Raw genomic sequence first — 72,089 nt, forward strand, 5'->3', positions numbered from 1 at the left:
AGGTGAACATGGATAGCAAAGAGGAGCTTTCCTACGTCCAGCTTACAGGTGAATCATTGTAGACTATGTGGGTTGTTTATGGGTTGTTGAGTAGAAATCTAGCGCACCATTTCCTTTGGGCATTTCTTATATAAATTTTGTCGGGCGACTCCTTGTGCGACCCGTTTGATATTCCTATAGACTTGTATTTCTTAGACACATTTATTTCAGTAGATTAGTTGTGGTTGTGGTTTATGTTCTAACTGATTCTTCCATTGCTCATTTAAATTGATTTATGCACAAATCACCATAATTAGGATATAAGCGACACCCGAGAATTTGGAGGCCGAGTTCCTACACGGCCCCTGAAAATTCGGGGTGTTACAGGTTATAGGAAATGTCATGCAGACCACCGTTACTATTTGAAGAAGTTTGATACATCATACATCATCCTTCTTCCATACGTTGATGATATGCTTATGGGCGGATCAAGCATGAATGACATCTCAGATCTCAAAAGACAACTGTCTAGAGATTTTGTCATAAAGGATTTAGGAGCTACAAAACAAATCCTAGGCATGAGGATAAAGCGTGACAGGGAAAACAGGAAACTAATTTTGTCACAGGCAGAGTACATAGCAAAGGTACTTGATCGATTCAGTATGGGAGGTGCTAAGCCGGTTAGCACTCCATTAGCCAACCACTTCAAGCTTTCTAAAGAGCAAGGTGCAAAGACGTAGGAGGAACGGGACTACGTGGTTAAAGTCTCATACGTGTCTGCTATTGAGAGTCTCATGTATGCTATAGCGAGCATGAGGCCAAACATTGCTCAAGCAGTAGGAGTTGTTAGCAGATTCATGAACAACCCTGGGAAGGAACATTGAGAAGCTGTGAAGTGGATCCTCAGATACCTGGTAGGTACTGTGGATGTAGGGCTGTGTTATGGAGGATCAAAAATCAAGCTACAAGGTTACGTAGATTCAGATTTGGCAGGAGATATCGACAGCAGAAGAAGCACTACAGGTTATGTATTTACTTTGGGTAGTGCTGCAGTCAGTTGGGTCTCTCAATTACAGAAGATAGTATCTATCAGTACAACGGAAGCAGAATATGTTGCAGCTACAGAAGCGTGCAAGGAGATTGTGTGGATGCAAGGTTTCATGGAAGAGTTGGGTAAGAAGCAAGCAGATTGCAAGTTATACAGTGACAGTCAGAGTACAATACACTTGGCTAAGAATTCAACCTTTCATTCAAGGACCAAGCATATTGACATCAGATATCACTTCATATGTTCGTTATTAGAAGAGGGATCAATTGTTCTGGAGAAGATTCATACAAGTAAAAATCCTGCGGATATGCTGACCAAGGCGATCACACGGAAGAAGCTGAAACTTTATTCAACTTTGATTGGTCTTTAGGCTTGAAAACAGAGAGGTGATGCACTCCGGATGTAGAAGACGGAGGTTTATGGTAATGTGTCTCCAAGTGGGAGATTGTTGAGATGTAAAGCTACATCTGGACAGGGTTGCTTGACCGGTCGAATGACCCACTCGACCAGTCGAGGACTGGCTCGACTCAAAGTCCAGTGAGTACTAATTTTTTGGTTTCGACCGGTCGAGGCCCATGCTCGACCAGTCGAGGTTACGCAAATTCGTTTTGCGGATTTGATACAGACTATAGAAATTTAAGTCAGTTTCACAAGGATGCGAAAGGAAAGTTGCCTAAACTATAAATAGGGGTCCCTAAGGCTTTTCTAGGGTTATGGGAAGTATTCTAAAGTATGGGCAAAGGGTTTTCTCTATACATCTAAAGGAAAAAGGTTAGTATATTGCTTGTAATCTTCATTCTTCTTTATAGTGGAAGTTTTTGCACCGTGGTTCTTTTACCCTTGTTAGGGTTTTTCCATGTATATCTTATCTTGTGGTTTGTTTGGAATGTTTTGATTCTACTTCTATATTATATTTATTTCTGTTTATCGTTTGTGGGTGAGACTGGAGATTAGATTTCAGTTCATTAGCGTTGTTGGCATGTTGCGCAACACTGATCTCTTCACTTTTATATTTTTTTAGTTCAAGTGGGAGCGATGGATATTTAGTAGAGGATATTTTACGGTACGAATTATAAATAGAATTAGAAAGGGCATTTAGGATATGATCTTTGCATAGAAAATCGTCCTCCTTCATTTTCTTCTGTTTTACCTTCACTTGATCTGAGTCGTCTTCTTTTGGCTCAAGCAGAGAAGATAGATCATCATCTAGAATGCAGGATAACTTAAGAGTAGTCGGAAAGAAAAGCGTCTTTTGCTGCCATCTTGAGAAGAATTGATCGTCAAAACAATCCAGTTGCATAAGTCTTGGTTCATAGCTTGAATGGAATGAATTACGTCCATTGTGAAAAGATAATAAATCTATCTTGCATGTTATATTAGAAAATATAATGTTTCTTCTATACAATGGAGGATAGAAGAAAAAGATAACGAGACGTTTAGATTATCGGGTTCAAGGTTCGACTTGAATAGTCAATTTCTCAAGACAGATTTGTTGCCCTTTTTTTGGAAGTTCCAGCAAGTGCAAATGAAGAATATCTACAAATTGACTTCGGGATACAATGAACTCTCAATCCGAATTTTGACATGAAAATTTACACATTTAAGTGTTGAACAGATCTCTTCACTTTTATATTTTATATCTAATTTTGTCTACAGATATTTAGCAGAGGATATTTTACTGTACGAATTATAAATAGAATTAGAAAGGGCGTTTAGGATATGACCTTTGCATAGAAAATTGTCTTCCTTTATTTTCTTCTGTTCTGCCTTCACTTGATCTGAGTCGTCTTCTTTTGGCTCGAGTAGAGAAGATAGATCATCATCTAAAATGTAGGATAACTTGAGAGTAGTCGGAAAGAAAAGCATCTTCTGCTACCATCTTGAGAAGAATTGATCATCAAAACGATCCAGTCGAACAAGTCTTGGTTCATAACTTGAATGGAATGAATTGCGTCCATTGTGAAAAGATAATAAATCTATCTTGAATGTTATATTAGAAAATATAGTGTTTCTTGTACACAATGGAGGATAGAAGAAAAAGACAACGAGACGTTCAGATTTATCAGGTTCAAGGTTCAACTTGAATAGTCAATTTCTCAAGACAGATTTGTTGCCCCCTTTTTTGGAAGTTCCAGCAAGTGCAAACGAAGAATATCTACAATTGTCTTCGAGATACAATGAACTCTCAATCCGAATTTCGACACGAAAATTTACACATTTAAGTATTGAACAGATCTCTAGTTTTGACACCGATATGCCTTTAAGACATTTAGAAAAAACTTATCAAGAGGTCAGATCGAGAGTAATTGCACAGAAGATGATATAATCTTAAGAATTAAGAGTATTAACTTCTAGATTATAGTATCTAGGATTTATATCAATTGAAAGGTTATGGATTTCTTCCTTAAGAGATGCTAATGTGCCTCTTCGAGAAATCCATACCATTCACAGCAAACAATAGTATTTCATGAAAGGATATGACTCTTTGTCCTATGGTGGTTATTTTTATACCCATTCAGACAAAAACAGTTATCTAACAGTAAAAACTGTATCCACATAAGCGACGTGTGGCATAGGTGCCACATATACAATCATGTCACAATTACTTTCAATCAACACAAAAGTAATAAAACATCAGGGTAAACCATAGTTCAATTCCAGTTGTACTATGGCCCAAAAAATTTGAATCTTGTGCCAAAGAGACTAAGGCTCTTATTGCTCCTTATGACGATGCGCATATGCTAAGTGCGCCTAATAAAGCACCCAAGCAGCCCTATAACCCACGCCATGCGCGCGGACGGTGCATCGCATCGCCCTCGAGGAGATTTGAACCCTAGTTGCATAAGCAAAAACCCATTCTTTTATCGACTGGTTATACACACTATATATGGAAAGTTTAAATAATTAATATATTTATTTACTTTCTAAAAATAACTTTTATTTGTGAAATTTATTTTTATTATATATAAAAAACACAACATAACTAAATAGTAATAAAATATATCTATGACCAACTAGTCTTGACAATATGTCATGAATTACTAGCTGCGACGCGAGTTTGCCCAAATCCAAACAACTAGTATTGATGAGCTAGTACAATGGGAATTAGTGATAGAGAGCTTTTCTTTTTCTAGCACTTATTTAATCTTTTGGGAAAGGCTCGTCACAAATGGACGAACTTGTCCAAGAATAATAACACACTTAATGGCATTTTAAATCTTTAAAATTAGTCATCGATTGGTGTTGTAGGCTAAGTGAGTCCCTACTCATGGCTCAATGGTAGACTCATAAGAGTTTCAACACAAAGGTCTTGGGTTTGAGCACCCATTGTGGTGTGTGGGTGTAAGTGTGTATAAAAAATTAAAAAAACAAATGATCTAAGGGGCCGTTTGGTTAGAAGTAAATGGAGTGAATTAAGAGTAAATGAAAGTAAATGGGCATTTAAGTATGTTTGGATAGAAGTAAATGCATGCAAATGAAATGAAATTGAATGTAAGTAAATGAACTGGTAAATGAAGTCCTCCATGCAAGAGAGGATTAGGAGAGAGATTGGGTGAAATGCCTTTTTAAGCTCCATAAGAGACCTGCACGACTAAATAAAGGTGGCGCTATGCACATGCCAATCATACACATGACATGCTAGTGATGCTCCAAACTCATTCAAATACTGACTACATCACTGAAATCACACCAATAAAATGATTTAAATCGTCCCAAGGTTTGTTATTTAAATGGACGGTTAAAAAACATTAACAAATTGTTTGTTTGTAGTTTGCACTAGGATTAAGATCTTTTTTATTTTTTTGTGCTAAATTATATATTTCAATGGGTTTATCACTATTAATCTATTAAATATCATGTATCTACGCTAATTTAAGATATTAAAACTGATTTGGGATTTTACATATGTTACCGTGAATATATTAAAAAATTCCAATTCATTTCAAAAACTCTCCTTTACTCCTGTCCACACATGCTAAGTAAGCCATTTAGTCTCAGCTCATTTACCTTCCATTCCACCATTTATATACATTTACGAGTTCCCAAACAATCAGTTTATATTTTCGTCTTACTCCAGCATGTACGGTTGAAGCCACCACTAATTTTATAACTGTGACAAACTATCACAGGCATTAGCCTGTTGCGATTCGCATGATAGTTTACCGTCATTCTAGAAACCAAGTAAACCGTGGAAACGCCACCATGTCAACCCAAATAACGATTGGCTGAACAATCCTGACCGCTGATTCGGGAACACTTCTTTACTGAAAATAGTACCATTGGATATTTTTCATTTTGAACCGTCCAATCCACCCAGATGTATCAGATGATAAATGAAGTTTTGTTCATCATGCATCTAAACTGTTCAAGAAAGGGCCCCACCACGAAGCTGATCCAATCATCGGACTAGCCACCTTATGCTAAAGAAATGGACGGTTTAAATAAGATCTTCCAATGGTCTGATCGAAGGCAGTCATGTGGCCCACTATGGTGACGCCCATTTCTCACACGGCTAGGATGTCGTACGTTTTGACACGATTGGAAGGTGAGATGGATCGTACGTAAGGCTGTCAATGGAATATCCCACGTCTGAGGAACGCCTTATCACACGCTCGCGTGCACCTATCTGACACTTGGAAACAAGCACACGTGAGAAAAATCCGAGCTGCTACCTGGCGATCCCAACAATGTATGCAGATGGCGTAGATAAGAAACCGGCACACATGTGGATCACGTGGCCTCTATTCGCATATAGTTCAAACTGTGTGTACGTGCGGCCACGTAGTGATTATATATGTCTGATTTTTGTTATGAATGGGATCAACAAGACAAGCTGACGAGCCAACGAACTTACACGTGTGCATTGTTTCCACGTGTGAGACAACTACAGTCAAGTTAATGCAAGTAGCATTTCTCTCCCACCATTTCCACGTATATGATATCGACTTCACGTGCATGAATCATCACACTCTCCTCGAGCATCAAATGATAAGCGAAACTCGAATGTTAGTTCACCACAGTTTAAAAGTGACGGACTCTTCAACTATATAGTTATTGCAGTTGTATGGTAATTGAGACGGTCCAACCAACTATGGGTCGTATTAACTGTCTGATTTGGCCCTTTTAATTCCGACCATCATTGGATATTTTACTTTTACCATTCATTTGATAATCAACGATGGATGGTTACGATTGCTTGATGAGTGTGATTTTGGAGATATGATTCCTCCATAGCACGGCCTACTATTTGGATGGTTTGGGTAGTAGTACACAAGTGCTGCACGTGAGGAGCGTTAGCACATACGAGATTCGGAATCATGGAATTAAATCCAAGGGTCCATTATTTTTTTTTTATTTTTACACGCTCACCCGACACACACACCCATGCACGCCGTAGTGGGATTTCACCACCTATGGGAATCGAACCCAAGACCTCATGCTGAAACTCCTCAGAGTTCATTTTATTCTCACGTGAACTTATGTTAAATATAACATTGATTAAGCAATTCTAACAAATTTTGATAGTTATTAAATGGACTGCACTCGATAGGGTTTTTGTTGTTAAAAAGATATCTTAAATTTAGATATCTTTGACTAGCCCTGAGAAAGTTCGGCTCGAAGTTTAGCAACTACGTATTTGGAATTCCCAATATCTTCGACGAGTTGAAGGATAGGCTAGACAAGTCGAAGGTCCCTTCGATTGGTCGAAGCTTTGACTCGATGAGTCAAATGTTATACAAATTATGGGTGGTTTTCAGAGGTGTGAAAGTTAAAAGTTCTCCGACTATAAATAGGAGTCTCTAGGGCCTTTCTAAAACATCTTAGGACATTTTAAAGGTATTCCAAGGGTTTCTAAAAGGGTTCTAGGATTTTCAAATGGTGTAACAAGGGTGAGATTCGAGGTTGTTCGAATCGGATAAGTCCTCTCTTTTTGTAATTTATGCTTTCATAGTGGATTTCTTTCACTTTGTGCCGTGATTTTTTCCTGAAAGGGTTTTCCATGTTAAATTTTTGTCTTCTCTCATGTTTCTTTGGTGTTCTTGGATTGCTATCCTAGATCCATCTCTGTGTGATTCCGCAAAACAAATCTCAACAAGTGGTATCAAAGCTATCGTTGGGGTACAGATCTGGATCTGTAGGATTAACATCAATGGGAAGCATTATGTATGATATTGAGAAGTACGCAGGGAAAAATAACATTGAGTTATGGAATATCAAGATGATCAGTTTCTTAACCAAGCAAGGTGAAGATGATGCTCTTGAGGAGCGAAAATCTACTATGACTGATGATTATTAGAATACCCTTGACAAGAAGGTCTTATTCTCGATTCGTTTATGTCTCACAGATGAGGTTCTCTGTAATGCTTTGAGGGAGAAAACTACGGCTTGTTTATGGGCGAAGTTAGAGGATATCTATACGAAAAAATTCTCTGGAAATCGCCTACATTTGAAGCTACAGTGGTATAACTTCAAGATGACAGAGGGTGGAGATCTGGAGGTCCACATCAGCAACTTTAATAATTTGGTTTGCAAACTGCTGGATATGGAGGAAGTGATCAAAGATGAGGAACAAGCATGTATGTTGTTGAATTCTCTTCCGGCATCGTATGAGTCATTTAATGACACAATGTGCACCACAAATAAAATCCTGAGTGTCAACACCGTTATCTCAGCCCTTCAAGGGAAGGCCATGAGAAAGCTAAATGACGACATGGGAACATCCTCCGATGCACTGATTACAAGGGGCATGAATACTGATCGAGGTATAAGATCCTCAAGACCTAGATCCAAATCCAAGGGCAATGACAAAGGAAAACTAAAGTGCTGGAATTATGGGATGACTGAACACATGAAAAAGGATTGTACCAATCCTAAAACGAAGAAAGAAAACTTAGAGGCTTCTTTTAAGGAGGTCAATGTTGTCACATCTGATGAAGAGACAAGTTGTTGTGATGTTTTATCAGTGTTTATGGTCGGACACTTGCATGACAATTTTAGAGATGAGTGGATCTTTGACACAAGAACATCATATCACATGACTCATTGGAGTTAGTTCGCCAGTTACAAGGAATGCGATGTTAGATAGGTTTTTATGGGCAATGACAATGCTTGTAATATCGTGGATATTGGTACTGTGAGCATGAAGATGTTTGATGGGATGGAGCGTACCTTGACTGATGTCAGGCACGTTCCTAATATAAAGAAAAGTCTGATTTCTCTGGGCCCACTTGATGCTATAGGGTACAAGTTCACTGGTAATGATGGTGTCCTTAAAGTTTCAAAAGGGGCATTCGTGGTTATGAGAGCGCAAATACACGAAAACCTTTATAGGTTAATCGAGAGCACTTCAGCAGATGGAGCGGTAACAGTTGTTGAAGATTCCACGTCTGTACGTATGTGGCATGCATGTATGGGCCACATGAGCGAACAAGGCATGAAGGTGCTTGAGGAAGGAAGCGTAACACTGGAGAAGATTCAGACTAGTGTGAATCCGGCAGACATGTTCACCAAGGTCGTTCTTATAAAGAAGTTCAAGTTCTGTGCAACTTCTCTGGGCTTGATGATAACGTAAAAGAAGGATGAAGTGTACACGAGAAGCATTGATTGAAGCTATGATGTGATGCAGATATAAGAGAAGAGGTTAAGAAGCTACATGTTTGAAGATTGAAGACATGGTGCAAATTGGTGTTAAAAAGATGTCTTAAATATGGATATATTCGACTAACCCTGAGAAAGTTCGACTCGAAGTCCAGCAACTATGTATTTGGAATTCCCGATATCTTCGACAAATCGAAGGTCCATTCGATTGATTGAAGCTCTGGCTTGACAAGTCGAGGGTTACGCAAATTGTGCGCGGACTGCGTAAATTTGAGGCGATTTTCAGATGTGCGAAAGTTAGAAGTTCCCCAACTATAAATAGGAGTCCCTAGGGCCTTTTTAAAACATCTTGAGGCATTCTAAAGGTATTCCAGTGGTTTCTAAAAGGGTTCTAGGGTTTTCAAAGGGTATAGCAAGGGTAAGATTTGAGGTTGTTCAAATCGGGTAAGTCCTTTCTCTTTGTAATTTATGCTGCCATAGTTTTTTTTCGAAAGAGTTTTCCACGTTAAATCTGTATTCTCTTATATTTGCTTGATGCTCTTGGATTGCTATCCTAGATCCATCTCTGTGTGATTCTGCAGAACAAATCCCAACAATTTTGACAAGCGACCAATTTTGTGTCTGATCTCTACAGGCATGGGTTCAACTTCCCTTTCTAACATTACCCAATGCATGTGGTTGTAGGTGATTGTCCACATCGGTTGAGAATAATCCCACCTAAAAAAAAGAAGAAGTGAGGACACCTTGTGTTGTAAAAAAAAAAAAAAAGAATAAATAAATAAATGCCCACTAAAATAGAATATATTTAATATAAGTGAGTTGGAATGAGTTATTGACTTTAAAATAGCCAAGAAAAGGCTCAAAAGTACATGAGTAGGTTGTGAAAAAAAGACTTAATGACTTATCCACTTGATGTTATAAATGTCCAATACAAGATGAGACACAAGATGAAACAACAATATAATAATGAGTGGTCCACAACCCAGCAGTGAAAATCACTATCATATTATCTAGAAAATATTGGGTCACGCTCCATCCACAACTAGTATAGCCAGTTGGGTGGTTTATTGGAATGCAATCCCAAGACTATTGTCATGGAAAGTTCCTCTTCTCATAAGATAAGCAGGGGCTACGGCAATATGAGACAAATCAACCGAAGAATTTGAATACAGAAATGAGTTGAAACCTCTTTAACATGTCTACCTTATATTTATACAGAGATTTTTAGTACAACATCATTCAACACACAATCCTCAGTGTTTCCTTTGATGTAGCCAACTTGACTTTTTGATCTGCCTCAATTTTGGAAGCGAATTGCGTACTGAGTAACTCAGTACGGTAGGCGTACTGAGTAAACTCCGTGGACCCCTGTGTCATTCATGCATTATATCCACTCCGTCCATCTCTTTTAATACATAATTTTAGGCTTAGTCCCAAAAAGGGAGTATATCCGAATCTCAAATGGATCACACCACCAGAAACTGTGTGAATTGAACATCTACCGTTGAAAAATTATTGGGGACAACAGAGGTTTTAGATCAAGCTGATATTTGTGTTTTCCCTTCATCCATGTCCTTCTGATCTTATGAACAGGTTGGATGACAAATAAACATCACTGGGGCCTTAGAAAATTTTCAACGGTTGAAATCAATAGTTCTTCTTTTTCCAGTGGTATGGCCCACTTGAGCTTTGTATATGCATCAATTTTGGGTTGAACCCATAAAATGATCTGGAAAAACGAATGGACGGCGTGGATAAACCGCATGCATTCGCGGTGGGCCCAACTGAGTTTACTCAGTACGATAAGAGCGTACTGAGTAACTCAGTACACAATCCGATTTCCTCATTTTTGTGACAAGCATCGCCGCACAACTCTGACACGTGTACAGTTTAAGAATCACCACCATTTTAAAGATGGTAATTAACCATCAGGTAGTCTAACGATACAGCCGGCTCGCTCGCGCTCTCTTTCCTCTGTCTCTCTCTCTCATGGAGAAGAGAACGACGAAAAGAACCAGTTCGGTTCCCTCCTCCTTCGACTGACCGAACCGACGACTTCGCAGAGGGAGAAAATGGCAACAGGATCCCGCATCGAGGCGATCGTGTCGTCTATCGTGGCCGTCCATCCCCACGAGATCTCTGCTCTCATCCATTCATTTTCCTGCTTCTTCTTTGTAAGTTCCCCTTCCCCATTTCATCATCAGAACCTGTAGATTTGCGTATCTCCTGTTTAATTTCATGGAATTTTGTTACTGGTGCTCCCATATCGTCTGCCGTACACGTGGCACATGCGTATGGTGATCACAGCCGTCCACCTTGTGGACTCCACCATGCGTTTGCGCTGACTGAACTACCTTGATCTGATAATCCTATCCGTCCGTTCAATTTTGCTTTTGCATCGTTGAATGCGGACTGTCGGGAAATTTCTTCTTTATATCTGCTGTATCATGCTGATAAGATGGCTGGGATGGTCCGATCTGTGTATTTTATTGGTCAATGGTCTGTTGATGATTGAACCCGTTGAATTAACGGTTGGGATCTCATCCACTTATGGCATTTATGCAGTTACTCTATCAACGTCTGGCATTCTTCCCACTTACTTCCCCACACTGATTAGTTTGTTGGAATGGTCCAATCAGTGTGATTTTTTGGTCTATGGTCCATCTGGGGTTCGAACCTATGTGAAAATGTTATGTGCAAAGGAGGTGGGTCCACTAATCAGGTGGGCTACTTGTGTGCATATAGACCATTGGTGATTTTCTTTCCAACCGTTCATTTTCCCCATACAAGTGTGGCATACTTGATTAGTGGACGCCTATGATTTATGGGCCATACATTGTTCAGGGTTAGGTCCACATAATGGCCGGCCTTTACCAATGCTACCTAAAACATGAATGCACCCACGCGAGCGATTTGGATTATGGGTCATTTGCGATCATGGTCCCTATTTTTAGCGACCTGAAATTATGGTTCTATATTCTTACATCTATTATGTAATGCAGACCCCGAAAGGGGAAGCAAATAGATCAAAGAAAAGAAGAAAGAGATCATGGTAAAGGACCCAACAATCCTTTAGCTAAATGCTAGAGACCGCGAATGTAAGACTGTGAGCAAGCTCAACAGTCCTCTAGTCTTCAACTAGAGATCTCTTCCTCCCCCCCTTCAACAACTACAGTAGAGAAACAAGAGAATTTTCATAAAAGAGAATATCATTCAACTATGTTATTCCATAGGCCTAAGCCTTATTTATAATGAGTTGTTACAATCTACAATAAAATCTATGGAAAGTAAAAATAGAATTACTAGCTAGCAAAGAACTAAAAAATAGAAAACTACTTAAATAAGCAAATTCTAATATGACTTCGTGCCTAATATAAAGATATCAAATGTAATTTTCTAATGTAGAGATTTGAAAGAAAAGGAATGTAAAGATATTTCCTAAATTAGAAAATTTTTAAGAAAGGTAGGGATGGCCTAAAACGGGAAAGCATGCAAAGTGGACCCGTTCTTGTGCACACGTGTGGAGCGTGCACATGTGGGATGTGGGATGATTGTATCACTAAGTTAATGAAAATTTTGCAAATTTATATTTATAATGTTGAGATTTATGCTTTTATTTATTTAGTTATAATATAACACTATGCGTTTGGGGTCTATAATAACATTCATCATTTCATATATAAACTGTAATATGAGCTCACATATAAAATTACATACACAATGTATGTAGTGGAGTGATGCACATGATTGTACTCCTTGGTTACCATGTATTGGAGAAAGTAGTGTACTGTACACTCATTCCCGTACCAAAGTGACCCATGATTCAGGTAAGAACTCGCGCAGTTGTGCCATGTTGGCACCAATGATTCACCTCTTCAATCTCTCTCCTTGCATGGATCTCCACATTATTCATCTCTCACCTTTTCTCCTAATCTTATAATCAAGAAAATTTTGGAGAATAGAAATACACTATCGCAGCCATTCTCTCCAACTTACAAACAAGAGAATTTTAGAGAAGATCATCTATCTCCCTTTTCTCTTTGTGTTGCAAAACTAGTAAGATCACCTTGAGTGAGAACTCACTCTATCTTCATTCCACCTTTGTGGACATAGGAGAAAACCCTCCAAAGGGTGCCAAAAAGAAAAATCCATCTTTTAGCCTTTATATTTATTTGTAACTTGGGTATCAGGCAAAAAAGGTTAATGACCTTTTTGCCTTGTAAAAATGCCCCTCATCTAGAGCCAAGGTTATGGGTCGTTATATCCGGCACCATCTCTCACCTTCTCTCCACCTTGCAAACAAGAGAACCTTAGGGGTTGTTTGGACGCATGGAGGATGGTTTGCAAGGAGAAGTCAATATCTATGGATATTTAAGTCTTATGGATCTAGACAAAGGATTCAATGGATGTTGAGATTTTGTGTTTGGATGCTTGCATCTAGAGTTCCGTGGATGTTGAGATTTTGTGCTTGGATGACAACTCCTGGAAGTCATTTTCATGATTGAGAATTAAAAAATGTCATGTAGGAGCAAATATTGAAGAGATGAGTTGCAGCACATGTGCACATGGTCTAGGCCATGTACTATGTTGGTCCTATTGGACCTATTCCTAAAATGTGCACATGCTCTCTTTTAAAATTCAGGCAATGTATCATTGGGTTGCATGCGTCTACTTGAGTAAAGAATTTAGTGGGAATGTGGGGTAGAGAGCCCTCAAATCAATTCCTTTGTTCATGAAAAGTTGCATTCCAACTGGGTTGACTGTGTAGATATTCAATTTTCTTCTTCTTCCTCCCCCCAACCCTTTTTTTTTTTTTTTGTGGAAACCCTTGTACAATGGCAACTTTTATCAGCCATACTTAAGGCCATCATACTTAAGCCAGCCAAAGTGTGGAACCCTTAGTTACCCATGGATACCTTTGTCTTAAGCGAAGATCTCCATATATCCAAATGACACCTTAGACAAATTCATCTAACTTTTTTTTTTTGGGGGAAATCATCTTACCTTTTTCTCTACCTTACAAACACGATAAGAATTATCTTGAGAGAAAAAAGCTCTCCACCTCACCCCCCCCTTGCTAGCACATGGGAAAGCCCTCCTAAAAGGTTCTAAAGAGAACACCATACAAGGTTAAAGGACCGTTTTGCTCTTATAAAAATGCCCCTCACTTAGAGCTAAGGTGATAGGCCAATGCATCCAATAACACACATCTAATTCAATCCTGAGAGCCTGAATTACCTTGTTGTTGATGGAGAATAGACAAAAACCACATTGATTAGAAATATATCCAATTATTGGTTATCAAGTGGATGGCTGAACAAAGGTTACTTGTATGTTTAAGATCATCTTATAAGTGTGACACTCGGTCCAAGCTTCAAACGGCCTATGATTTGGATGATTTGAATTAATTTTCATTTGCATAGGGTTGTCAACGGGCAAGGCTAGGGCTAGGGGGCCGAGGTTTGTCCAAGCCCGGCCCAGGCCCGTGACAGGCCAAAACTCATGCACCAATGATGTACGGATAATGAGAAAGAATACCAAATTCCTCGAGTGAATAAAACCTTGAATCCACAAGAAAAAAATATATAAAACTCAAATATTTTAATTGAATAATGTCTAATATGTATGATTGTCTGTTTTTCTCAATTACACCACTAATAACTAAAAAATAAATCAAAATTCGTAATTACCAAAAATAACAAAATTCTAACCCTAACAAAAGTCCTAATTCTAGCAAAACACTTCTAAAGCTTAATTTCTAAAAATAAAAATTCTAGATAAACTTTTTATAGAAGAGTTCTAGCATGATTACAAGTAATTTCTAAAAAGATGGAAAATCTAAAACTCAAAAGAAAAGAAAAAAAAAACTATAAAAATCAGAATTACTAAAAATAGTAAAATTTTTCTAAAATTTTGTTTTTGAGTTGGAAGCACGCATTTTCTTGCGAAATGGATTGATGCGACCCACCTTGTGGGTTGGTTGGCCCCGGAGTGCCTGTTCTAGTCAAAATTCATAGGTTGTGCATCCCGTAATGATACCTGGATCAAAAGTTATTTACGATTTACGGTTCGCACTTCGAACGATAATTTCTCCCTATTTGGAATGAATTTCTTCGATTCGGACGTCCTTGTGACCCATTTACATCATGCCCTACATAAGATTGGGCTCGGATATGACGGACTAAGTCCGCTTTCGTTTTGCCTTCTAGCCATGCTAAGAATGTACCTATGCCACATCTTACATTAGACCCCTCCACTTGGAAAAAACTCGTCCTTGAGTTGTCCAACGGACTCGGCTCATGATACTCACACAAATCCGTCACGATGAAAGTTAATGACATCTTCATGTCCTCGGGAGGATCAACAACATAGGCGCCGATCATCTTATTCCTTTGCTTTTTATATGTCTTAGCTGGAAACCTCTTCTTGTGCAGGTGAACTAGTACATTATCACCCACTTTAAACACCTTCTGACGATGATGTTCGTCAGTCTTTTCCTTAGCATTAGACTCCTGTAATGTTTTGGGCATCAACAGGGCTAGCACAACACATAGACTCATGCTATCCTCCATTAGACCCTTATGGATCAGTTTTTTCACGTGTTCCTGTAAGATCTCGCATTCTTTGGGACTGATCCGATTATGTGGGTGATTAGGCAGACTTGCCCCTGGGACAATATCAATGCGGTGTTGTATATCCCTCATGGAGGGCAACCCATCGGGAAGTTCATCGGGCATGATTGCCTTGAATTCCCGCAACACTGGCTTTAACTTCTTTGGAACATTCGTGACCTCTACTTCTTTTCCCTTTTCAACTAAAGCATTGATCTTCCCCATCTCATCAGATTATTTGACGAAATCTCATGCAGTGACAGGAGATTGCATCTCTACTTTAGAAGTCTTGGGTTGGTTCTTCGTTCTCATAGGGGGAGATGATAATTTTCTACCGTTTTTAACAAATATAAATACGTTATGCCGATTTCTATGTGTAGCATCAACATGATATTGCCATGGTCGACTAAGTAGCATGTGACAAGCTTACATGTCAATTACGTCACACATTAAGTTGTCCTTATAATATTTACCAATGGAGAAGGGAATACGACATTGTTCATTTACTTTTATTTTACTGACTTCCTTGATTCATTTAACTATGTACGGAGAAGGGTGCTTTTCTGTTTTCAGTTGTAGCTTTTTCACCATTGTTTTTGACATGAGATTCTCGTTGCTCCTAGCGTCGATGATCACATTATAGACTTTTTGGTTTACAGTGTACCTCGTTCGAAAGATGTTGTCACTGTAGCTCTATCTCCATCTTTGGCATATACAAAAGCTTCGTCACAATTAGAGTGGTGGCCTGCAATTCACCATTATCGGGTTGTGGCCTACGATTCATCACTAGTGTCGCATCACAAACATGATGATTGCGAGCTCCATCACCGATCTCACGTTGTTCATTATTATGAAGATGGGTCTGACCTAAGGCTTTCGTCATGCGATCGATTGTTGCCCGCAGTCCTTGCATAGCTCGTCGATTATCTCGTTGCGCTGCCTCAAACGCTGCCGCTGTCAAAGGACAATTCCTTGGAGCACCATCCATGAGATTGTTGCCCACACCATTGTTAGATGCCATACCAACTGGCGCAGGGAAGAATGTGAAGAGATAATGAGAAAGAACACCACCGTCTTCCTCAAGTGAATAAAACCTTGAATCCATAAGAAAAAAGATATAAAACTTAAATATTTTTTTATTAAATAATGTCTAATAATGTATGATTGTTTGTTTTTCTTAATTACACTACTAATAAATAAAAAATAAATCAAAATTCATAATTACCAAAAATAACAAATTCTAACCTAACAAAAGTCTTAAATCCTAATTCTAGCAAAACACTTCTAAAGCCTAATTTCTAAAAATAAAAATTCCAGATAAACTTTTGCTAGAAGAGTCCTAGCATGATTACAAGTAACTTCTAAAAAGATGGAAAATCTAAAACTCTAAAAAAAGGAAAATACTACAAAAATCGGATTCCTAAAAATAGTAATTTTTTCCTAAAATTCCATTTTTGAGCCGGAAGTGCGTGTTTTTTGCGAAACGGATTAATAACGTGACCCACCTTGTGGGTCGGTTGGCCCCGGATTTCCTATTCCAGTTAAAATTTATAGGTCATGCATCCCGTAATGATACCCAAATCAAAAGTTATGGCCAATTTGCTGTTCGCACTTCAAATGGTAATTTCTCCCTATCTGGAATGAATTTCTTTGATCTGGATGTGCCTGCGGCTCATTTACGTCAAGCCCTACGTAAGATTGGGCCCGGATTTGACAGACTACGTCCGCTTCCGTTTGGCTTTCTTCTGGTCTAGCCATGCTAAGAACATACCTGTGCCACGTCTTACATCCCTGCCCGTGATATTTATTCTAAACTGAGCCTGAGCCTGACCCTACCTAGCTGTCGTGTACAACTAATGCTGTTAAATTGCTACTTAATGAACATTGAATATTTATATAAATGGATGGTAAAATGTAAAATGTTGAGTGCTAAAATTGGGAGGGAATATCACATGATTAAAATTGTCTTATTAGTTAAAATTTCCAGTTATGCTCAGTCTGAAATTGGGTCAGCAATTTAGATGGTTAAGATTTCTGTACATTTGTGGCAAGTGTACATTTGAAGAGCAACCACCATTTTTTAAATGGTGAAAAACTAACACTGGAGTCATGCCACGTAAATAGCGTCCCAGTAACTGGTGTCCTCCATAACAACTATCACTGGAAAACATGCGACAACTAAGCTCTGTGAGGCACGCTGCATTCTTTGTCTGACATCCACTCTGTCCATCAGTTGAGCTACCTGTTTTTCATTGTATATAAGAAAAACAAGCTCGATCCAAGACTAGTGGGCCACACCATCGAAACAATGTAAATCACAAGTAAAAAACCTCTAAATTCACAGTGTGGCCACCTGAAGGTTTGAGTTAAGCTGAGTTTTGAGTCAAGCTGAGTTTTGGATGACTCGTGATGTTTGGGCTCGCCTAATGATTGGTTTGGATGGAACATAATGTACACAATAGGCCCCAAGTAGTGGCCAACCTACATTTTGAATCAAGTTGAGTTTTGTGACTCGTGATAGGTTGCTGTCCCCATCGCCATTATGCCCTGTGGTGTGAATATTGAGTTCAGGTCCTAACATGAGGTGCCTCAACTGATCGATGGAGTGGATGTCACACAAACATCACAAACATTTTGGTGGCCTACAGAGCTTGGGTGATGGAGATTCATATGTATTGTAGAGATTCCAGTCTCTCTCTTGCTTCAGAAAACCAACAATCAAATGCAAAATCAGGATGTTAATTATGAAGTTAATGCTTTGAACAACCAGGCCAGACTGGACTTGGGCAAGGCTGATGGGCCTATATATGAAGCTCGGGTTCAGCCCAATTTATAAAATGGCTTGAATTTTAGGCTCGGGCCAGTCCTCGGGCTTGATACACGCCCGGTCTGGATGCCTGATGGACCTGGCCCATTGACAGCCGTACAATTGCACCATGTGTGCTGGGCAAAGTTGCCACTAATATTGTGGCATGCACCAATAATTTAGGCATTAGTATGGTTTGAATTAATCTACATTTGGAGCTCTTGTTCATAGTAACGAGATTTGCTTTCCGTGTTTGGAAAAGAAATGCAAATTTTTTTTTTTTTGAGAATAGTTTTTTCAGGACATCATGCCAATAGTGAGGTAATAAAGAAAGAAGCCAAACCAACAAAAACTAGAAGAAAAGGATCTTTTCTCCAAACTCATTTTGCTTTATTTAAAGTTGGTAGTGAGGATTTTTTGGTTCAGCCATTCAGGGCTTTATTTGCTAGAATTCCTCCACTCTGCCGCATAACTTCATTCCTAGTTTTCAAAGTTTCCTGATTTATCCCCAAATTGTTACTGTCTCACTGAATTTTCTCAAATCTGAACTTATTTAAACATGCTTTTGATAACTGCTCACAATCTTAGTTTCCTATCTGTTTGATTAGCTAATGAAATTGTTTAAAGACGCCCTATCTGTGGATCTGAAATAGGTTAGCACTTAGCAACAACATAATTTTATATATATATATATATATATATTTGTATTTATATTGTCCTTTTTCAGGGGTTTTAGTTCGACTCTTACTTTTTAATTTCTTGGATTGGAGGTTCAAACTGCCTTTCTTCTATCCTTATACAGTTCAAATATGGTGTAACTTCTGAACTTTGTTTGCTCTACTTTTGCAGATTTTAAGTGCATATTTCGTCGTTCTCCCATTACGTGACGAAGGTGCAATATCTTTAGGCCTAACTAATCTGCCGGGACTCTTTGTGGGATCTTTAGCACTCACACTGGTTGCTGCTCCAGTTTCCACTGTCATGTTTTCACTGCCTAATCTTTCCAAAGGGAGGGTAAGGACAGTAGTCTTGTTCTTCTAATTTGAAGGATTGAATCCTATGGTTGGATGAAGTGTGTTGCATAAGTTAGCTGCTGATTTTGCTGGGCAATTACCCTTCATGTAGAAATTTTACGTTGCATTTGAATAATCGAGTTGAATTGCAGACATTCAGTTCAATAAAAAGGAAATCACCACACTGTAATGATGTTTCATAGCTTAGTTGCGGGGTCCATCTAACTATTCCCACTTTGAATTGCACTCCAGCTCCTGCTTCCTACCTATTTATACTTGAAATATTTTGAAACAGACGCTTCCCTGCTCTCACATCCAAATACGTTGTTGCTTCGCTTCATGCTTCGTGCAACTAGATTTCTTAGTACTCATAATGAGGTACTAGTAGCCCCTCAAAATTGCATTTACAAATCTTTCAACTCTAACTTGAAAGTAGTGTAGGTGCAACTTGGTGGCTACTTCCTTAGTACAAGTAATAAGGAAGATAACTTTAATTTTATTTTTTTTATGAACTATTGATATGCTGAGAGCAGGATTCATGATAAAGCTTAGATGCTGATAATGAGTCAGGCTACTCTTAGGCGTTCAAATCACAATCTCAATTCTATCCTTTCTAGTCTTCGCACCATCCATCTCAACATCCTCATGTCTACAATACTCATGTTGCTTCGTAATTGCTTGGCAATCTGCCCTGCATAACATAGTCAGTAGAATAGCTGTTTTATAAAGTTTTCCCACAAGTTCCTATCTGGCTCATTTTGAAAACTAAAATTTGATGTTACTACATTTGCTTTTATTTTGTGATACTTACAAATACATTATTTATAATTAGGTGTATCGTAACAATTATATTGTATTAATTTATGAAACTTCAAGAGATGCTAAAATACACATATTTGCATATTTGAAAATCAAATAATTGTAAAAACGTCGCATACATGATAAGTTTCCTTTAATGGGGGCCTAAAAGCATGTAACGCTGACTAGGGAAACATTGGGCAAGCATAGGGAAAATGGTGGAATTTTTCAAGCTAAAATACACATATTTTGCGTATTTAAGAATCAAATAAATAGCAAAAAAGACACATTTATATATTTCAGAATCAAATAAATTTTCCTTTAATGGGGGCTTAAAAGCATGCATCATTGAATAAGGGAAACATTGCAGAAACATGGGGAAAATGGTGGATCCATCCAACAATCCATCCATGCATGCACACGCATACAAACAAACATGCATGATCCATCCATCCATCCATCCATCCAACCATCCATTCATGCATGCATCGTACCTACATGCATGCAATGATACATACACACACAGGCATGATCCATCTATCCATCCATGCATACCCGCATGCACACATATATACATGCATCATCCATCCAACCATCCATCTATCCATCCATGCATGCATACATACATACGTACATCCATTGTCCATCCATTTATCCATGCATGCATACATATACACACAAACATGCATTTACATACAACCATGCATCCATAAAAAAAATGAAATGGATTTTTATTTTTTTTTTGTTATAAACAGATTTTTGGCGATATTATCAAAATATTGATGATAAATTGGCGATACAAGTGACACTTGGAATTTACATGGTCAGAAACATTGGTGATACATTAGCGATATTAATACATTGGCGATACTTAGTGATATATTGCCAATACCTGGGATTTCTAATATTACCCGTGTTATCGGTATCGCCGAGCTGACGATACCGATAATATCGCTGATGCCCAGAACACTGGTCACAACCATGTAGGCTTTATGTAAATGAGCCATATCTATCGGAATTGAATGACCATAGGCTTGTTTGAAAGACGACTCAATAGGCTTTCAAATGAGACCATTTTCATGTCAGATGTCACTTTGACATTGTTGGATATTAAAAATAGCCCACAAAAAAAGGGACAAAAATACTAATGGTAAACAGGGCCAACTAATTCTAACTGTAATTAGTAACTAATGGCCCGTTTGGATAACACCAAATAAGTTACTTTTTCTACTTATAGCAGTAGATAAGTGACTTATTTCAGATAAGTAAGTTTGGTTTATGATTAGTTAGAAGTAACTTTTTTACTTAAAAGTACATAATCACTTCAGTTAATTTTTTTAGCTTTTCTACTTTTCATAAGTTGCTGAAGAGAGGCATCAGGAGAGATGAAAGAGAGGGGAAGCTGATAAGTATGTTGGTCACCAAACATACTTTTCTTCTTAATAAGTAGAAAACAAGATAAGCTACTTGTGGAATAAGTAGCTTATCTTAAGCAACTTACGATCCAAATGCCCCCTAAATGACTATTGAATTAGTCTACAATGCCCATTGGGATCACTAATCTTCTATAAGATGTAGACTATCATAGTGGTCAATATCTCCAAGTTGGATAGTTGGACATTCCAAAACCTTAATTAGGACCCTTGAACGAGCCTGTTCATCGATCATCCAGCTTGTGTGGCCTGGATGCGGCCTAGATGGCATCATTTTTCTTGAACTTTGAAAAACTCATCCTCAAGATGACTGATGGTAATTATCCATGGCATCGATCCATCTTTATAATGCCATTTCTTTGGATTTGGTGGTGTATTCCTCCATGTAGACAAGGCACGGGGTAGATCGGATCACCTTATCTCCTTGTGTACTTGGTCTACACCTTGGCTTTGTTGCTTTGTCATTTTTGGTATGGAACAGTGTTTTAACAAGCTATGCTATGTAGTGTGTAGCTTACGCTACATAGTGTGGTTTAGCCTTAACGCTATGTAGCTCTTGAAAATAAGCTTAAGTTGTGTATAGCCTACGCTATATGATAATTCACATGTTCTACACGCTACATAGACTATGCTATGTGGTATGTAGCTTGTTACAAGTTATTTTTCACTACAATATTAAAATCAATTAATGTTTTCAATGATTTGTTATATTTTTCTGTTTTTAATAAAAATTAGTTAATCTGTTGAATGCTGTTAGTAAGATAATATAACTAACAATATTAAATCAATTTTGTTGCTCTTTCTTTACTTTCATACTTTATCATTGCCCTTTCCTATTACTTTAGGTTGCAATTGTTTGCACCTAATATCATGAAATTTTTTTAAATTTCATTATTAAACAGTCTAATTTGGTGTAGAATATCATGAAATTGGTGCAACCTTGATTAAAAATCTAGAAGTAGCGTGTAGCTTATGCTATACGCTATGTAGCTTATGCCTCACGCTTCAAAGGGGTGAACGCTATGCTACATGCTATTTGCTATTTAAAACACTAGTATCGATTATGGAAACAATGTGTTCATCCCAATAATGACTGTTTTTACCTTCTCCTTCTCCGCAACGTATGTCTCATCCGATGAGTCACATTTGAATTCCTTTGTAATGCAACTAGATCAAGGAAGAAACTGATTGCAATGAAGTTCAGCGTACTAAATTGAAAATTCAAATTGCATATGTGAAAAGGATACAATAACTGTGACTGCGCACATATGAGAAAAGACACAATGACTGACTGCGAGCAAGCTCAACATTCCTCTAGTCTTATACTGGGGATCACTACCCTCCCTTCAACACACTACCGTAAAAATAAAAGAACTTGCTCAAAGAAAATATCATTCAACTGTCTTATTCTATAGGGCCAATGCCTTATTTATAATGAGTATTTTCAAGGTTTGCTCCTTGAGAAAATCTTTAGCATATTTAAGGAATCCAAAAATAGAATTCCTTGCTAGCCAAGATCTCTCCTTAAATACGAAACTTTAATAATTACTTATTTCTTAGCATAGAGATATTTTCCTAACATAGAAATATGAAAGAAATGAAATTAGAAACAAGCTAAAAAAGGAAATTGGACATTTTCTTATGCACACATGTGGAGCATGCATGTGTGGGATGTGGCGCGGTCGCATAAATTCCCCCCGTCTTAGAAAAACTTGGCTCCATTGAGTAAATGGCAATGTACTCCTAATAAATCTTTGGGTTGCTGTGCTTGAAATCGTTTGCTGAGATCCACATGTTGCCGGATCTCAGTTGGCCCTTCCACTTGAAGAGAAACTTCTAATACCTTCATTGGTGTGTGGAACTTAGTTGATTGCCCAACACATCTTCAGTGATTTCTTCGAATTGGTGGGGTACCTTGGGTATCTAGATGGCTCATTCTACCATGTTCTTATCTTCATGATGTCCAAGATAAATTATAAGGTCTTCCACATTGAAAATCGGGCTGGCCTTCATTTCAGGTGGAAGCTCGATCAGGTATGCATCATCACCTAGCTTCTTCAAAATGCGATAAGAACCCACCTTTCTGGAGTGAAGCTTGGTGTAAATGCCTATCGGAAATGGAAACCTTTCCTTGGATAATTATAAACCTGAATAAAGGTTTTATACATGAATCTAAAAATAATTTTAATCAAGAAGGATGATTTTTTTTTTTGAAACTCTAGATCTCAGAATGTTGTCAGCTCAGTTTGTAAGTCGTATCTAAACAATTAGTTTCAACTCTTTGATCTTCTTATTTGCTAATTTGTTATCCTATAGAGAACCCACTAGCTATTATTATTGTAGAGTTTTTTTCTTTTCTTTTCCTTTCTCATTTTCATTCTGTGATATGTGCTTCTTGAAATTTCAGGCTTTGCTTTTGATACACAGGTTTTTTAGTGTATCACTTGTAATATTCTTCATTCTATGGTATGCGTCCTCACCTGGATATTCACCTTCCATTTCGAAGGTAAGAGTCAAATCTGATTATATACATAAATAAGCTTTGAGTTGATATTCTTATGTTTATCTTTCCTTTCTAATTCTTGTCATTCACTGTGTTTATTCTGCTATATCCAGGTTTCAATTTCTGATTCCATAGTGAAAGAGGACAGAAAGGTTGAAGATAATCAAAGTCCTGCATATTCTGCAGGATGGGGCCACCATGGATGGTTATATGTTTCAGTTAGAACTGGCTTCTTCCTTTGGGTATGAGGGTAACAATGGTTGGCTGCTGAGGGATTAAGCGGTTCATTAATAGTTTTGCTAAGCCCATGCTCACCTCTGTGGGGGCACCAGAGCCATGCATCAGCTTAGGGCTGTCAATGTGTATGGCCCCGTGTATAACTGATGGACCCAGCCTGATTTTAATGGGTCCGGGTCCCATCTTTTGTACCCATTCAGTATTCGGGTTGGTTTCGGGTCTCACCTTTTGGACCTAGTTAAAACCAGGTCTAGTCAGGTTCAGGTCTGGTCGGGATAGTTTTTAGCAGTACCATCATATATTTATTATATTAATAATTTCAGCAATGAAATGAGGTTTCCTAAGCCACACACATCTAAGAGAGCCCATTTACTTACCATAAACGTGTCAAAGTGACACACGTGTGAGATCTGATTCATCTATCTGGTGGGCCCAAACATGTAGCTCTTATTTTTCCTGGACCGAACTCGAAAGCTAGATCCAAAGACCTGATGGGTAGCTGAACCTGATAGGATCCAGGTATTCAAGAACTAGACCTGGGCTGGAAGGGATCAGGATCTGGCAAGATGTGAACCCAGTTATCTTGGGTATGGGTACTATAGAACCCGACCTGTTGACAGCCTTACATTAGGTGGAGCCTCACCATGTAGATGACCATGTATCAAATATCAGGAGGGTCCACTCATCAAAATAAATAAATAGATAAAAGAAGTTCCACTCATCAGGTTGGCCACCTGTGTATATTGCGAACTTTCTGTAAATTGTCCATGTTTCTCATACATGTGTGGGGCCTGAAGGGACCCAGCCCGGCAAGACGCCAACCTAGTTATCTTGGGTATGGGTAGTTTGGGACCCACCTGTTGACAGCCCTACATCAGGTGGAGCCCTGTAGATGACCATGTATCAAATATCAGGAGGGTCCACTCATCAAAATAAACAAATAGATAAATGAAGGTCCACTTGTCAGGTTGGCCACCGGTGTATATTGGAAATTACCTGTATATTGTCCATGTTTCTCATGCATGTGTGGCCCTACCTGATGAATGAACCAGGCAACCAGCCCAATTTTTGGGCTAAGTCATCTATACGGAGCTGATTTCTTATGCACGGCTAGGATGTTCCACAGAAGTGCCTGTTTTGCATGTATGCCCACATGCATGGGCATAGCACAGCTCATTAATATGAAGTGGTCACTAGAAATCATTTTACTAAAATAGTCTGATGCAATGTCCATTTGTGTTCTGTAGGTTGCACTGCTTAATCTTATTACTATATCTTCGACCTGGGCTCGAGTAATTGACATTATGGACAGTGAGGTTTGTATGCTTCTCGATAGCATTAAGGAGATAAGTGGTGGCTTTCATGCAATCTTTGACTGACTTTTGTGTTCAGTCAGGTTCGAGATTGATTGGCTTTGTTGGTGCTGGTGCTACACTCGGGCAGCTTTTTGGGTCATTGTTTGCAGCGGGAACTGCTTGGTTGGGACCTTGTATGGCTTTCCATCTTTTCATTAACTGGAAGCTGTGGTTTGTGAATTGTGATGCTTTAGTCCTGCTGCTGCTTTTTACCCATCCTTCTATGCCGTTGTTGATTTTTAATCTGTGTTTTCTTTCAGTTTTGCTTCTCTTTGCTGCTTTCTTGATGGAGCTTGCTGCACAGGCATCAAAAGGAATCAACCAGGATACACGCCATCAGTCTGAAGAATTGTCTTCCCTCAGGTGGGTTATCCTTGGATTTCTTTGCTACAATTGTTAAAAAGCTAGAAATATTTTTTATAAACAAAAAAGGTGACTTACTGAAAATACTGTTTTGTATTTGATGAAAGGAAATGGACTTTAGTAATTGAGCAATTTTATGGGGTTAAGTGGACCACTTTTCTAGTTTCTAACTGTTTCAAACTTCACAGAATGTCTAAACGTAGTAGTTTCAATAAGGTTATGACAGAAAGTGATCCTTACTCATTTTTAGCAAAGGTGAAATACTGAGGACTCCATATAAAGTGGACATAGTTGGAACGATTGTGATGGAGATCGGTCTAAAGGTCAGCGTGCAGCCAAAGTCATAAGACTTAATCTCCTATCTGATTCAATCCATTGTATGACTTGCGTATTTCAAAAGAGTTAATACAAAGCAGAAACCCAAATAAGACTGCACTATAGATTGTGCTTTCAACCCTTCAAACTTGTACAAAAGGCTGTAGGTTGCTTTTGAACGGTAACATTAATCTCTCGAATGGATAATTATTGATTTATGTTAAACATCCAAATCACCCATCCCAGATCTGCAATGTTAGCCTGAAGAATTAGGTTCTGCGCTCCAAATCTTCACTACGTGTGTAACAGTCATCATGGATGAACATCGATGCAATGAATGATTCAGTGCCTAACATTATGAGCATGACAAATTTAGATGTTAATGCTGTTTTGATGTGTTTCCACTGTTAGATATTCCTACAAGTGATTAACAGAAGCACAACACTCATAGACTTTCAGTTCATTTCATAAAAGAAAAAGGTTACCATAATAGAGCAAAAATCCTTGTAGAAGGAATATTAATTCATGAAGAAGAAAACGATCACTCAGATAAAGAGGACATGTGATATGAAATAACTGAAGAACACATTACTTAAGATCTGGTCATTTGTGGGATGAAAGAGTGAAAGCATAGAGGCAAGGAAGAAGCATACATTCGTCCTTATTCTCAATGTTACGCAAGGAGTAGACATGATGGTCCTTTATATAGAGGTTCAGATGTGTCTCTCAATGTTTATATAGCAATGATAAACACAAAGATGTAAGATGCATGCTGGATTATGGAAGGTGGTTTATAATCATTGTCATTTGAAAAAAAAAAGTTCTGGTTTGGTCACAGGCAGAAGCCTGTGAGAAAATGAGGCATGATGTAGGTGACTGCTTTCAGTCTGATAATGATGCAAGGGCAAATCAATCTTGACGTAATGGTCCGCTTCTCTATTGGAGGAAATTAATGTCTACAGGTGGCTCTGTGATTGTCTTCACTCCATGAAATGCATATGCATACAAAAATAGGCTGCAAATTGTTACCAGTAGGCCAATAGATTCCTAACCTGCTTCTGCAACTAGCATTGCGAATGCAGTCTTCCAGTATTCTGCTCCAGCATTTTATCCATGATCTGTGAATAGAGAAACAATGTGGAGATACATGAAGCTTCAGTTTATTATATAGTATGTGGATTTTATTTGTTAGTTTCTACTTTCTAGTTGGTATTAGGATTTTCCATGTGGGTTTGTACTTAGAAAATATACATGTTCTTATTTGTTTATTGGTTTTGGCTATTTTCTCTCATAGAGAATCTATTCCAGCTGAACATGCTCAGGCCGATGGACAAGCAAGACCCGCTCACACAGTATCTTCCCCTAAATCATCTACGCCCACAGAGCCTCAGCTTTTCATCATGTTAGATGGGCTGCGCCTGATAATGTCATCAACTTACCTGCTTTATGTGTCTCTATTTCTGTGGTTGAGTGCAGTTGTCTCTTCCTTCTTTTACTTTCAGGTATGCTAAGCATTTTATTTATCAGCCTGCATTCCTACATGTAAAGTGATCTGATAATGTGATGATATTGTACAGTGGTTGAGATTGTCGATATGTGGCAGTGGTTGAGATTGTCGATATGTGGCGGTCCATATCCTGAAGTCTAGGCAATCAGGGGTGGCCTGAAATGGATGGTTAACTCATAAAAGGGGCAATAACCTATATTTAACAGGCAAAACTGACAATAATCAGATGTCAGAGTTGGTCACTGACTATGGTTTTGGGCCTGTTACTCATCCACATGGTGACCCAATATCTATTGGTTCTGATAATCTATTTGCCTTACATGTTTGCCATGAGTATGGTGTATACAGGCACTTCGTATTTGAAGCACATGTTAGAATGGCATTCTTTTTGTAGTTTGGTATAGGAAAGTGAAAGAAAAGGAATAAGGGAGAAAAGGGAGGAGAATGAAAGAAGAATGAGAAGGGTTGAATTTGAACAACCTGTTACAATATGCCTTCTGCACCTTAGGTTTACCAAATACCATGAAGGGAGAAGCTACATGATCAAAACACCAAAGACAAGCTGGACAATATGTTATATATGGCCTTGATTAAGATCACTTAGGTGGGCCATACAATCGTATGGACACACCCCTCATCAATAGCACTCCCCCTCAAGATGGATCATGGATGTCATCCAAGCTAGCCTGTGTTGAATGCTTGATAACAGACTTCTTCTGAGAGCTTTGGTAAAAATGTCTGCAACTTGATCCTGAGATTTGATGTATGCCCAAGATTTCTCTTTAGGGGACATCTTCTCATGAATAAAGTGACAGGCACTAGGGGTTCCAACCCATGGCTTAGTGGTAGACAGAGACACAGAGTGCATTTCAACACTGAGGTCATGAGTTCAAGTGCCATGTGGTGTGTGTAAAAAAAGTAAAAAAGTGACAGGCCACTTCAATGTGTTTGATCCTCTCCTGGAAGATCGGGTTATTAGCAATGCGTGAAGCCACCTGTTTATCACAATGTAAGGGAATGGGACCTTCAATTGGAAAACCAATATCATGAAGCAATGTTTTTAGCCACATTAGCTCACAAGTTGTATGTGTCAGGAATCTATATTCTACCTCTGCAATTGATCTTGCTACCAATTCTGCTTTTTGCTCTTCCAAGTCACTAATTTGCACCAACTTATATATGCTAACCAGTAGTCAAGCATCTATCATCAGGGGAACCAGCCCAATTTGCATATGAGTATCCTTCAGCATGCACATCTCTTGTTAGTTATACCACGGCCGGGGGATCCCTTCAAATACCTTAGTATTACAAGTAACTGCATCTCGATGAGAGGTTTTAGGAGCCTGGATGAATTGACTAACAACACTTGCAACAAATGTTATGTTAGGATGGGTGATTATGAGATATATAAGCTTGCCAACAAGCCTACTATACTTGCCTGGATCATCAAATAAATCTCCTTGATCCACAACCAGCTTCTGGTTAGGGTCCATATGAGTATCAATAGGTTCAACCCCAATCATACCAGTCTTTGATGGTAAGTTTTGTAATGTACTTTTGTTGGGAAAGATTAAATCCTGCCTTGTACCTGGCCACTTCATTACCTACAAAATAATGCAGCTCACCCAATTCCTTGGTCTGGAAATGATTCCTGAAATACGCTTTGAGACGAAATATGCCACTGCCATCATTCCCTGTAATCACGATGTCGTCAGCGTACACAACCAACACAATCTCACATGCACCTCTACTTTTCTTAATGAAAACCAAGTGATTGGCTTTGCTTCATACCATTCCAAACTCTAACCCCATCTGGCTAAATTTCTCAAACCATGTCTGATGAGACAACAACTCGTAAACGGATTTTTAAAGCAAACAAACCTTATCTGACTCTCCTTGAGCAACAACCTAAGAGGTTGCTCCATGTACACCTCTTCAGACAAATCCAGGTTCAAGAATGCATTTTTAATATCTAGCTAATGTATAAGCCCGTTCAAATTTGTAGCAATAGAGAAGATAACTTGGACAGAGTTTACTTTTGCCATGAGGGATTATATATATATATATATATATATATATATAGAGAGAGAGAGAGAGAGAGAGAGAGAGAGAGAGAGAGAGAGAGAGAGAATAATCCACACCAAAAGTCCATGTGAATCCTCTGGCGACAAGACGGGCCTTTAACCGGTCAACAAAGCCATCTAGAAGATACTTTATAGTGAAACCTATTTACATCCCACAGCTCGCTTACCAGCTAGCAATGATGTCAACTCTCATGTCCCATTAGAATGTAAGGCTTGCATCTCGTTATCCATAGCTTTCTTCGAACCACTATCAGATAGGGCTTCCTAAAAGGAATGAAGAATAGACACAGATTACAAGGAACACACAAATTGTTGGAATGAGATACATGATCTAGTTACACATAGTTGGAGATAGGACGAAGAGTGCAAGACCGAGTACCTTTACATACAACAATTGGTAGATCATTCGATATAGGATGATGCAAGACAACTAACCACTTGCTCTAAAAGCTCGAACTGATAAAGCACGGCGAATTAATCCCTTTGTCTCATAGCCCAGGCCCCAAATCCATGGGTTAGGTCCTCGGCCGAACCCTCCTCGTGGGCTTCAAATTCATGGGTTCCACCCCCTTATGGGCCCCAAATCTATGGGTTCTACGGGCTGCCCACCCCGAGTGTGCCCTTGCATCCCACAGGCCACCCTATTCGAATCCGGTGTGACAATGCCCCCGCATTAATCACCCTTGGTGAGGAGTCTCGAACACGAGACCTCCCGCTTTGATACCAATTTGATGTGGTACAACTAACCACTTGCTCTAAAAGCTTGAATTGATAAAGCATGGCGAATTAATTCCTTTATTTCATAGCCCAGGACCCAAATCCATGGGTTAGGTCCTCGGATGAACCCTCCTCGTGGGCCCCAAATCCATGGGTTCCGCGGGCCGCCCACCCCGAGTGTGCCCCTGCATCCCACAGGCCACCCCACTTTAGCCCGGTGTGAAAATGCCCCCGCATTATAGGAGGGGGCAATGGATCTGTTGATGTGGAAGATGACGGTTGAGAACATAAGGGATAGGTGGTGCACCACCACCTTCTTCCCTGTAGTGTATACCAGGAGTGCGTGAGTAGTAGATGGGTCAATCAAGAGTGATAGGTCTGGAATGGGTAAAACAACTTGAGGTGATGCATCCATGTCCATAGACTTCTAATGCTGAGAAAGAGAATGGAGTTGATTCAAAGAAATTAATATCAGGACATACAAAATGTTTTTAAGGAAGGGACAATAACACTTGTATACATGCTGAGGCCTGGAATATCCAAGAAAGATACATTTCAAAGAGCGAGGATCTAACTTGTTAAACCTAGGTCCCAAACAGTGAACGAAACATGTACACCCAAAAATCTTTGGAGGGAGAGAAAATAAAGGACACTTGGGACTTGAAATTTGATGAAGAACTTTTTCCTTTAAAATAGATGAGGGCATATAATTGATGAGAAAACATGCAGTGTGAGTATAACTTTTCTTGCCATATTATTATAGCCTACTAATCTGTGTTCCTTGCATGGACTTCTAGGAATCTCCATATTCATCTAGAGTTCTTCATAGCATTTGTCATGCTCCTTTATATTATGGGCTCTGACCTCATAGGTTCTAGCCTCTGATTACTCTTTAGAATCTCATACTGAAACTTGTTGCCTAACCACCATGCCGAGCTACCCCATGGTGTCTGTTCCAGATTCGTGTGATCTGAATTATGGGTCATTTGCAACACAGATCACTGTTTCTACTGATCCGAAATTATGGTCCTATACTAACGTACACATTTATTAAATTGTATTGCACATTTATATCTAGAACTGTAGAGATTTATATTCTGATTTTTCTATAATCTCAGCTTCATATAAAACTTTATAGAGTCTTTGAAATGGACTTTCCTCTAGAAGAAAGAAAGGACTTTACCATCTTTGGGATCTGATGTTGCACTGCTGCTTAATACCTTAGTAGATGGACTCTATTACATAAGTTGATTCCTAATTTTTATCTCATAACATGACATAGGTAAGCAGTTCGTATTGTATCGGCCTCCCAACCTCGCTAAGTGATCTTTACGCTGCATGCATATAGTACACTACTCTGCATTCAGGATCTATAATAATAAAATTCATTGTTTCATATATAAATTACAATATCAATTCGTGTATAGAACTGCAGTGAATATTCTTAGTCTATAAACTGGAATGGCCCAGATGATCCTACCCCTAGTGTACTGTGCTTTAGAGGTAGTCACGTGACATCTACCTGTTTCAGTACCATGCATCGAAGCTACCCATGATCTGGGTGAAATTGGTTTCGTCACTGTAAGCGTCATCTGAAGATGTAACTTGCAGTGAGTCATACGAACATATTGCATATTAACTACTTTGTGGTTTGAATAGTTTGACAAAATCATTATGATCGGTTGGGAAAGTTATACAGATTTTGTTATCCTATGTATGTATCCTTAATCTCAGGGGACTTAATGAATATTTAGCCAACTGCGATGTCTGTATGGACATGTTTATTTGCTTATTATTATTATGATTGTTATGATTTTACTTAAAAAGAATGATTGCTATGATTATTATACCTTGGAACTTAGGTTTCGCTCTCTTGATTTTGTAACCAAATTTCATTATGGATGGATGAATCCTTCTAGACAATCTTTTGCATGGGAGGAGGGGAACCAGTTGTGGTTCAGAATCTATGGGGACCCTACCTTTGGCATGGACACCATTGTGTCCTTGGTTTGCTATGGGGAGAAATCTCTTCTTGATAGGAGAGGATCTTCCCTTGATATAAACACCATCTTGTCTGTTGTTTGTCACAGGGAGAAATCCTCTCGCTCAGAGTCAGAGTCAACTTGATATTTTAGGTGATGTGCCGCCACCTTTGGCAGCCTTCAGACATGTTTTATAGTCAGTTTAAGGGTGGGACCCAATAGATGTTCAATGTTGCAACAATGGCAACCTTGTGCAAGTCGAGGAATCCCCTGTTTGCACAGGACCAAAAATGCTCATCTATATGGCGAAGGCCTGCAATTTCTGCCACGTGGTGGAAGCTCCGACCTCCTTACGAACTAGCCAGGTGATCACCCATTTGCTGGTTTTGTTCTTTCAGGTGATCACCCATTTGCAGCTTCTGTTAGGAACCCCTGGCTTCTACTATGTGTTATAAGTCGCAATGCTCATGTGAATGTTGTTATGCTTGGTTTTGAAAGCCATGGTGAACACCTTCTCTTGGTGGAAATACCACATGGTGGAAGCCATGAGCATGGGCAAAGAGTGACTTTACACGCGGCTGCAGCTGTGAATCTTCACACTCCAGTAGACGTTAAGCTCCTTAATGAGACAGAGTAGATGGAAAGAAACAAAAACCTTATTCATCTAGTGCATTTTCTTCCTTTTTTTTTGCCACGTTTCTGATTGTGTCTACAACTGCAGAAAGTGACTGTGATTGCCATGACTGTTGCAAGCCCCATTGATAGAAGAAGATTGTTTGCACAGATCAATAGCTTCATTGCTATTTTTATCCTCGCCGGACAGCTTACTTTAACGGTATGTAGTGTATCTTCAGTCTTTTTCCAGAAGCGCTTTTGCGATTTTACATATGAAACAATACATCTTCTTCTATTGCTCTTGTACAATTAGTTTCCACAGAATGCTTGGCCCACTCTTACTGTCGGAAAAATTGTCCTTTTTCCGAAAGATGACCAATTCGTTAGTCCTTTTAGGTTCTCTTAGGTTTTGCTTCCAGTGATCTGTGAAAAACTCTGGGGAAATCTTTACTATTTGGTTTTAGTTATTCGAAAAAGAAAAGAAAAGAAAAGAATACAACTCTGTTTTAGAGAATGTTTGAGCTATCTAAGCTCACATGCACCTCTATTGTGTCACGTATATGTGTGGCATACAACATCTTTGTCCATCTGGTTGGCCCAACATGTAGATGATCTGGCCTGAAAATCAACCCAATTAACTCGTCAGGTGGGGAACACATGTTGAAAAACAATTGATGGTTCAACAAATTTCCAATGGTCCACCTTCAACATAATCATGTGACCTACACGATAAGTTAACCAGCCTGCTTTTGGGCCAAGTCATCCACATGGTTGGGCCCACCTGATGAATGGCGTGGATAAACCCCAACCCTCAATCTATAGTGCATCCACCTATCATGTTCGGTTGTAGTTCCTTTCCCTGTATCAGTTACTAGATCAAATGATGACTTCTCTATTCACATCCAACTGAAACTTGTAAGGTTCAGAAACATCCTGATCTATATGCTCTGAAATTTAGTGCTCTCGTATCTCTTCAACTTACAGTTAACATGAGCATTTTAGTGGCATAATGCATCAAAATTTGAGTCTGCATAAGAAAGTCTCTCAATAAATGATCCCGACCATTTTAGGATACTTCACCAAGATTACTATGATAAATCTATACTATAAGCAGCTCTGTTCTTATATAAGGAATATTATCATCCTTACAGTGGTGAAATGCAGTGCCAGTAACCTGCTAACTCTTTTTTTTTTTTTTTTCCAATTACTATGCCACTAAAGCTTATACCTCTCATACATCCCAGCAAAGTTTTCAAGCTTCGCCATGAGAATTTCTATCACTTCGAATACCTGTAAAAATACTGTTGAGAGATACTCCAGGGCTCTCAGAGCACTATTAGTTATAGTGCTCGTAGTTTCATTGGGACACTTAGACTGTCCAGCCCATCGATCTTGACTGTTCATCAGGTTTGATGCAATTTACGGACTACCATACAAACAACACACCAATTTGACAAGGACAAACTTTTTGATCGATGATCTTTAATATGGATGGTTAAGATCATTTACAAAAATAGGTCCAATCAACCATTTGATCCACCAAGTTGTTAGGGTCCATCATTGATTGCTTATGATTCTAAAGAATCACTTTTGTTAGGCAACTGTAACCATCCAATCCATGGTTTCCAAATGGATGGCTGTAGAAAATAAGGCCAAATCAAAGATGGATTGGATCATCATATCAGCACAATTTTTGTATTATAACCTATGAAATGTGTTCCGAACTTAATGGACAGTACAGATCGATCGACTGGACTGTCCAAGTGAACCGATGCTGCGATGCAACTAGGAGCATTGGAGCATTTCTCAATATTGTTAATGCCATAGAACTTTTTCCTATCCCACCTGTTTAAGATGCGTGTAATTCCTGTATGCCTAAGCTGAAATACAAAGTTTTTACATAGTTGAATATCCACAGTATTAAAATAGTTATATTAGAAAGAAATTAATGGGTTATCTAAAATATAGCAGATGAAATAAATATTTTATTTCATTGCAATCTTCAATTTCCTCATTAGAGAAACTAAACGAAATGTGGCACCTTATGTTTCTGCTTATTTGATCCTTGTGCCTTCTCATAGTCCATGCCCTTGTTGGTACATGTGGGACCTCCTGCATAAGAGGTGAATTTAAATGTGGTTTTGAGTTTAATTTGGTGAAAGGAATCTACACCATTTCATTTCCTCTCAGTTCATTCAATTTTTATCTGACATGTTTAATGCTTAGATGAGTATTACCTACCACCATAAGGCAAATTATCCACCCTTCTGACAGGCGCATCCCAGCATGATGGTTAGAGGCACCAAAAATCAGGCCAATTCATCCATTAGGGGGGCCACATCATGGAAAATTATGAAAAACCCACAAAAACTTCCAAACTCAAGTATTGGGCCCCCAGATGATTTGACTGGTCTGATTTTTGCTTGGTCCCATTATCATCCGGGGTCTCTCCTTTCGGGGGAGTTTGATTCCATACACAACAAGTAGGCCACACTACATGGAGGCTTTTTTGCAGTTGTACATTGTTGCCTGTGGTGTTGTACACCTGATGCTTGGATTGGCCTGATTTTTGCACTGGGCACACATCATGATGTGCCACACCATAGAAAACAATGGATCACTGCTGATATAATAAAAAACTATAGCTCTGGCCCACTTGAGGGGTGGATCTGGCTGATTTTTGCACAAGATGGTTCTCATGGTGGGGCCAACTTTTGGGACAGATTGGATGTCTTACACAGATGGCCAGATGAAGATAATCTGTTGGTTGGATGTTAAATAAGCAGTCGAACCAGTTGTACAACTGTGCAAATAGTCTCTAGGGCCTGTTTAGATTCATAGAAATCGAAAAGAGGATAATTAATTTCTTTGGAATTAATATTTCCAGGAAAATTGGTGGAAATGAAACATGACATCCATAGTTTGTTTTCTCACATAATTTCACAAGGAAATGGGTCTTATTTTTCTTTTTGGTTGCTTGTCATTGCACACGCGTTAACTTGGTTAGGATCAACTAACCATAGGCCTCACATTGTTAAGATTATCTAATGATGGGCTTCATGTAGAAATGCACATTGGTAGGATCGACTAGCAATGGGCCTGCAGTTAAGATAATCTAATGATGGGGCCCCATATGGAATTGCAAGTCGTTAGGATTGCCTATGTAGAAATGCATTGTTAGGATTGACTAACAATGGGCACCGCATAGAAATGCGCATGGTTAGGACGATGGTCACCTCATAGAAATAGCATGGTTAGGATTTACCACCCATGGGCTCCACATGGAAATACACGTGGCTAGTTCGACTAATGATGAGCCTTTTGTGGTTGGATCATCTGATGGTGGCCCCACATGCGAATCAAAGTGGTAAGGATAGTCAAATGATGGGCTTCAGATGGTTAAGATAATCTAGCAATGGGCTCCACGTGGAAATGCAAGTGGTTGGGATTGACTAACAATGGGCATGACCTAGGTAAGATCATCTAACAGCAGCTCGACAAGTGGTTTGGATGACTAATGATGCCTTTGTTAGAGTGTGAATGCAAATGGATTTTTCTCCAACACAAGGAATTGCATTTCTTAGGTATTAGGGAGGAAATTTAAAAGAGGAAAAAGGGGTGATTTCCTCGAAAATAGGGAATCTTGGAAATTAATTTCCATGGAAATAATATTTCCAGTTTTCAATTTCATCTAAGTCAGACAGGTCCTAAAGGGAAATGATATCCAGATGCTATGCTTTGATAGATGCAGCTTTTTTGCTTTTTGTTTTGTTTTTGTTTTTTTATATTAAACTTTGGGTGTTAGAATAGACAGAATAGTACAAAGTGTAGTAGTCTAATCCAAAAATAAAAAGAAAGGGCATGTGTCCAAAAGAGAGGGTATAGATATCAGTTTCTATGTAATATGATAATCCTCTTTCTGGGTTTAAAGCTAACACTGTTTAGTTAATAAACCAACCTTGTACAGGGTCGTATTCTTACAGTTGCTGGGGTGACTACAGCTATTTGCTCTGCTCCGTTTGCTGCCTTTTCAAATATGGTTGCTCTGTCTCTATGGCCGACATGGGTTGCGGTGGCTGTTACTGAGACTCTGCGAAAGGTGTGTCCTGTAAAATGTTGTTTAGTTCAGCACAAATGTTGTTTCCATTGTTTAATGACCGTTTAGAGAAATTCCATGCAAAATGTTCTTTTACTTGGATTTTTTTTTTCCCTGCGCGAACTCAATTGTCTTGAATGACCCTTTCTAGGCTGTGGTTAGATGCACAATGGATTTGAATTGCGAACGGTTATAGTTTAAATGACGGAGGTGACCAAATTGCATGATGCTTCCTAGTACTCGTAATGAGGAAGAGTCCTCAAATAGCAGTTGCAGTCCTTTCAAGTTCTCTACTTGTAAACATTGCAATTTGGAGCCCAATTGCCGCAGTTCAGTTTGATAGTACATCCAAATGCACCAGTTAGCACCAAGACTCAGGTGTAAGATTGAAGTGGCATGAGCTCAGTTCGTGTTTTATTGCCCTTTCAGGTAGTGATGTATGTTGTAACACGCCCTGGAAGGGAACTCCTGTTCACTGTCGTTTCACAGGATGAGAAGTACAAAGCGAAGGTTAGTGTATCTTCGATAACCTGGAGATCCTCTTTTCTTCAATATTCTTGCAAGTTGTGATCATATGAGATAGGAAAATCTTTCAAAAAATAAAATAAAAAAATAAAAAACAAAAACAAAAACAAAACAAAAAAGGGGAAAAAAAAAACAATATGAGATAGGAAGTCATTTCAGCCAACCTTCCCATGTTCAGAAACTTGTACACGAGAAACTCTCTGACCAACTCAATCAAGACTTAAAAAAATGGAAAAATATAAAAATCAAGACCCAGTTTAAATGTGCAACCGAGTTCTTCTTAACCCGGAAAACTTGATTGACTCCACAAATTTTGAACCCCAAGTGAAATATATAAATCAGGAAGTCGATTTTCCTATTCATTGCAAAGTTCCCTATTTGGTGCCTAATTATGGGGCCCATAATTGGTTTAAGCCATTGATCTAAGGTCCCCTATCATGGATGGACCATTCCTTAAAAATCTCCCAAGTTGGAAGATCCTGGCCATAAAATCTTTCGTCTTTTGTCCAATGACGGTGGGCTGTTGATGCATTTCTTTTGAACAGTGTAGATACATGGCAACAATGGGAAGAGGTTAGAATTGATCAAATGAAGATATTTTTAGGCATGGTTCATCCATGATGGGGGACCTCGGATCAATGCCTTGGATACCAATTATGGGCCCCATGTACACAGGTTAGGTACCAAACAGGAAAGTTTCCTATTTGTAATGAATAGGAAACACTCTCTCTATAAATCATGTACCCTGCTAAAGCTACTATTCAGAGTGAATCCTGAATTGTAAGTGCTCCAAAATGCACTTAAAATTTTTTTCTATGAATCAGTTTTTTACAAGAAGCCTTGCTATGGCTACCTGCAGTAGTCTCCAATTCTACTTTCCTCAATGTGGCACACGTGAGATCCAAGATGTTTATTAGGCGGGTGCTGTGTGGTCTGAAAATCTGGCCAGTACAGTCATCAGGTGGACCCAACCTCTAGGCTAGATAGGACTGTTGGTCAATAGACTGATACTTTTTAACCATCCATTATTTTTCTTGCATGTTGCCCACGGAGCACAGTGGGGCACACCTGACGAACATCTTGGATCTCATACATGGACCACATCAGGGAGTACTCTAGGGAGCACTAGTCTGCTCCCGAGAGTGAAATTTCTACTAAAACAAACTCTATAAATCATAGTTCACATGAAGCCCTTATAAGCATGGTTTCTAAATCGTTTTTCCCATATTGTATCACTCACCAATGATACGGGGTCATATCGCCCCACATTGCTCCGGTTCAGGCCTGTATTGGGGAATACACCCGCATCGCCCTTGGCGATACTGTTATGTATTGGGTGATTCGTACTGGCATCAGATGATATGTCAAACCATGCTTATAAGTCTACTTGTGGAAGTAAGAGTATCAGATCCTACCATCCCCAGTGTGGAATGTGTGAAAGATCCAGGTTCTTCATTAGGTTGGCCCCTGGGTATGTGCTGTGATCTCAAAGTCGGACCACCCTGGTCATCAGGTGGATCAAGATTGGACTATTGATCAGCACCTTTTAACTGTCCATGTAAATGGTGTGCGGACCATTGATCAATTCCTTTTGACATCCAATTCTTTTCTTACACATGTGATGCACATGGTGACCAGACCAGACTTGCATACACACGGTGAGTCCATCTGATTTTTAGGACACCCCATTGTGAGGCCCACCTGATGAACAGCTTGGATCTCACACATCATTCACACTAGTGAGAGTAGGATTCGAGTCCTCTGATGAGTAGCCTTCATGTCTCCCACACATTCGTTTGAACTCGACTACTTTGTTGAGTAGTCAATGAACTGGGAACTGGGCTGTAGTGTAGAGTTTGTATTCTTGAATCCTGACCAAATTGAAAATGCTTCTTTTACACTCAAGTTTATTCTTTGGGGCGTGCTCTGGTAGTATCTGTACCACCATAAGCTTACAGTGGCACCAAGTAGATGTGGGTCCCAGTGATGTTTTCATGGAATTTAGCTTATCCATAAGATGTGTAACCTCAGAAAACTCCCAGGGCCCAAAAAATCAACCCGATCCAAAAACTCAGATGGCCACAGCCCGGGGAACATATTGAGAGGGAATGTTCACCCTTGAATAGTGCAGGTCCACCATGTTCTGTATATATAATCAAGTCCATTCATACCCTCAAGTCCCGATGAAGGATCCAGCCTAAATTCAAATTCAAGGGTGGGTATTCCCTCCCAGCTCATTCCCTTTTCTTTGGCCCACCTTAGTTTTGGAAGAGACTGACTTTTGGGTCCTAAGGATTTTCTGAGGTTACTCATCTGATAGATGGGTTGCAGGGTGTGAATACATCACATGGATTCCACATCTGCCTGGTGGTACCATAAGCTTATGCTGGTACCTAGTGCACTTGTTGTCCTTTTTATAGAAATTGTTTTTAATTATGCAATCCTGAGAAAAAAAAACGAAGAAAGGTTTCTAATGATGTTTCATGACATGATGCCTTTTACCTTTAAATATTGAAGTATCAAACATTGGATAGCAATCCGCATTTACCCAAGCAATGCAAGTTTCAAAGGGAAATAGTGGTGCAGGTATGCATAGATGTCATTGTTCAAAGGCTTGGAGATGCAACAGCAGCTGGAATATACAAGCTGCTTTTCAGCACTCTTGATAGGAAAGCATCAGTTGTCTCTCTGTATGCTTTGCCAGTATGTGTAACTATCTTTACCTTTGTTTAATCTTTGATAGATGAAACTGCATGGAGGCACATCTAGAACAATGAAAATTCAACTCGGGATGATCAGAAATATAGCAGACACATCCAACTATTGGTGTGGGTCCCATTGTGATTGTCTGGTCACAATCAAACTATTGGTGTGGGTCCCATTGTCTGGTCACAATAAGATGGTGGTTAAATGATGATTGATGATGATGGCTTAGACCAATCAATTGCTGTATGCGCCACGGACTAGATCATTTCCCATCAGTAAAGGTGAATTTGGATGCTCAGTTGGACTGAATCAATTCCCTTCTTGAATCGGTGCATGACTCACCTAGTCGATGAAATCAGCTATTTTCCTCGACACTGAAAAGAGTATCCTATCCTTCATCGTAGCAGCTAAGTAGGGATGCTCTTTGGAAGTCAAGACCATCTATTTGGTGGGCCACCATCTCAAAGGGTATGTTTTGGACCAAGGACCGTCATAATAGCCCAGCTACACAAGTGGTATGGATTTTTAAGCATATTTTCTTAAGAGAGTATGACCAAGATGGAGGAGAAGACCATTTTAATTCATATTGACGACAGTTCCCTAATTGAATTTCCTTTCAAGTTGGGTCGTGAAATGATCTTTTAATCATTATTTGGGGTTCATTCGTTTGATATGAATCAGTTGGTGCTGGCCCCACCTCAGGCCATTTGCACTTTATTAAATTGGAGACTCACAATTCAACTCAATTGAGCATCCAAAAAGTCTTAAACGTATTTTAATTGGAATTTGCTTATTGGGGTGGTTTTTAAACTTTTTAAAATGAATCAAACTCATTACATCTCTTGCATCCATTGCAGGTATGCTTCTTGTGGCTAGTCATAGCATTCCATTTGGGACGGCGCCGAGCACACCTTGCCAAACTCCAAACTGTTTCTGGATCATAGATTTCTTAAAGAGCATCTAAAAGGTAACATTAGCATCTTTCATGTAATTCTTGTGTAATCCAACTCAAAACCCTGAATGTATGAACAAGCTTGATGAAAGAAGGGCGGAATATGTTACATTTCGCCTTCTTCGAGAAAATGAAAGGAAAGAAAAAGTAAAAAAGAAATCAAAGAAACCGAAATGTTTCAGTCATCTGTAATGAAAATGAATGCCTCTCTCAACTATCAGTAAAATGCTCAAGTTGTAGTAACCTGCATTCTCATGGCAGAACCTACATTGCCGTCTTGCACCATTGCTTTGCATGGGTTGCGTGGGGGTTCATGATGGCATGCAACCACATCAAGGTGAACTAGACTAGTTTTTGGAGGTTTTCTCGCCCAGATGTGCCAACTTGGTTAGCGTGGGGGGTGTTTGAGCAGTGGTTAAACTAGTTAAGCTGGCCAAGACAGTGAAAATGACTGTATTCCAAAATCGGGCTTGCCCATTCATCAGGTGGGCCACCATCTATATGAGAAGAATCTACGGTTTAAAAGGTTGCCAGCCATCTACATTGAGTGTACACGTGTGGCCTGCCTGATGAGCGGACTAGTCTAATATTAGTACATGGTGATCTTCAATGTGTGGGTCACCTTATGCACAAGGTAAATGTCACACGCACTTGCCAGGTAGGCATGGTGCTCTGTAGGTAAAAGTGCACGTGGAAAGGTTGCATATTGAGCTAAGAAGTAGCTCGATCTGCAATGAGCGCACGGTGCACACCTTCCCATGCTAGGGATATGCGGCTCTTATTTCATTATTCTTTTTTTTTTCCTCAGAGATTGCTATGCTGCAGATGGGTCATAGGTGTTATATATGGCCCCTCCTAATTAGGGCTGAAAGTCGGGCAGGTTCAACTTGTGACCGACCTGACATTGGGTTGGGCTTGTGTAGGATGTATCAGGTTCAGTCTCGGGCTTGGGCTATACAAACACCAACCCAATAAAACTTGGGTTGGGCTCGGGTTGAGGTCTTGGGTTGCCCGACCCAACACAAACTCGATCGATATATAAGTTACTTATAAATTATAATTGAGTGTGGATTGAAGGCATAGGAAATTCCAATGCCGTCGGGTCTCATTGGTTCCACAGTATTTCCGATGACTCAAAAGCTAACAAGATGCATCATATTTCTCTTTTCCAAATAGATTGTAGATTGCATGCTATGCAGCACGACTTTGAATGTGTGGAACTTCTCTAGCTCCACAATGATTTGTGTTTTAAAAAAAAAGTGAATCTCTAGCCCTAAAATGATTTGTGTTTTAGAAAAAATGAAATTCTTTAGGATAAATAAATACATATATAATTAATAAAATCATTTGTACAAAAAAAGGCGTATTGAAATATAATAGACTAATATAATAATGAACATATTAGCATGTATCCACTCGATCGAGCCCGCTTGGGTTGGGCTTGGGTTCAGAATTCCCAACCCGAGGTTGGGTTGGGTTGGGTTGGGTTAGGGTTGAGGTACAGGAACCTTGGGTTGGGCTAGGGTTGAGCACCAACCAGACCCAACCCGCCCGGCTTTGAGCCCTACTCGTAATGCTGCATATCAAACATGTGCGGTGATTGGGACCATTGATCAGGTTGGCCACTGTCCGGATGGATGATAGGACAAAAATTCAAAACATACCGGATGAGGAAAAGCCATCGAAGGAAAAAAAACAATGCATGAGAGGGGCGTGAACACTGAAAGCATGAGCAACAATGCATTCGGAATACTGTTAGCGGCTCACATGCAAGAGAACAGTGGAGGATTTGGCAGATATACCGATCATCCAGTCAGGAGACTTTTTCTTGTTGAAATTGGACCGTTGCCTGACCCATTCCTTTCATTGGCATCCAATGGATGGCTACAGCAGTCCAGTGCCCTTGCCTTTTGGCATCCAGCGTATAAAAGTGATGGCCCACTTGATCAATGGTTGCGATAATCTCAGATGTTTGCATGTGTACTGAGGGATCTGCATAGAACTGGATGAAAGCTGCACCGTTCATCTAGTGACCGTGCAGTGGAGGGTACTGCGTCAACCGTACAATCGTAGTAATGATTTCTCCCATTTGTCTCAACTGTCATCTATCGTTATCTACAACTGTCCATTTGCAATGGGTCAATTCAATATCTAGAATCATCATTTCTTGTGTAATTTTCAAATTGATCAAAATTCAACTGGGCCAGGCCACAGCATCTCGAAGCCCGGTCTGTTCAAAGAAGAGAAATTGGTAACTCTTCCATTTCTATCTTCTTTATCTTCATGATGGTGGTTAATTTCTCCTTGGCCGCCGTTGATCATGTCATCATCCAAGCGTTCACATTGGGACGGTGGTCTCTAACAAATCTACCATTGACCATGAACAGTTCAGTGGATGAACGGTTTGGATCATCGAACAATGCGGCCTAACTTTAACATGTTCAATTTTTTTCGTTTTGCCTACTGGGGCCCACTTGCTGAGATGGTCCCATCATTTGAACACTGCAAAAATCATTTCATGGGATCGTATGATCCAATCCATCCTTGATTTGGCCTTTTTTCTATATCCATCCTTTTATCAATCCATGGATGGGACGGTTACGATTGCATAAACAATAGTGATTCTTTAGAATCATAAGCAATCCACGATGGGCACTAATAAACGGATGGATAAAATTGTTGATTGGACCTATTTTTGTGCAGTTGATCTTGACCGTCCATTTTAAAGGCCATTGATCGAAATGATAACATTTGTTAGAACGGCATGATCTTTCATGGGAGCCCATGAAATAAGCATTAGAACTAATGAACAATCTAGATCAACGGATTGGACTGTCTAGATTTCTTTTAGACTTCAAACAATGGTATTGGGAGTTGATGGGCCACGATTCAGTAGGTTGATCATTATTTGATCGGTCATCATTCCAAAGTCAGATTGATTAAACAATTTTAACGTCTGATTAATGGACATCTAAACATGGTCCTCATGATGTGTACTGTTTGTCTAGATTTCTTTTAGACTTCAAACAATGGTATTGGGAGTTGATGGGCCACGATTCAGTAGGTTGATCATTATTTGATCGGTCATCATTCCAAAGTCAGATTGATTAAACAATTTTAACGTCTGATTAATGGACATCTAAACATGGTCCCCATGATGTTTACTGTTTAATTTGAGTTAATCTTATACCACTTTGACGCTTTCTTAGTGCCTGCGTATCAACCGTCATACTCTTTCAGAGCAGAAATACTAAGGTGCCGTGCCAGTATTAATCTCTGGATGGTTCTCGGGCTTCCGAGAATACATCTGGACATATTGCAAAATTCATTTTTCTGATATTCACCAATCCAAGGTAAGGCCCGTCAGATAAACGGTTTGGATCTAAAAGATAACGTCAGATCCAATAGCCTAAGTCCCAACGTATCCAACAGCTATTCGTCGCGGATATACATCTCTCCATGTGGGATTCTACCACGTGTTGCAACAATCGCACCATAAAACTCGCGGCAGTATTTGCAGCCATCTGCACGCGCCGAAAGACAAGCTCACTTGATGTTCAACTGGTGGTCCGCTTTTCCCCGCCTAAAACACTAGCTTTCCCCAACCGTCATGTATACCACACATATCGAAATCGTACCGTTCATCATCAACCTACAGTCTAATTTTGGTGTAGGTGGGGTCTGCCTCATTGCGTATCCATTATATTTTTTTTATCCCAGACGATCTTCACTATCAGATCCCTCTGATTAACAGTCTGGATCTCCCATACACGCTTCAAGTTGTTTTTTGGACGGTTGTGATGGGGCCAGTGAAGACAACCGGCCGCGAATAGCATTCCCGGATCCACCGAGATCGGTGGACCCCTGACAGTGGGGCCCACTGTGATGTATGTGACCACATCCACGCCGTCCATCCCTATTGAAAGCTCATTTTAGGATATAATCCAAAAAAATTTAGTTCCAAAACTCAGATGGATCATAGTACACGAAACAGTGGTGATTGATCATTAAAAATTTCTTGTGATCCACAAAACCTTTGGATCAAGATGATATTTGTGTTGTCTCTTCATCCAGGTGTTTGTGACCTTATCAAAAGGTTGGATGGCAAATAAACATTTCGATGGAATCCATGAAGTTTTAATGGTGGAGATTCAATCACGGCTGTTTCCTATGGTGTGGTCGACCTAAGATTTGAGTCAGCTTCATTTTTGGGACCACGCCATAAAATTAGCTTTCAAAATGGTTGGACGGTGTGGATTTAAGGCACATACATCATTGTCAGGCCCACAGTCAGGGGTACAACCCACCTCGGTGGACCGGGGGTCTCACCTAATCCGCACCCTCCTATACTAGCCACAGCGGTTGGCCCCTTTTGAGGGTCCCACTGTACGTCATCACGCGTTCCACGTCACCATCAATCCAGGAGGAATATATTATCCTTTGATTTGTGTCTTTTCCAAATGTGGGGTCTTATCGTTGCTTATTTCGTCAACGGCGTAAGTTAGCCCCCGTTGGCTAAGGGGAATGATATTTGCAGATGCGCGCACACACAAGCGTCCTACACGTGCCCGAGTCTATACGTGTGAGACGTCCTGGACATTGAGTACGCTGCCATTCTAGAGAGAGATGTATCATGAACCATTTATCAGGTGGGTCACCGAGTGGACAACATGGCCCAAAAGTCAAATTCATTGGAAGACTCTTATGATGTGGACTTTTGGGGCCCCACAAATTTCGTGTTTATAGTCCATCCATCTGGTGGTAATAAAAAATCAATGGTCAAGATCACCGATACAAGTGTCACATATCAAGTCTGTGATGGACGGCTAATGTTAATAAGACACACCATTAAAAGGATATTAAATCCTATTAAAGTTGACGGTCCTGATTTTTGGCCTGGACGTGTTCATGACAACCACAACTTGATATCTCAGCTCTCTAACACAGGTCCTGTTTGACACGTATGCCGTGATTCTCTCTGGATGAATCTAGAATCATGAATAGAAAATTTTCAGCCGTTCGTATTCAACTCTAAAAATCAAAGGTCACAAACAACGTTCAAGCGTGATTATGAGTTAATACCTCCTTTAGGATATACTATTATCTCAGCATGTGGGGTCCACTGGCGGCTGGCGTCACATTCTGGATCCTGAGTCGCGACAGGCTAGAAGGATCTGGACAAAGAAATCGGATTGCGTAGTGTGGCACACACCACCGACTTTGGTGGTGGTGTGTTTACGTGTCAAAGTTATGTGGGCCCACCAAAATGTATGTGTTATATACACCCTATCCAACCATTTTCCGAAATGTCCACTTGAGCTTTGGATCTACCTCATTTTTAGGCCCATGCCTTAAAATAATCATGCAAAATGGATGAACGGTGTGGATATAACACATACATCATAGTTCCAACGTACCAAAGGACAACCGTCCTCACGTACAACTTCCTTTCCCGCCAAAGTATCACTTGTACAGAACATCTGAGCCGTCTAAAAGATAGTCCCCACCACAATGATCCAATGGCTCGAAAGCTAGGACATTCCACGCATCAGGAAGGTGACATTGTGGAATCCAATGGGCAGCCTATAATCTGAGTCAAAATATAAGGATCTCAGCCACTCAATGAGTGGATTGGTCATGATCCCACCTCACCTGACTTTTAGTGTGTGGCCCACCTTTTGAACGGTTAAGATGTTCTGCACAAGGCTTACTAAAGTTAAAGCTCCTATGGAGATCTTTTGTCCCTCATTTTTGTTTTTTTTTAAAAAAATTAATCTAACCTGCATGAGACACGTGTCATTTCGTATGAGGTTTGATGCTGTCTCTTAAGTGTCAGCCGGGTACCACAGTCATGGGCCTGGGCCCAGACCATTTAGTAATTGGGCCTTTAATTCGGGTCCAAGCTCTTTCTTGGGCTGGGATGAGCCGTTGATAGAGAATTTTACAAAAATCTAGGCCCGCTTATTAAATCCGCTTTGAAATCAGCCAGACCCGACCCACGGCCTCTACTGGATGCTTGAATCAGACCGTTATTGGGCTGGATTTGAAATCTGGGAAGCCAGTGCAGGCTGGATGATTCCCAAGATGAAAGTAGGCCACACTTCTAGGCCATGGTTGAGATCGAGCCCGTGTCTTTTAGAAAATCAATACCATAAAAGCAACGGACCCAACGGTGAAGATCACCTTTCTCAGAGGTCCACCTATCTACTCACTAGGTGGGCCGCACCTGTATCTTGTTTGCCTACTGACACTGTCAGACAGTAGCCACTTGCTACTGGACGGTGCTCTATGGCCACACTATGATGCATGCATTTTATCTGTACCGCACATCCATTTTGTCAGATCATTTTAGGGTATGAGCCCAAAAATGAGGCAGATCAAAATTTCAGGTGGACCACACTATAGTAAAAAGTGGTGATTTAACAACTATCATGAAAAACTTCTTGAAGTGCCACAAAAGTTTTGGATGAAGCTGATATTTGTTTTTTCCCTTCATTCAGGTATTTGTGACCTAATCAACAAGTTGGATGGAAAATATCTATTACAGTGGGCCTTAGGAATTTTTCAATGGTGACCATTCAATCACCACTGTTTTCCTGTGGTGTGGTCCACCTGTGATCTGAATCTGCCTCCATTTTTTTGGCTCATTACCTAAAATAATAACCCAAAATGGACGGACGGCGTGGATAAAACACATACATGATTGTGAGGCCAACATAGAACCGTCCAGTAGCAACGTGGCTACTAAGAGTGTCATCATCCGGGTCCATCAGCAGTACATTGATTCAAGGGAGGCCCACCTTGATGTATTTGTTGTATATCCACGCCATTCATCTGTTTTTCCATCTCGTTTTAGGATCCTATTCCAAACCTAAAGCAGATTCAAAATTTCAGGTGGACTAGACCACTGAAAACAATGGTGAATGACCATTAAAAATCTTTTGTGGGCCACGAAAGTTTTGGGTCAAGCGCTGATGTTTGTAATTCCCCTTCATCCAGGTCTGCTTGACATTACCAACACGTTGGATGGCAAATAAACATCACGATAGCCCCTTCGGAAGTTTTTAATGGTGGAGCGTTCAAAACCGCCATAAGCATTACGAAAACCTTAGAATAGCCGCTTTGGAAGTTTTCTATGGTGGACCGTTCAATCACAACTGTTTCCTGTAGTGTGGTCCTAAGATTTGGATCTTCTTAATTTTTAGGACCATATCCTAAAATGGGTCTGAGAAACGGATGAATAGCATGGATATACAACAAACTATCAAAGTGGGGCCCACGGTAAGGGTAACACCTAGTAAGGTGTTACCTCGGTAACACCTAATCCACTCTTGATTCAAAGTGGTAAGTAAGCTCACCTGATGACTTGAGCCACCTGGCTTTTGTGTTAGGTGTTGGAAAATTTTGTTGGATATACCGAAAAATAAAAATAATATAAGGTTTAATTATTTCCTTTCACTAGGCTTACTCACATAAAATATGTGTTATTTTTAAAGTGTGATTCACTCCCTTATTGATTGCTGATGGGTTACAGGCTAATTACTTTCACGATAAGACAAGTTTGTTTGGATTCTACGTGCAACAATCACGAAGGATTTCCTTAGGAACAATTCAACGCAACAAAATATTTTGCAATGAAGATGCTATCTAGAGGATCTGATGGAATATGAGAGATGTGTGCTTGAGGTGATGAAAATTGAACCGAAATGGTCCATTTTATAGAGGCATCAGGGCGTGAGCCATTGCTAGGTGGCCATCAATGATTCAGAATGTTTAAAAAATGTTTCTGACATTTGATCATTAATTTGAACTATTTTTAGTTGTCGAATCAGAAGATTTGACCGTTGGATCATCATGACCCGTCCGTTTACGGACCGTTGTGACTTTTAAGGCTATTAGACATTTTAAAAAATGGTTGACCGTTTCGGATTAATAATCTGACCGTTCTTACTCGCCTATAAAACTCTGTCTCATTTCATATCGATCGCACCTAGGTTCATACTAGACCACTCGTACTGTCTCACGACGGTTCACGTAAGGTTGTAAAGGAGTAATCACTCTGTGACACGATGCATATGTACGAAGTGCGCTAACTAGTGCTACAACCAAGCTACGCCACATTTGAGCGTGCGTAGCATTGGAACACATAACCCAAGCGTTTCAATCTCCAAAGCTCCAAGTCTCCACGTATAAACCACAATTTTCTTTTTTTCATTTCTAATGTAAAACAAGCACACACTGGACTTTTCAATTTGAAATTTCCGAAAGCATTTTGGTGGCAAAATGAAAATCCCAAATTTTTTTGAATATTTGAATTTTCAAAAAAACCACAAGTTTCAACATCAGGCTATCTTTATGGTGGGGCCCATCATTCTATTTGTATCGATATCCTACATAAGTGGCATATTGGAAAAAGAGGTCTTATGTCCTTCCAAATGGAAATAATACAAAAGAAAATAAGCTATTTTATAACCCAAAGCATCCAAAAATCTTGGGAACGCAGAAGAATTGGACAGCTGCATGACCTGTCAAGTAAAATAATAAAAAGACGCGACAACCGCATGAATTATTCTCGGCTCTTATCAATTTAATTATCAAAACGTGGGCCACATGATATTGAATTAATTTGTTCTCATGGAGGAGGGCCATCAATAATAGCTTGCTATCTATTATTAAATTAATTTCTCATGAAGGAGGCCCACAATAATAGCTTGCTCACTTGACCATTCGCGACACCTATCGTCATTGATAATGAAAAGATCATAGGGTCCCACACCCACAAACTTCCAAAGTGTACTACCAATCAATCACATGGGTTCGTTCGCATGGTTCCCTAAGTTTTAGTCCATTAAAAACTAGGGTTTCAGTACTTAAGCTATGTTTGACTTCAACTGCAAGAAAAATAATTTAGTAGTTTTTGGCATATTTGGATATCAAGAATGTCTTAAAAATTAAAAGGAAATAAATTTTTTTATTTTTTTAACATAACAACTTGAAATGTATAGATGGCAAAGAAAACTGTGGATTTCATTCAAGAATTATTAAACTTTTTTTTATAATTAGTATTTCTAACAAAAAACACTAGAATTTTACTTTTTTTTTAAAAAATATATATACTTTTGTTGACTCATGAAATGGTCATGTGTTAACCAACAGCTTAATTATTAAAAGTAATGGTAATTGATGCCTTCCTTATTATGTGATTGTGTGTGATTAGATGTTTTAATAAGGTGTGATGATTGATATATAGGAACTCATAAGTCGCACATGGATGTTAATCTCAAAATAAAATTGGTTAGGCAATCATAACCTTTGATCTATGGACATTTGTTTATTAAATTAGGGTTGTTGGGTGTATTAGACATCGATGGAATCTAATCAGAGAGATTTTTAGTATTTAATTTGCCAATGATTTTGATGGTTTCATTTGATTTACTTGGATGCCACATGATCTAGTTCAATAGTGGCTGCATATCAACCATCCTACAATGCCACAGTATCAAAGTTTTCATAGTCTTGATTTTTTAAGTACTTGTTTTTGAATTAGAGTTATTTGGATTTGCAAATGGACCTTAATTCGAGCCAAACAATGCCAATTTGAGCCTTAAAACACCCACATTTTCTTATTTCTTAATAGATAGGTTTTGTTCGGTCACATGACACACGTGGGAAGAGGATAGGCAGGTGTGTGGTGACTTAGAACAACGTGAGCTGGAATAGAAACCGAATAGAAATGGTAAGATAGTTTAATAATCTACCATCTTCCTCAGATCTACTGACCTGAATGGTAATTAAAAGGAGGTGTACGGCTTCCAATGTATAGTATTAAAAGTTTGAAAGAAATTGCACGTCCCTCCCAGAGTTACGTCACGCTTGTCATGGTGGGGCCCACCCACTAGGGTTATACCATGTCCAACTGTCAAGTGGGGCCCATGGTTTGATAATCCAGATCAGTGGTCTTTCATGTCCCACCTTAGATGGGCAATGCCCCAAAAGCCTCCCTGATTGGACAATTCTACGGCCAAACAAGGATTACCGATAGGTGGAACATAACGGAACAACGGTTTTGATTACTGAACCATTAGTCTAACTTGCTAGAATCAACACGAATATACTCCGGGGGATCCTGTAAAATTCCAACATGTGAACATGAGTTTTGGTGTAGTCACACGTGTGTCTCTCCCCAAGGAAACATACGTGCCAATTTGGCATGTGTGGGTATGACATCTAGTGCATTCGGTGTTCTTACCTCTTTGCAGGTAACCCACCCAAACGTGCGCACATACATGTTGGGGATTGTTTTGTGGAATCACACATAGATAGATCTAGGATAGTAATCCGTGAGTGGCAAGCAAACACAAGAGAACACAAAGATTTAATGTGAAAAATTCTTTCGGAAAAAAACAACGGCACAAAGAGAGAGGACTTACCTAATTCGAACAACCTCAAATCTCACCCTTGCTATACTATTTGCAAACCCTAAAACCCTTTTAGAAACCCTTGAAATACCTTTGGAAAGCCTTAGAATATCTTAATATGGCCATAGAGACTCCTATTTATAGTTTAAGAAATCCCACTTTCGCACCTCCCTGAAAATTGCCTCAAATTTACGCAGTTCGCGCACGATCCATGCACAATCTATGTAACCCTCGACTACTCGAGCTAGAGCTTCAACTAGTCGAAGATCTCGAGAATTCCAAATATATAGTTGTTGGAGTTCGAGCCGAACTTTCTCAGGACTAGTCAAAGATTTTCAGATTTAAGACATCATATTATCAATAATCTCCACCATATCTTCGATCTTTAACTATGTAGCTTCTTTATCTCTGCATTATATCAAAGCTTTAATCAATGTTTCTTGTGCACAGTTCGTCCTCCTTTCACACCATCGCCAAGCCCAGAGAGGTTGCACAGAACTTGAACTTCTCCATAGGAATGACCTTGGTGAGCATGTCTGCCGGATTTATGCTGGTGTGCATCTTCTCTAGAGTTACGCCTCTTTCTTCAAGTACTTGTCGAATAAAATAGTGAAGAACATTAATGTGTTTAGTACGTGAGTGTTGAGGGTCAAATATTACATATTGGACCCCAGTTATTACTTGATTTTACGAGCATGATACCATTTAACGCCTTATTTTAATCGTGTTTGTAATGCAGAGTGTATTTAGGAGCCTGGACTGGAAAAGGGTACTAAAAACATGAAATTAATACTCTGAAGTCACCAAGGCAAGGGACGGACTCCAGGGGACTGAGATCGAAGAATTTACACACTAGAGATTCGAGAAAATCAAGTCAGTTACATTAAATAAGTCTGAAAATCATCCAGAATGCAAGATTAAAGGGTTCCCACCATTCGATTGACTGAAACTTTATATATGGCCTAAAGACCGTAAATTAACCATACACGTCGAATTTCAGCTCATGGATCCCTGTGAAAGTGGCCCAACAGACAGATCAGCCCATAAACTATCGAGTTTGGGCCCACTTGATCTTTGGATTTACTTCAATCTTGGACTCAACCCATCAAATTGGATGGAAAAATGGATGAACGGTACAGATCTCCCACTAGCATCACTGTGGGTCCAATTCTCATCGAACAGGCGCATCAAAACGGGTGCACCAACTTTACACTAAGCTAGTGAAGTCGGTCAACAAATTCTTGACCGACTCAAAATGGAAACCTCTGTTTCCGTCTACGAAACAGAGTGTGTAGATGAACTCAGTGGGCCATCATCATGGTCCGAAAGCTCAATCTGACCCGTCCATCATGCAGAGGGGCTTGACCTTGTGCACTCATGCATGCATAGGTGCTGGTTTCAACGGTTACAAACAGACTGCCCTGCACCTGTTGCAGAGTGATTTCTTCCGTGGGTCACACTGAATCTGATCTAAAACCATCCCTTCCCAATCAAAATTTCGAGGAGAATTCAATGGATGGTCTAGATTTCTCATAAAATATCAATCAGGGGCCGCACCATCAGCATAGTGCAAGGCTCCACAGGCCCTGTTTACAGCGCAACCGAGACTCGGCCGATCCGAGCCGTTCTGCGACCATGGCCAGGATCGGTCCAATGATCCTAGCCGTTCAAAATCTTCCCAAGGTGAGGCCGACCAAGCCTAAGAAGCCTGAATGGCTCAGATCTTGCATTTGGAGGTCCCTTTAGCCTTGAATCCCATTCAAATTCAATCCACTATGTTTCCTTTCGCTGCAAAAGGTGTTGTGTATTCCCAGCTCTGGCATGCATGTTCGCACCAACTCCATCTATCTAGCCACCGAATGGAGTTTCCTATAAAGGAGGACGCACAAGAGAGAGAGAGAGAGGGATGATCCAATTGAGAGACGTTTGAGAAGAGAGTGAGAGAAGTTTTTTTTTTTTTTTTGTTTACTGCTTTCCTATGAATTTCTAAGAGATTTAGCCCAATCATCTCAGGCTAAACCTCTTAGCTAGGGCTAAGAGGTGAAGCTTGTGGCATGATGGGAACGATTCTATGACTTTTATTCATGTTAGATTGAATTGATGTTGATTTTAGTTTGCTTAATAGGAATGCCTTTAGTTTTTAATGATTTGTTGTGACTTAAATCACAATATATTTGCGATGGCTTTAAGTATATTCTTTCCCTTATTTTGATTGTGAAGATGGACAGCTCTATTGTGCACTATTGCCCCTTGGACATGGTTGGATGATGGAATCCTTCCTAACATTAATACATCTTTCTGATTAGTTGTGGATTAGTTTAATTCTATTGTTTACTTTGTCTCATGGGCATGGTTTTGTGATGGAATCATTTCTAATTCTTATACCTTTCATATCTTTGAAAACTAAATCGAAGGAAGTTCAGATTGAGCTTTAGTGATATATCTTCCAACTGAATGAAGATGGGACTCGAAGTCCAGAAGTTTTAGATTAATACTTTCACCATTATTCCCTCATATTCCTCTGATTTAGATTACATTTTCGTTTAGTTTTATTTCTAGTTACTTTCATATTATGTATAAAGTTCAGTCCCTGTGGATTCGGCCTCGGTCTCATCGAGATTATTTACATCACAACCTTATACTTGGGGTGTGAACAGTGAGTGATAAACAGAATTTTTAGTCAAATTGATAGCATTCTCGCTATCACAATTAGCTGGCATGACCTCTTGCTGAAGTCTCAACTAATTTATCATGCCTCTTAACCAAAGACCTTCCTTAAATGCTTTTGTCACTGTTATATATTCTGCTTTTGTTGTGAAAAGAGCCACTACATACTGCAGTTTTGAAATCCAACTAATTGCTCCACTCGCCAGTATAAACGAGTAATCTGAAATCGACTTTCTGGAATTCACAGTACTTGCGTAATCCGAATCCATATAGCCTATCAAATTTGTCTCCGTCTTTCCAAAAGTTAAAACGTTGTCTTTTATAAATAGACCTTAATTCGAGCCAAACAATGCCAATTTGAGACTTAAAACACTCACATTTTCTTATTTCTTAATAGATAAGTTTTGTTCAGTCACATGACACACGCAGGAAGAGAATAGGCAGGTGTGAGGTGACTTAGAACAACGTGAGCTGGATTAGAAACGAGTAGAAATGGTAAGATAGTTTAATAATCCAAAATCTTCCTCAGAACTACTAACCTGAATGGTAATTAAAGGAGGTGAACGTACGGTTTTCAATTTATAATATTAAAAGTTTGAAAGAAATTGCACATCCCTCCGAGAGGTTCGTCACGCTTGTCATGGTGGGGCCCATCCACTAGGGTATACCATGTACAACAGTCAAGTGGGGCCATGGTTTGATAATCCAGATCATTGGTCTTTCATGTCCAGCCTTAGATGGGCAATGCCCAAAAAGCCTCCCTGATTGGACAATTCTAGCGGCCAAACAAGGGACTTGATGTGGACCTTTGTCTTTTTTAAATATTTCTAACTGCCAATTTGTACGATCTGGATTGTCTTGTTAAGGTAGTTTTAGTACATGGACCACCGAAACGTGGGAAGACGATAGGCAGGTGTGAGATGACTTAGAACAACGTGAGCTGAATTAACACGAGTACACTCTGGAGGATCTTGTAAAATTCCAACATGTGAACAAGAGATTTGGTGTACTCACACGTGCCTCTCCACAAGGAAACACACGTGCTAATTTGGCATGTGTGGGTATGACATTCAGTGCATTTTTTTTTTTTTTTTGATGTCAGATGGTGGTTGCATAGGTGCAGGATCCTCAGCCAAAGGTGATGACATCCAGTGCATTAGGCGTACTTCCCTCTGTGCAGGTAACCCACTCAAACGTAGGCACATACATACACCTATAGACCATAGTATTAATATATTGATACAGTGGATTGCTCACTTACGCACCTTCTCACGTGAGCACCCAGAGCTTTACACGAGTCGACCAACTTGGCACAATTCGACCCAGCTCGTCCGGTAGCTGACTCCAGCTCGAACTTGGCTCGGCTTGGTCCTCGAGCTTAGCTAGACAGCTCAACTCAGTTCAATCAATAGCTCGGGTCAATTTGATCAAGCCTATAGGACATTTTCTCAAATACAAAGTGTACATTCAATTTCTCACAATGTGCAAAACAATAATAGAAGTTTACAGGTATTTCATCAGACACTTAGCAGGCAGCATCAAAATCAAGATGTAGTTTTATCATGTAAAGTTTCTCTCTCTCTCTCTCTCTCTCTCTCTCTATCTCTCTATTTGTTTTGTATCCATACGTTTCTCACCATCAGCCAATCCCACGGAGAATGTATGTACCCAAAACAACACTTAGTCATTTCATCAAACACCTGGTGAGCAACATCAATATCAAAATAATCAAGTCACCGAACTGATTTGATTTGAGTCGATTCGAGCTTGAACAAGCTCGAACTCGACTCAAAATTTTTTTGAGCTCCAAAAATCAACTCTACTCAGCTCGAACTTAATTTTGAAACAAGTGGAATCGAGCTTTTTCGAGTAGAGTCGAGTGAGTTAACCGAGCCAACTCGGTTCGTATACGGCTCCATGAGCACCCCATGCGTACCTTTGCACACGTGTTATGGGCACAAAATCTGAACGGTCCATGTGATGCGGCACCCCTTGAGACCTTACATGTCCAATTTTCAGCCAAATCCAAGACTCTAGTGGGCCATAGCAAAGAGAAATGCAAATCAATTAGGAAGGAAATTGTTTCCTTTTTCATGGCCCACAAGTGTTTTGTATAGGGTTGAAAGTTGGGCTTGTACGGTTTCAAGGGGTGCCACATTACCTGGACTGTTCAAATTTTGTGCCCATGACACGTGTAACTAATAAGAAGGTGCACATGTAGGCATTTCTTGCATATATAACTTTTTATTTTATTTCATTTTATTTTTATTTTAAAATATTTTGACCCATAATGGCCATCTATTACAATCCATTTTCTTAACATAAAAATTGCTACCGTTTGAACTTAATTTACGAGCCCATGGCACATCTTCTTCTTTCCTTTGCAAGTCTCTCCACATTTACGAGTTTCGTGTCTATCCAAATGTTGTAGATAGGGAATATAGTGCGAGCGTAACTATCCTGGCCCTATCTACAACAATCACGCATACAACGAGGTCCACTGATATGCTTATCAAAATAATCCGATCATATGATCTACGACGGTGATCATGTGGAGCCCACCAAATAAAGATCTTACATTAGGATTCCGTGACAGTTAGCATTGTTACTATTACATAATGGATGTAACAGCTGTCATGTAACCTTTTTAGAATACCTTAGTCTATCCCTCCCATCGAATTTGTGGGTTGTTCCTAGGTATTTATTAGGGCAAGGAATTGGGTGGCCTGTTTGTTTGTGAAGTCTCTGTTTGGTGGGAGGAATTAGACCATATTTTTTGGGATGATCTTCTTTTTATTTCCTACCCCTATTTAGTAGCTAGGTGGGATCGAAATGATGAAATGCAATGGCTTTATATTAAGTTTCACATCCATTCCTTTCATTTCTTCAAACATGTCACATGTGACAATATCCAATCCTGCCAGCTTGCCCATCCATACACTAATTAACTAACGATAAATCTCTAAAACCCACTTTCTTGAATTAAACTTAGTAATTACAGATAGTTTCTTAATCCTCACTTTTATTTTGCACTTGTAGCACTTTACTTTTTTCCAAGCTGTGAGTCGGGTCTGGATCATAAGACCTAATCCATTGCATTTAAATATAGATTCATTTTAGAAGGTTCCAAACCATCTCCATGGGTCCAAAATTTTAACCATATTAGTTTATTTTCAAGTCGTATCCAATGACCCATAACATCACTGAAATGGCTTGGACCTATTAGAACGTTCTGTCGACTAAAACGGGTCTAGTTTCAGTTTGGATCATAAAACTGTTATTATTATTATTATTATTATTATTATTTAGCAAGGAGGCCGTATCAAGTTCAACATGTTGGACCACAAGGTACAGTCTACCTACCGAAAAACTCCCAACCTATAAAGTGCATGTGACATCTAACATTTTTCATAAGTTGGAGATACCATAATAACTCAGAAACTAGAGATATTTTGGAGAATTAAGTTGTCTGTTCCTCCACCCTTGCCAGTGTATTCCCATGCAAAGTTTCACTCTACGCATGCGGATGAGTGTTAGAGTGTTAAAGTCTATTGATATACATTGATACACCATCTTTTAATAGATCAAGATTTTAGATAAAGTGGTTGTTTGACATGGTATCAAAGCGGAAGGCCAAGAGTTTTAATATTGGATAGTCATCACATGGTGTGCCGTTGCATGGACATGTTAGGATTTAAGGCCGGTTCAAGTAATCTAATCAAATCTTCACTTAAAACCTGTATTAAAAATATTTTGTCCAAAATAATAGTAGTTTAATTTGGATTTGCAATCTGAAGTCTGGATACAAAGTTAGCTTTAGCCCTTTTTTAAATAAATATATGGAGTATTTATCTTTTATACACATGCATGGTACATGTGCCTCATATATCACATGATATGCATGTGTACTGTTCCCAAATGGTGCTACTCATATTCTACCACTCCATGTGTTCACACCGCATGTGCATCATGTGCTACCATGAATGTTAAGAAGATCAACACGCACGATCAACACGCACAACTATACATACTCTTCAACTAACCTACATATGCAAGTACTAATTTACAAGTGGGCCACACATTGGTAATGAGCCAAATATGTTCAAGAGCTATATAAGCTTGTGTACAAACAGGACACTTGGGAAATGATAGACACTAGGAGAAAATAGCCCCACTCATACAAGCCAGTTCAAACATCCTTAAGTTGGACAGATGTGTTCAAAACAAGTTGTCTGAACAGAACTTTGATGGTAATCAAATGGTCCATAAAAATTCCATTAAAACAAATTTCATTCTTGGAGTTTCCCATGTTCACAAACTCATGAGGTCCACGGCTCTGTAGAACCCTTGTTGGCCATTAAGTAAAATATTTTAATTCAGGTAGAATGATAAAATGATAGTAAGGTATGCATACAAAATTACTCCTTTTCTTTTTAACACACATTATCATAGGACCATGATCAATGAATGATACTTGTTTACATTCAATTTTGACGCCATGACATGGGCCAATCAAAGGCCACCAAGTGTCAACACCATGTGACCGCAACTAGCGCGAAACCTACTCTCATCAGCGAGTAGCATTATTTGTGTTTCCGTTGGTGATATATATTCCGTCATAAATGGGAAGGCACAAACTCTTATGCCTGCCTTTAGGAAAGCAAATTAGTGCATGCCATGGTCATGTTTATCGTGCCCGTTAATGAAGCAATGTGCTCATCACGACTATAAGAGATCCGTCGAGAGAACAGATCTATTAGAAATCTATCTATGATATTCTTGGTGAAGTCGTCTCTCCTGGTCCTTCCAAAATGGGAGTTCTTCCCAAAGACGTTCATAAATGTTGTAGTGTTTGAAAAGATTCTAAAGATCCAAAGGTTGCATTGGTATCTAAGCGAACCCAACCCAAGTCAGTAGAAACAGACACATCAGCCTAGTTGGTTCTTGAGTCGTGCCCAATCAAAATAAGGAGAACACGAAAGATGCTTGAAGAAAGATATGATCTAACCAATAATAAATTATCAGAGAGACTTGGGCCACCCATCAAGGAGATCAGAAGAGATAAAGATCACCCAAATGCCTTGAGGAGTGATCCGATCGGATGGTTGTGGTTCCATTGGTATCAAAAGAATGGGAAATCTTGACGTAATGGATCTAACCCATCTCTAATAACAAATCAATATCCAGTGTCAAATATCACTCCTATGGTTAGGAATTGAATGATCTAGACCAAATCACTCGAGTGATTATGTGTTATGAAAACTATTTTTGGATACACCGAAAATAAATAATAAAATAAAAAATTTACATATAGGAGTGAAAATCTGAGATACAATGACTTCAGACTTTTTGAAGATCTTCATGTTTGAAGGTCTTGAGTTAAAAAATGAGATTTTTTTAATCCAAAAGGCTAGCAACCTAAGAGAAAAGGATTTAAAAGAACCAAGGAAACCCTAACAAGGATTTTACTATCTCAACAATTTATAAATTAAGGAGCAATCGAAGAAGAACTCAATGCCTTACGCCAAATACATCAACTAATATGTTATTTTATCATTCTTTTATTTTTCTTAGCATAGTGTAGCTTAATTTTACATAGCTACTGCCTAGTGGCTTATGCTGCAATACCTTAGGAGTAGAAGCAAATTTCTGCAACCTAAAGTCGTAAGACCGTGATCATTTAAGTTCTGATTTAGTTGATCACAACTCACCTCAATCGTCTATTCTGATAGGTGTACCAAGTATTTATTATATTCCTTTTTGTTTATTCATTTGGTTGTCTCGCAACTTGTTGATTGTAATGAGCATCATTCCTAAATATTAATGAAATCGGCAATATTTTGTAGTCTTTCATTTATGTGTATCGTTATTCCTTTGAGAAATACATTGAACTTAAAATGTTTGTGAAAGAACAATTCCTTAAGTCTGAATACTCACGTTTATTGTCATAAGGTAAAAAGAATTCATTTAAAACGATTAGCCTTTTTTTTTTTTTTTTTTCCACAAATTATCTGAACAGAGTGCAATATTGGTGGATGAGAGGACTCTTTGTCCTGTGTCCAATATCTAATCTATCTATCTCAGTGAATGGAACACTAATAATTCAATCAACCCTTGAGTCAGGCAAGCTTTGGCATACTCGTGTGTCCTATTTTTTTTCACACACACACACACCCCACACCCACACACACATCTTAGTCACCCACATGCGCATTTAAGGTAGGCTCTCGGTCACTCGTGTGGCCTAATTGAATTGATTTGAGATTGACGATTAGGGGTGTATATCAAGTCGAACCGAGTCGAGCTGACCTCAATTCAGCTCGGCTTGAACATTGCCTGACCTTAGCTCGAACTCGGCTCGGCTCGGTCCTCGAGCTTGACTAGCTAGCTCGGTTCCGTTCGGTCAGCAGCTCGAGCCAAGTTCGCTATTGAGGCATTTCCACAAACACCTGAACTGCAACTTCCTCGCTGTTTTACAAATAAAGGCAATGGTTTTACAGGTGTTTTATCAAACACCTTCTTAGTAACATAAAAACCCAAAAAAAAAAAAAAAAAGGAAAAAAAAGAGAAAAAAAGTATTTGTTTAATGTAAATACTTTGCATGCCACCGGCCAAACCTTCCTTGCCACTGGCCACATTTCGTTGAGTCATTTTATCAAATCGTCGGTGAGCAACATCAATGGCAAAGTAACCGAGTCCCCGAACAAGTTTGATCTGAGTTGGAATCGAGCTGGATTCGATCCGAGTTGAGTCGAGCTGGGGCCTGCTCGAACTCGGCTTGAATTCATTTTCGAGCTCAAAAAATCAGCTTGACTCAACTCGAATTTAGTTTTGAACCGAGTCGCTTTTTCGAGTCGAGTCAAGCGGGCTAACCGAGCTAGGTCGGTTCGTGTATGCCCCTCGCGAAGATACTGATATTTTTCTTATGAGCTGTAGAAATGATTTAACATCCTTGCTTCACGTTATCACGAGTATGTTATGAAAGTTCACGGATTTACATACGTATTCCAAAAATCTCAATCAAAGTTCACATGAAAAAGCTGCATGTTTCACGCATCCTTTCTAATAAAAGCATAAAGCCATACAATCGTAGTCATGAAAGTATCCTAAGTATCTACGACCGTCCAATCGCAGTGAGTCTTGAATCATTATTTCTTGTGTAATTTTCAATTCGACCAAGATTCAACTGGGCCAGGCCATAGAATCTCGGGACGCGGATTAGCTACTGCCAGGTTGAGTAGCCAGACTCACTACCGAAGTGAAGTCACCAAGTTCTGTGGGCCCCACCATGATATATGTTTTGTATCCATACCGTCCATCCATTTGGAGAGATCATATTAAGGCATGACCCAAAGAATGAGACAGATCCAAAGCTCGAGTGGACCCCACCACAGAAAAATATGGAGAGAGTGACGCCCACCATTAAAAACTTCCAAGGGCCACGAAAGTTTTCAATCAAGCTAATATTTGTGTTTTCCCTTCATGTGTTCGTTAACACATTAACAGGTTGGATCTAAAATAAATATCACGGTGGACCTTAGGAAGGTTTCAACGGTGGGCGTCACTCTCCACACTGTTTTCTGTGGTGGGGTCCACTTCAGATTTTAATCTGTCTCATTCTTTGGATCATACCCTAAAATGATCTCTCCACATGGATGGACGGTGTGGATATAACACATACATCGTGGTGGGTTCTACTGAACTTGGTGACGTCACTTCAGTAGCAAATCCCGCTACTCAACCGCGTCCAGAATCTCTTCTTTATCTTCGTGATGGTGGCCAATTTCTCCTTCGCTGCCGTTGATCATGTCATCATCCAAGCGTTCACATTGGGATGGTGGTCTTTAACAAATCTACCATTGACCATGAACACTTCAGTGGATGAACGGTTTGGATCATCGAACAATGCGGCCTACCTTTACTATGTTCAATTTTTCGTTTTGCCTATGGGCCCACTTGCTGAGATGATCAGATAATTTGAACATTCCATATTCCCTTTCTATTGTAAACTAGCTATTCCAATAATCACACCTTAATGACCATCCACACCTTTGATTTTTAGAGTTGAATGTGTGCCACTGAATTTTTTTTTATTGTTCTTAATTAATCTGCAGACATCGAGTTTGGTAAGATGGGACATATAAAATTAATTTCCAAACATGGACGGTGCCGTTCATTGGAATACTCAACATGTGGGCCCCAGTAGCAGTGAGATACGCTTGATACAGAGCCGTAGCAGAGGCAAAAACGAAATTATTTTTAAAGAAGAGATGTTCCAGTGCTTTCGGGTGCACTGTTAACTTATAGTGCTCTTATTTGTATCAGTTTACTTGGACCGTCTGATCGATTAATCTGAACTGTCCATTAAGTCCAGGACACATTTCATGGGCTATCATGTAAAAATGGAACTGATCATATGATCCAATCCATCATTGGTTAGGATTGCATAAACAATAGTGATTCTTTATAATCATAAGCAATCCATGATGGGTCCTAATGAACAGACGGATTATATTTTCGATTAGACGTATTTTTGTCCATTTTAAAGGCCATTGATTGAAATAATGGAACTTTTTATATTGGGATGATATTTGCATGAGAGCCATTGAAATTAACATCACACCTAATGAACAGTCTAGATTAACGGATTGGACTGTCTAATATCTTATACATCCGAGAGCACTGCAGCATTTCTCTCTGAAAATATCAACGGTTGACCACGAAAAGTTTGGCTGCTTTTGAAATCGTAGGCACAAATATCATCTTGATATAAAAAAAAAAACTTCCGTGGCCCCTCAGTTTCCAACGGTGGGCATTCAATCCCCCCTGTTTTCTATGTTATGACCCATTTAGGGTTCTGTCCTGTGGTGTTGCAAAACTGATAGACGGAGTGGATTTATGACGGGCATCTCCGTGGGCCCCACGAAGCTTCCCACCACGGGAACGGATTGGCTACTCCCCCTGACACCAGCTCCATGGCTGATGGTCGGTGCTCTGTGGGCCCCACCGTGATGTATGTGTTTCATCCATTCCGTTAACCATTTTTACAGATCAATTTATTGCTTAATCCCAAAAATGAAAGGGAAATAAATCTCATTTGGGTCACACCACATGAAAACAATAGTGATTGGATATCAACCATTAAAATCCTCCTATGGCCCACTATACTGTTTATTTAACATCCAATCTGTTGATTAGATCATAAAGACCCAGATGCAGAGAAAAAACAAATATCAGCTTGATCCAAAACTTTTATGGCCCCCAAAATATTTTTAATTGTCAACCCTCATTCAACACTGTTTCCTATAATGTGGTCCACTTGAGATTTGGATATATCTCATTTTTGGATTAATTCCGTAAAATGATCTGTAAGACCAGATGGAGGGCATGGATGAAACACATACATCATTATGGGGCCCACATAGCACCGACCATCAGCCATTGGCTGGTGTCAGGGGCAGCAGCCAATCCGTTCCCCCCACTACTGGCAATCCGTGTACGAAAAATCAACGGTTGACCAGAAAAAGTCAGACTGCTTTTCAAAGCAGTAGTAACTTTAGACTACAACAACATTCTCATGATGCATGACGCATTTGTTTATGAATGCTTCGGGACACATTTCTTTTTTACAATAAACAATGGTATGGGAACGGTGGATGAGGACCGTAGACACGGTGGGCCCCACAAAAGATGGCACAGTTTTCGAAAACTAAGATTGGAATTTCCTATCGAATATCAGATTGATCCAAAATTTCCGGGGCAACTAGTAAGTTTTCAACGGTGGTCGTTCAATTCCTACTATTTCCTGTGGTGCGGTCCGCTTGAGCTTTGGATATGCTTCAATTTTAGAGGGGTGTTCTAAAATAATCTGGGAAATAGTATGGACGGTGTGGATAAAATATATACACATCATGGTGGGCCCCACAGAGTAATTCAGTACGCTGTAGCTACTTGAGTTTGGTGGAATGGATCTCATACACGTGTAACACCAGCACGTATAGGGGCTTTGGGCCTTGATTATACACGCGTGAAGGATAGGGGATAAATAGCACATGGGCTATAGTCGGCCGTGGTCGGCAGGGCGAACGCCTAGGCTAGCTAACCATCGATATTATTACTCGAGAGCTTTGCCAGGCCCAACTGCGTGTGCTATAAAAGCTCATGTACACGCCACACGTGCCATCATGGCATGGTTGGTCTTAGATCCAATCCATCGATCAGAACAGAACCACTACATTGATGCTCTAGCCCAATAATGATTTTGATCTGTTTTTGAAATAGGCCACACGTTTGCAAAATAAATGTACGGTTCTGAATAACTTGGTTGAAGTTTTCTAACCCATCTTCCTGCATACAATATTGGGGATCGCGTGCTTTGTGGAACAAATTTTCCAACATGTAAAGGTGGGCCAACCTAATGGACGGTTGGATCTCGCACCTATATGCCATACTGGCACATGTGCGGCGTGTACATGAGCTTTATTTCACGCGCGTGTGCGCTTAGAAAAGCTATGCAATTTATTATCAACCATCTTTTATCATTTTTTCACAGTTTAACGGATGGTGGAGACTCATCCACCTCCCACGTGGCACTGATGGACACCTATCCAGACCATCCAAATTGTGGGTCCCATTGTGAATAGAGCATATCTCTAAATTACACTTATCAAGCAATCCTAACCATCTAATCGATGGCTACTGAAGCGGATGGTTAAAAGTAAATAGTGAGTGGACCCATGGTTTACATAGATAGACAATGGTGGAAAAAGAAAAGGCAGAAAAAAAATAAAAATCCATACTCTAGACTTTTCTGACCATTCAATCAATAGACATTTTCAGATGGACTATTATTTCGTTCTTCTACCTGGGCGGTCCAATTGATTAGTGGACGGTCCTGATTATTGGGCCCGGACGTGTACATGGCAGCCACAACCTGATGAATATCTCAGGTCTCCACGTGCTGTGTTAGAACGTGTGCCGTGAATCTCCTCTTCGTTCGTTTTGCCCCTGTTACGAATCATGATCAGCATCTGTTGCTGTCTACTGAACTTTGGCGATTGGTGATCGGAGCCGTTAATCTTGTGGAATCTATATTATAGGGACATCCTTAAAAAAAATATTTCTGAGCGGATGATTTTGACTATCACCATCTCTAGATGAATCTAGAACCATGTAAGGAAAATTTTTAGCGAGTCGCATTCACCTCCAAAAATCACAGGTCACAATCATCATTTAAACATGATTATGAGTTAATACCTTATTCAAGTTAAGAATGGTAAAATGGACGGTTCAAATCATTGGACTATGTCAGCATGCAGCATGTGGGGTCCAGTGACTGACGGCACATCCTGGATCCTGAGTCGCGACAGAGCCAAACACAGCTAAAAAGAAGCGGATATTCCCATCGTTTATCCTTTTTATTATTTGTATTGGCTTTTGAGTCCTCGAAAAGATGCGACGAGGGAACGTACCAAGGGACCAAAGTGCTCACATGCAACTTCCTTTCCCGCCAAAATATCAATTGTACAGAAAATCTGAGCCGTCCAAAATATAGGCCGCACCATAAAGTTCCAATGGAACAAAAGGAAGAACATTCCACTCATCAGGAAGGTGACATTGTCGAATCCAATGGGAAACTGTTAATCTGAGTCAAAAGGATCTCGCCCAACCAATGAGTTCATTGGTCAGAATCCCACATCAGCTGACTTATAGTGTGTGGCCTACCTTTTGAACAGTCCAGATCTTCTGCACTATACATCGCAACATACCAAAGTTAAAGATCCTATACATAGAGATCTGTTCTCTCATTATTGTTTTTAAAAAAAATAATAATAATAATAATCAAACCGTCCGAATATGGTCCCAGTCAGGGTCATACCGAGCCCGACCAGGTTGTTAATCGGGTCCAACGGTCAGCTACACACGACCCACGGGCTTTAACTGAATCAGACTCTCATCAGGCCCGAATCTGAAACCTGGCAAGCCAGTGCTGGCCTGTTGATACCCTAGGTGAACGTGGGCCACACTTGTAGGATCGGGTTGAGGCCCAGCTTGGTTTGGGCTGCGGCTAAATGAGTATTGAGATCTGATATATAATAGGACTTGGGCTTGGTCTGGGTACTCACAAGGGTTGATAAAAAAGCCCGGCCCAATAAGATCTAGACGCGCAACAACTTGTGGCACCAAACCATCTTTTCTCACCAATTTTACCATTTTTAGAAAATCAGTACCATTAAAATAATAAGCCCAACCATGAAGACCACCTTTATAGAAAGTTCACCCATCCACTCACTAGGTGGGTCACACCTGTATGTTAGGTTTAGACTATCAGCAGTACATTGGCTCAACCCCACCCAATGGGTTGAGCCACCTCGATTTTTTGCTAGCCATCTTCATGGTGGGTTCTATCATTTTATTTGTAATGATATACACAAGTGGTATGTTGGAGAAAAAGGTAATCATGTCTTACAAGGGGTTGAACTAAGAAAAAGAAGAAGTGATTTTATGACCTGAAGCATCTAAATTTTTTCAGAACCTAGACGAATTAGCCAGCAACGTGACCTGTCAAATAAATATAAATAAAAAGATGCGACAAATGATGTAATTTGTCTGCTGTTCATATCAGTTTAATATATGATACATAGCTCATTTGGCCCCATGATATTGAATTAATTTATCATGCAGAGGGCCCACAATAATGATTTGCTATCTAGGCTCTCAAGCATTGCCTTTGCATTAGATTACTGCTTTTGGTACTTGATACTTGTGGTCACACGTGGAAGGAGATAAATACTGTAAAGGTGATTTTCATATTTGTTGTATTCATACTTACATTGCATTCATGATTTTACCTTATTGATCTTAGTATTTAATATATGTGGTTATACATCTTATTGGTTTCGTTGTATGCATTGTATTTCATCTTACCTTATGAGTAGAAATGTACCCACTGAGCTTCTAAAATTCTTTATAATTATCTTTTATCTTTTCAGGAGATCCTAACCAGCTGAAATAACTTAGCAAGAAAAGAAATTACATCCCATTTAGCTTAATTTTTTCTTTTAGAAATGTAACAATGTAACTAAATAGTTGTATGTATATCTAGAAATGAAATAAAAGAGAATATTTTATGTATATTTTCATATTTCATTGTACAGAGATGAATACTACATATAGTAGTCTCCTATAGCTTATATTAGGCTACACGCATATATTACACCTAAACATGCTAAACTTGACCCTCTAATTAGAGAATTACAATCTTTCTAATATTACGGCCGAACAACTCACGCCAACATTTACTCCTAAAATCACTCTAACGTACAACTCACGCCAACACTACCCCTCAAGTTGGTGCGTATAGATCTCTAATGCCCAACTTGCCAAGTGAGTTGTAGAAGTTCTTGCTACACATAGCTTTGGTAAAAATATCTGTCAATTGATCTTCAAACTTGACAAACGGGAATCGGATTATTTTGGCTTCAAGGTTCTCTTTGATAAAATGTCGATCTACCTCCACATGTTTGGTTCGATCATGCTGGACAGGATTATGAGAGATATCGATAGCAGCTTTGTTGTCACAGAAGAGATCCATCTCACAGTTTGGAGTGAAGCCAATTTCTGTCAACAGCCTTCCCACGGAATTCTGCTTCTGCACTTGATAATGCTACTACCTTCTGTTTCTTACTTCTCCACGTCACCAAGTTCCCTCCAACAAATGTAAAATACCCCGAGGTAGACTTTCTATTGGAAATATTTCCTGCCCAGTCAGCATCTATGTAGCCTTCAATCCTTAGAGGATTGGTCTTTGAGAACATAAGACCTCTTCCAGAGGAGAACTTTAGGTACCTGAGGATTTGGATCACTGCATTCATATGATCTTCACTCGGACAATGCATAAACTGGCTCACTACACTCAATGCACAATCAATATCGGGTTGTGTATGTGAGAGATAAATGAGCTTCCTAACCAATCTTTGGTACCTTCCTTTGTCTATTGGCACTTAGTCGGGGTATTCTCCCAGTTTATGATTATGGACTATTGGTGTATCTGCAGGTTTACATTCTAGTAATCCAACTTCTGATAATAAGTCGAGGGTATATTTTCGCTGAGAAAGAAATATACCTTACTTGAATCTAGCGACCTCAATCCCCAGAAAATACTTGAGCCCTCCCAAAATTTTCATTTCAAACTCGGCTGCCAATTATTCTTAAAGTTTTGAGATTTCCTCCTGATCATCTCCCGTAATAATCATGTCATCTACATATACTATTAAAGCTGTTATCTTGCTTCCTTGATGTTTCAGGAAGAGAGTATGGTCTGAATTACTCTGTTGAAAACCATACTTCCTCATAGCCAAGCTAAGCCCTCCAAACCAGGCTCAAGGAGATTGTTTCAAGCCGTAAAGTGTTCGTCGTAGTTTACACACAACTCGACCAGAGGTCGCCTTATATCCTGGGGGAACATTCATATAGATCTCCTTCTCAAGATCTCCATGGATGAAGGCATTCTTCACATCGAATTGATGCAACGGCCAGTCCAGGTTTGCTGCAAGAGATAACAGAACTCTAATAGTATTTAACTTGGCCACTGGTGAGAACGTCTCCTGATAATCTACCCCATATGTCTGAGTATACTCTTTTGCTACTAGTCGTGCTTTGTAGCGCTCGATTGTTCCATCAACTTTGTACTTTATAGAGAATACCCATTTGCACCCTACTGTCTTCTGTCCTTCAGGTAAAGGAACAAGGATCCATGTCTCGTTCTTCATTAGTGCCTCCATTTCTTCCTTCATTGCTTGAACCCATCTTGGGTCCTTTAATGCCTCGTCAACACTTGTAGGAATATGGTGCGAAGATAGATCCTTCGCAAAGTTCTTAAGTGGTTCAGAAAGTCTCTCTGTAGAGACATAATTGGCAATGGGATATTTTGATTTCGGTGCCTCGATCTCAGGTGAGTATCTATTTGGTGGAATACCACGATTATGCCTGCAAGGTAGCTCATAACCACGATTAACCTCATTATTTGAGACAGGAGGTGTGGTAGGAGAACTTACCTTGGTGATATTCTCAGGAGACGGGTCGTTAGGCACTGAGGAGTGGGGGGGGTACTATTGCAGCTTCAGGAGATATATGTGCAGCGTCAGGAGATATATCAAGAGACGGGTTGTTTACTGGTACAACTGTTTCTGTATTCTCGGTGCCACCAAACCAGTCAAACTTTAGCTAATTCAGCTCTTCATCTCGTGTCTCCCCCTGAAGAGAAGAATAGGATGCAGGGGAGAAGAAAGTGTCGGTCTCAAGGAAAGAAACATCCATAGTCACATAGGTGCGTCACGTAGTCGGGTCGTAACAGCGATAACCTTTCTGATGGATAGCATATCCCAAGAAGAGGCAACGACGAGCACACGGGTCAAGCTTCGTGCGTTGATTTTTATGGAGGTGAACAAAGGCAACACACCCAAAGACGCGAGGTGGAAGCATCAATGTCTTGGGTAAGGTGACATAGGTGGACAGAGTTTGCAGTGAGGTCTTAAACTTGACTATTTTGGAGGGCATTCGATTGATTAGGTGCACCGCAGTAGCCACTGCATCAGGCCAGTAGGAGCACTGAATGTGTGCCCCAAGTAGAAGTGCTCGAGCCGTTTCAAGAATGTGACGATTTTTTTGCTCGACAATACCATTCTGCTGAGGTGTCTGAGAGCACGATGTCTCATGAATCAGTCCATGATGATTGAAATACTCATGGAACTGATGATTTAAATACTCACCACCATTATCAAACCTAAGAATCTGAAGCTTAGCGGAGAACTGAGTTTGAATCATATCATGAAAAGATCGAAACATAGTAAAAACGTCATCCTTATGATGTAATAAATATAGCCAAGTCATTCGAGTGCAATCATCAACGAAAATCACAAACCAGCGGAAACCAGATAAAGTAGGCTTCGGGGAAGGTTCCCACACATCAGAGTGAACTAAAGCAAATGGAACTTCACTTTTATTCATACGTAAAGGATAAGGTACTCGATGACTTTTGGCTAAAATGCAAGTCTCACATTTAAAATCTGAAACAGACAACTCTGAAAATAAATCAGGAAACAAATGCTACAAATAACCAAACGAAGGATGGCCTAACCGACGGTGCCAAAGCCAAATCTGCTCCGCCTTGCTATCACACGGCAGACCAACATGATGTACTCAGCCCATGCTGAAATCATCAATATAATAGAGCCTCCCCTCTTAGTACCACGCCCAATGATCTCCTTCGAGAGAATATCCTGAATAAGATAAAATGTTGGGTAAATCAGTACGGTGCAATTGAGCTCTTTTGTAATTTGACTCACAGATATTAACTTGTGAGAAAGGGAAGGCACAAGTAGGGTATTAGATAATGATAAAGCTGGTGATAACATTACAGTGCCAGCTCCTTTTACCGCAGAGATAACCCTATTGGCATTGGTAATACTAGCCCACTGAGGAGGAGTATGTTGACAGAAATTCCGTGCATCAAATGTCATATAGTCAGTTGCTCCAGAATCAAGAATCCATATGTTGCAATCATCATTGCTTTTAAACCCAAGTAGAGCCATACCTGTATTGGAGGTGGAGAATTCGGTCGGAATTAGAGACAAGTGTGGTTCTGCTGCCACTACTGCAGCCTTACCAGTAATGACATCATTAGTGGCTCCATCACACCTCTTCTTGGCTTGAAGATCATGCCACCAATCTGGATATCCATTCAATTTAAAGCATGTGTCACGGGTGTGCTTAGTGTTCCCACAATGAGAGCATTTGGCAGCCTCGGTATTGGTCTTCTGCTTCTGATGTGGACTAACATTTGACCTGCTGCTGGTTAGAGACAAAGATCCACCATTAGAGGCAGAACTTGAGACAGTCTTGACGCTTTTGGAAGTCAAGACTGCTCCAGGTGTGTCATCCGTGCCGCCAGTTGCTGTCAACACAGCCTGTCGGACGGCTTCGCGACGGATATGGGCATATGCTTGCTCTATCGTAGGGAAATGTTGCATCTGTAATACTCCACTGCGGATATGGTCTAGGTGATCATCAAGGTCATCCAAGAAAACATACACCCTATCTTCTTGAAGGATGGAGTTATAGTGTTGCACATCAATCGGGCATTCCATGGGATTTGGGCGATGAAAATCGATTTCTCGCCAAAGTCCCTGCAGTTTGTTGTAGAACTTTTTCAGTGAACCACCAGCTTGCTTCAATCTGCTTACACGCGGCCGGAGTTCGTAGAGTTGGGAGGTATCACTTTCGTTAAAAAATGTGGTGGCAATAGCATCCCACACTTGTTTGGCGGTTGGATATCAAATGAAAGTGCTGATAAGAGAGGCTTCCATAGAGTTGATTAACCATCCTTTGACTATTGCATTGTCGGTTCGTCACCGCCTGAACGTGGAATCCGTTGGAGACGGCTGAGGAAAGTCACCATTGATATATCCCAATTTATCTTTGGCTGCGATATACATCTCAACCACTTGGGACCAAAGAGCATAATTGGATCCATCCAATTTGATGCCAATCGGTGCAGCACCCACGTCTGTTGTCGGTGTCGAGATGGAGGCTTTATTCAAAGCTTCAGTCACCTTCGTGGTCAGTTCCATCAGGGTAGAAGATGATGGAGACTCACCATGGTTGGAATTAGTGTTGGCCATGAGAGACTTTGGTTGGGAAGACTTTAGTTTAGGAGGCTACGGATAGCAAGGAGTAGAGGATCAAACCTTGCTCTGATAC

The 72,089-nt window shown here is 39.7% G+C and overlaps 1 protein-coding gene across 4 annotated transcripts; it reads left to right on the top strand.

Moving 5' to 3' along the window:
- Positions 1-10,589: 10,589 nt before the first annotated feature.
- Positions 10,590-41,429, top strand: LOC131253559 (uncharacterized). Of its 4 annotated transcripts, none has more exons than XR_009175253.1 (13): positions 10,590-10,800; positions 18,893-19,057; positions 23,695-23,793; positions 23,904-24,032; positions 25,275-25,343; positions 25,420-25,516; positions 25,643-25,745; positions 27,355-27,562; positions 33,072-33,185; positions 36,933-37,064; positions 37,491-37,571; positions 40,165-40,289; positions 41,150-41,182. XR_009175253.1 is itself a non-coding variant. In XM_058254594.1 (13 exons), the coding sequence occupies exons 1-13, from the start codon at positions 10,699-10,701 to the stop codon at positions 41,234-41,236; spliced, it is 1,503 nt and encodes a 500-aa protein (XP_058110577.1). In that variant the 5' UTR covers positions 10,592-10,698; the 3' UTR covers positions 41,237-41,429. The 4 variants fall into 4 exon arrangements, 3 of the variants coding, with proteins under 3 accessions (XP_058110578.1, XP_058110577.1, XP_058110579.1); XM_058254594.1 differs by having other exon boundaries at positions 10,592-10,800; positions 40,173-40,289; positions 41,150-41,429; XM_058254595.1 differs by lacking the exon at positions 33,072-33,185 and having other exon boundaries at positions 40,173-40,289; positions 41,150-41,429.
- Positions 41,430-72,089: the final 30,660 nt, after the last annotated feature.

This window comes from Magnolia sinica, chromosome 8 (genome assembly GCF_029962835.1).
Source record: "Magnolia sinica isolate HGM2019 chromosome 8, MsV1, whole genome shotgun sequence".
Lineage (NCBI taxonomy): Eukaryota > Viridiplantae > Streptophyta > Magnoliopsida > Magnoliales > Magnoliaceae > Magnolia > Magnolia sinica.

Bases quoted from the DNA above. Each gene is read 5' to 3' on its own strand.
- LOC131253559 (XM_058254594.1), top strand. From the start codon at position 10,699: ATGGCAACAGGATCCCGCATCGAGGCGATCGTGTCGTCTATCGTGGCC. The intron at 23,794-23,903 runs GTAAGAGTCAAA...TGCTATATCCAG, and splicing joins ATTCACCTTCCATTTCGAAG to GTTTCAATTTCTGATTCCAT. The intron at 25,746-27,354 runs GTGGGTTATCCT...TTTCTCTCATAG, and splicing joins GAAGAATTGTCTTCCCTCAG to AGAATCTATTCCAGCTGAAC.